We start from the raw sequence: 72089 nt of genomic DNA on the forward strand, positions 1-72089 counted from the left end.
AGGAGCCCTCCTCTGCCCGGGGCTGCCGCGGGGCAGCGTCCCTCCGACAGACCGTGTAGCTCCAGTTTGCGAAATAAAACAGGAACGACACGCCTGTGAAAGGCATGAAGTCTGTGGATAATTAGTGAGACCAATGAGTACCTGGATGAGTTTTGAAACTTGTTGGAGCACTTCGAAGTTCATTAACAGCAGAAGAAAGAGACTTGAAACGTTTACTAAAGTTGACTTGGGATGAAAACATGCCAAACCTGCCTGGTAGCTTTTCTTGGGGCACGTCAGAATTACTCCCAAAACATTTTGAGTTGTAAATAAGCTAACGCTAGCTACAGGAAGGACTCTATAGGTCTCACTTCCACACATTAGAGGTTTTGTCAACAAAGCACAGAGAGAGGTGAAATTTCACAACTTTTCAAAAACCTATCGTTTTGAGGCAACAGCCTCAAAATAAAGAAGTAAATGAAATAAATAAGACTTCAGGCATCCCAGGAGATAATGCTGAAGTAGTGTTTATGTATTCAGCATTTGTTCAGTGGAGTGTAGACCAAAACTTTCAAGTTGTACAGATGAGTCACCTCATGAACACCAATAACCTCAGGTGCTTTCTTCTCATGGACTTGTAGCAGCAGCAGCAGAACAGAGTATTTATTTAAGCATTCAGTGAGAGGCAGAGTAATACAAAAAAGAACAGTAAAAAGATCTTTGATCAACTACTTTGATAGAAGTAGTTTTAAAGCTAGAAAAGTCAAGCGAGCAATCTTAATTTAAGAGATGATAATTTCCTTACTGAGTTTAAGATTATTTCCAGCTTGTCATACTCATTTATTTTTGAGGGATGTTTAATTATTTTTCATTCAGCATCTGGAGTAGGTTTCTATCAGGGTGTGAACACAGTCCACCTGTCCAACATCATTCTTTTCACTCAGAAACTTGGATATATTTTTGTGTTGTTGTGAAAGCAGTACTCAGTTATCACTCAGAGCTACTTCTTCAGATGTTGCCTAAGCTAAGAAACTTACTCTGCAAAGATTTACAGATTCCTGTTTTCAGCTGAAGAAAGTAGGCCTATTCCAGAGGCTCAAATTAATACTTGGGTGTTTACAATGTATTTTCTCCAGGCAATTAGAGAGAAAATTTGGAAAAGGTGCCTTTGTCAAAGCTTTATCTTATTTTCTGCTATATTTATTGGTAACAAATACTGGTAACACCCAAAATTTATCTCACCTAGAGATACCTAAAACAGTAATACTAATGTAGGAGTACTGATTTTTGGTATATTAGTCTTCCTTCTTACCTCCCAAATTTTTATTAAACCTCCATCTGAGGTCTGAATTTGAGATCTAAGAATCAGGGACTCCGTAGCTGGGCTGCTTTGTAAGAACAAGACACCTTTCAAGTATAACTTTCAAGTATAACACTGACATGACATTGCTTAGGTTCTTCTGCCAAAATCTAAGCACCTGAGATTTTCAACCAGAACAAGATCCACTCTACTTAAACTGGAGGCTGAACAAGCAGCTGCTTGTTCTGGTATAACCAACTCCCATAAACTTACTCATTCAAATACATCCTTAACTGTAATAAATTGTTTTAGTTAATTTATTGCTTACTTTTTGTTTTCTAAACTGTAACAGACTGATACTGGAATTTCTGGCGGAGAAACAAACATTCCTGCAGGAATCCTAGAGCCCTGGCTGTTATCTGTGGTTCTGTAAAACTGTGGGATTGTGATTAATGGTAACACATAAGCTGGTGTGAAGAGGGGGCAGGTTTGTGAAGCTCTAAAGGACTCTTCAGCTTCCTTCAAAGATCCCATACCCATGTGAAGTAGCACTTGGTGCTGATTTAGGGACATACCAGACTATTGCACTGGTTTATCTACAGACCTTGCATCTTGGCTTAAAGCCAAAGCTGCTGCTGCTGCTGCTGCTGGAGTTTACCTGAACAAGAACAGAAAAAGGGGAGCACAGCTTTCCACCCCTGGTGTGACAAAGGTGGTTCTGGTCAGGAAATGTCTTAACAACCAGTGCATAAATAATGTTGTCTTTGACTCCCTTTTCAGCTCTGAGTGTTTTGTTAAATGTGGTTTCATACATCCCTCTTCCAAAGTTTCTGATTGCCAACAAATTTCCTGCAGTAGCTTGGTACACATTAAATGTTACAAGTAGATTAGAAAACAAGAAAGAAAGGAACACAAAATTAGACTTCCTTCTACATTTGGAAGCTGAAAGAAGTAGTTACAGTTTTGAAAGTAATGTCTACAACAGTTCTGTAATTGGCCCATATATTGTGTTTAAACTCCTCTTTTCTAGATGTTGCCCTATTTTCACTAGACCCTGTTGTAATGATAATAATAATCATAATAACAACACCACCAACAACAATACCAACACCACTTTAAATTACTAAAAGCTGGGTTTTTAAAAAACTTAAATTGCCATCTGGATGCTTACAATATTGTGAATTCAGAATTAACTAATTAATCCTGAATCCATCACAAAAGTAGTATGTATATTTAATACATGCAAAACATTCATTTCACAATCAATTTTTACTTATAACACCCCCCCTTTCCTTATTCACACCTAATAGTAGTGATAAGCTTGAGAATTAAAAAAACAGCAAGTAACAGTTGCTTATGACAAATAGACCTGAAAGGTTTTCCTCACACTTTCCATCCAAATTCATACTTAGAATATGAAAAATCTGAGAAGTCTAAATTTAAAAAAGTTAGAATTATAAACTACCCAATATTTTGAAGAGTTTCTTCTTACCTTTTACCTAAATGTGTAGGATGCAAAGCACAGCCAGTGCAGAGTCTAGAAGTAAAAATAAGTATGATTTAATAAGAGGCAGGAATGTGAGATGATTAAAAGCAGCACAACAGAAAGAAGATAATAACTGTTATTGTACATAGCTTGCTAATAATTCTTTTACATTCATTCTTTTCCTAGGAATTTAGTAGATTTGCCATAATACAGCATAACATTTCTAAATTTTCAACAAGATTTTAGAAGTAGAGTTTCTGCCTTATTTTTTTGTATCTCTGAGATAGAACTTTCAATTTCTCTTCACTGCTTAAAACATTATTCATATTTATGCTTGATAGCATGCATTATGAATAATACAGCTTGAAAGTTAAATACTAATTTAAACATCTTCTATTCTCCATTGTTAATCTTGTTTTCTCAATAACCAAAAACTGATTGAAGACAAAATACTGTTCAATACATGAAATTAAAAACTTGTAAACATTGTTAACATTGTATTAAGTATAGCTGGTCACAAGGGCCTTGAATAATATTCACACTCTTAGAAAAGACAGCATAGTAAGACTGTAAAATTTTATGCTGATAATGTCTTTAGTTACAGAAAACAGACAGGAAAAAGTTATACTGCAGGAAGGGAAAAGTAACACTGCAGATAAATATTTATCTTAAGTAGAGCATTCATAATTAGTAGTTGCCTGTGAAAATACCAAACAGTATTGCAAACAGTAGATTTCATACCAAAGGATTTGCTTTAGAGACGAATTCTTAACGTTTTTGAAGCAGTTAAAAATGTCAGTGCTTAACACTATAGCAAAACTATATATACCAGGATTTTGATTGTGAACTATAAAGCAGCAAATGAAGAATAAATATCCAAATGGTTTACCAAAAAATAGCAGAACCTAGAATGAAGCTTTAAGTATTAAATGCATTAAATATGTGTGGATAGGCTTTAGCTTTGTGTTAAATTAGTTTATCCAAGGACAATGACACCAATTAAATTTATTCATAGTGTCCTTTTATAGTCATTTATTACAAATTACCCACCTTTTTACTGTGTGTTTATGCTGTGTTTTTCTACTTTATCAAGTCATTCAGGAAAGAACCAACATGTTGAAAGTAGCATGTGTTCAGGATTGTGATATCTCTAGTATATTTGCATTTTACAGAGGAGACACTTAAAGAATTAAACTAGAGTGCAAAAACAAGGTAATGAAAAAATAAAGGTTTCAGCAGTGGGTAATTCAGTAATGGGGAAGGGTAACAGTAAGTAAGGCAGGTAAAGATCTAAGAGGACTATGTGCAATAAATGACCATCTTCAGTCATAGACTTGCCAAGATGGTAAAGAGGCTTTAAACATGCTGCCAGGGGAGGAGAACTTCCTTCCATCCCAGTCCCACTGGTTTGATGCCAGTGCCGCTGCAAGAGATGCCCAGAATCTGGAGGAAGGATCACAGTGATGCCTAAATATTTTTAGCTTTTTTATATATTTGTAGCTTTGTGGATTTTTAATATATAGCTGTATAGTTTCTAGCACTTTCTTACACTTTAGAACAGTAGTTATCCTTTCTTACATATTATGTCACATTCTTGAAATGCTGTTTGGTCTTATTTTCAAGGAAAAGAACTTCTAACAAGGACATCTTGCTTTGCACCAGTGCCTGAGAGACATAACAAGACACAGCGCTAGGAACCCCTTGGAGACACTCCAGCAGGCCAGGTCCAAGGGTGGGTTACCAGGGCAACCAGTCTCCTATTGGATGTACTAATTAGTTGAACTTATAAAAATTGTGAAAATTTAATGCTGCGTGTGGACATAGGGATAATCTGTGCACCTGAAAGCTTTCATTAAAAGACTGCTCTTTATGTTAGCCATTCTAATATTGTTTTTCTTCTGCTTTTAGGCAACAAGAAGTTAGCAGGAGAGCACCTGAAGAGCAGCACAAAGGAATTCCAGCTACTCTGGCCAGTGAGTTGGCTTCATCGGGGGGGGGGATCCCACTTAAATGGCTCTATGCAAATGCACACAGCATGGGGAATAAACAACAGGAGTGAGAGATGCGCACATGCCTGCAGGGCTGCAGTCTTACTGGAATCATGGAGACATGGTGGGATGGCTCCTATGACTGGAGTGTTAGAATGGAAGGATACAGACTCTCAGACATATCAGAAGGATGCATCTCTTCAGAGACAGGTAGGAGCAACCTCACGTTCACAAGCCCTCACCTTCACAAGGGACTTCAACCATAACAATATCTATTGGAAGGGCAACACAGCAGAGCATAAGCAATACAGGAGGTTGCTGAAGTGTGTTGATGATAACTTCCTTCTCCAAGTGACACAGAAGCCAACAAGAAGAGGTGCTTTGCTGGGCCTTGGTCTCACCAACAGGGAGGGGCTGCTGAGGCACGTGAAGCTGAAGGGCAGCTTTGGCTGCAAGTGACAATGGAATGGTGGCTTTCAAGATACTTAGGACAGTGAGGACAGTGCAGAGCAAGCTCACTGCCCTGGACTTCAGGAGAGGAGAGGGATCTCTTCAAGGATCTGCTTGGTAGAGTACCACTAACTGACGTCAGAGCTGCATCTCTGCTGTATGATGTAAAGCATAGTCTATGCTGACAGAATTATAGCTATGCAAGGAACAGGATTGGCTGGCTTTAAGATTGAGAAAACATTTAAGTGATTCAGAATCATTAAGTTACATTTTTATCCTGTGAAAACTCGTCCTCCACATCTGCACAGCAAGTAGGTGTAGCTTATCATACATAATGATGCAAATCAGCAGTTCAACTTGTTTAAGTAGACTGAGAAGCAGTGATGGAACTATGCACATATATATTTTTCCCACACTGATCGTAATTAGATTTTAGGATCTTGTTGGGGTTTAAACCCAGATGGCAACTAAAAACTCTGTAGTCGCTCACTTACCTCCTCCCCACCCTGGTGGAATGAGGAGGAAAATCAAAAGCAAAACTTGTAGGTTGAGATAAGAACAGTTTAATAATTGAAACAAAGTTTAAAAAAAATAGTAATAATAATGTCAATAAAAAGGAAAAACAAATGATGCACAAAGCAATTGCTCACCATCTGCTGACTGATGCCAGACACCATCCCCGAACCCCAATTAGCCCCCAGTACAGGTAAGTCCCTTAGCTTATACAACAGGGCATGATGGTCCATGGTGTGCAGTATCCCTTTTGCCAGTTCAGATAAGCTGTCCAAGCTATGTTCACTCACAGTTGTTTTGGGGCTGGGGTTTTTTTGGGTTGCTTTTTTTTTTTTTGGTTGTGTACCTCCTCACTGGCAGAGCATGAGACCAAGAAAGTCCTTGGATAAACACAACTTAGCGACAACCAAAACACCAGGGTGTTATCAACATTATTCTCATACTGAATCCAAAATACAGCAATGTACCAGCTACCAAGAAAAAAATTAACTCTATCCTAGCCTAAACCAGGACAGATCTTCAGCTCAAGAACTCTGTCACATTTACCTTTAGGGTGTTTAGCAGACAATCCTGGTAAATACTGCTGAAGATTTAAGATTACTAACTTTCATTGTGCTTAAAATAATTTGTAAGAGATATTGGGAGGTGAGGGGGTCAACCAAAGCTAAATCTAGATATGGAATAAAATCTTAATAAAAAAATATCACCTCCAGTGACCTGGCCTGTATTCTTACAGGCTTGCCAAGCATTTTTTAATTTTTTTGGTCTTCTTGTTAGCAAGATCAAATGTAATGAGCTCAAAAAGACATCTGACTGCAGACATGACAGTTTTATCCATGACTTGAGAATCGCTGGGCATGTAGAAGACCAATGTTTACCAGTCTTTACTTGTCAGAACTAAGCAGAACAAGGATGGAAATTTGATTTACTATTTTAAACTATTCCAACCAGCAGACTAACGGCTTTTCTAGGGGATGTCCCTGTTACAAGAGTTTTGTTCACATTCTGTACTGACTTCAGAAGCTTTCCAACAAAACAAACAAACAAACAAACAAAACCAAACAAAATCAGTCACAACAGGTATGTTTTGATATTAGCTCAGTAGCACTTAGCAAAAGGAAAAAAAAAATTGTAATATTCCTAAACATTTATTCCTAATAGAGAATCCACATTAACAGGCTATCAAGTCCAACTATTTGTGAATTTATGTTTCATTGTAGAGGTTCAAAATGTAGACCACTCTGTGAGTCACTGGAAGATGAAGAGAAATGGAAATGTGTGGCTCATTGCAAAAATAATCTCCTTAATAGGATGGTAAATTATGCTTTCTTTGAACAGTGGCTTGAGTACCAAAATGCTGTGTCTATGTAAATAGTTTTGGACTGAGACTTTTCAAGCAGTTGCTTATCATGTCTTTATCTGGATCTGAAATAAAAGGGCACTAAACTACACAATGGCTGCTTGAAGGGTAAACTCTGCCAGTGTAATCAATGGGTGATAGTGTTTCATCTGTCACGTCTCCAGTCCGGATATGAGTTTGTATCTTCCCCTTTGCCTTTTGCCAACATTGTTTTCAGTTGCTCTAAGCTACAGTGACTCCAGTTCTCTGCCTTTTCTATGTGAAGAGGGTGGGGTGTTTCAGTAAAAAAAGTAGACTTCATGGACTCTGGCATGAACCCTTTGAGGCTGTGCAATGCTGCGATGCCATGCAAGTCAGGGAAGATGTGGTGATACTATGTGAAGACTGACCCAAAAACTCAAGAGAGATGATATATCAACACCATCAAATGGATGAATAAAACCATATGATGAATCCTGATAGAAAAAATACAGTAACCATCACTTCACTTTGTCCACTTTTGACTGTAGTCCTCATTTATGATTGTTTCAGTTGATTAAGACTGGAAGCACAATAGAGGTTAGTGCATGTGTACTTAATTCAGTTCTGACTAGAAGTACAGAAGTATAGAAAGTATAGAAAAATAGTTGTCACACCTCTGTTCTGCAGTTATATTTATTAAATTTATAATCCATTATATAAAATCTACTAAAGCATGTAAAATGCCTCTTAAATCACCTTCAACTTGATTTCATCTTTTTATGGCACTGAAAGCATGGAATAGTTGAAAGTGAAGCATCAAAATTAATACGAATTTTAAACTGAATAAAGGCACTATTAGTGTTACCCATGGCTGGGTGTTATATACAGATGAGAGGCACGAGCATCAACTATGAAGACACAGCATAAATACTGAGGATATTGTGTCTTTCTGAATTAGCAAGTACTTTGTGTTTCTATAGCAGTTAATCATAATTAGTTAAAAAAACTTCACAAATGGGCAAAGTTTAAGGAAAGGAAGTAATATTGGTCAATGCCTTGTTCCAGATCACATGAAAAACTTAATCAACAACAGATTGATTAATCAAAAACAGATGATCTGCCTTTTTTTTTTAATACATTGTGAAACATTGTATTAAACGTTTTATTGAACATTTGTAAAAGTTGCCTTGAGCCCTAATCAGAGTCTCTGGATCCTGTAATAAAATAAATTATAAAATTATTCTTCAGTGGTTACCCATAGAACTACCAAAGAAGTTGTAAGGAAAGTTCATGAGGGAAATATCCAGCTGTGGGATAAATGCAAATTCAAATCCACAGCTCAATGGGACCTTCCACATGTCATACAATGTAGAAACCTTGTATTGATTTGGTCTTGTGTCACAGAAGACCCTATACTTTAGTAGTAGCTTATTAAAAACTACTACAGACAGCAGTGGTGTCTCATGTTCATGAAGAGAATTATTTTTCTTACATACACTGCAGCATTATCATGAAGTTTATAATATAAATTAAACCTCATAATTCTTAGATTTACTGTAGATTGTAAATTTGTATTTGTAAGGTTGTATCTGAAAAATTATATGTTGTGTCTTACCTGGGCAGATGTTCAGTTTTTTGTTAAACCAGATAAATATTATTTCCTCAAAGAGATAAATATTAGAGGATAATGCACTTGCCAAGTGCGCTATAGATTTGGCTGCATTTTGCAGATAGACAAAAGCAGCAAGTACTCTGTGACCAATAAACTGGATTTTGGGAAATTGACTTTTTAATAAAGAATGTATTTTGAATAATTGAATATTTATTAAATCGATACATTTACTCATGCAAATACAATATTTTGACTTTGGCAGTACAGAATTTTGGTCCTGGTTCTCCCAGGGCAAATACCCAGAGATTCAACTTCGAACACTGCTAAGGAACTGAAGACTTTTTCAGTTTAGAAACTGGGTAATCAAGTATGAAATGTGAAAACAGCCTGGAAAACTAAAACTACAGAGTATGTAAGGAAAGTTTTACCTAAAAGAGGTGGCTACATGTGTACAAAAGTTAAGCAGAAATATCCCTTACCTTTTCAGTCCAGATTCAGCAGAACTGGTGCAGAAAAAAGTATTTAAAAAGTAAGATGAGTTGAAGTCCTATGACAAAGAATTGCAGATTCCCAGTGTTTTCAGCAACGGAAGAATCTCATCAGAAGGAATATTGCACTGCCTATTCTGCTGTTTTTCCATGATAATTTATTCCCATTCTTTCAGACAACAACAGTAAAGTGATGCCACAAGAAATCATTCTGTCCTGAAGCAGATTAAAAATGGAGAAATCAAGACGGTAACAAACAGGGTGGAGCCCAATCCACTCTGCTCATGCCAAAACAGTGTCAATTAAAGATTTATTTTCTTGTTCTTCTGACTTCAGAGATCCACCCAGTGTCAGAAGTTGGTATTGAAGTCCCAGAACACCAGACACTGTACTAAACACTCCAAGGTAGCACCACTGTTTTAATCTCTGAAAAAAAAGTTTTGACAAGCTGGGGGTGAGGGGGTGGAAGAAGCACGTTCTTAATCTGGGAAAGGAATCTGCATTTATGCCTTATTTATGCCTTTGTCATAACAAACATAAACAAACCTTGGTGCTCTGCTTTTCAGTATATGAAATCCTTCAGTTTTATGAAGTCTAGAACATCACCATACCAACAGGATGTTATCTCCCAGTTGCCAAGTCTTGCTACATTTATTTTTTCTTGATGATGTTGACATTTGATAATATGGATGCAGAAATGAGAATGACTAGGATTCAAACAGAATCTTGTCAGAAGAAATCTAAATAAATTTTAAAAAGTGAACATTTTTAACATCCATAATTATTTCAGTAGAATGGATTATGATTTTTAAAAATATATATTTTGCAGTCTTTTGTCTTGAGATTTTACCAGCCTGCTTTTATGTTAATTATTTGAGACTTCCCCTGTAAATATGTCCAACTGTCTGGAATTCATCTTATATGTTTAATTTATGTCAGACACTGATTTAGCTGTAAGCCTTAGGCATGCTGGAGCTGGTTTTCATTTTTTTTCCCCCAAAGATTCAAACCCAAAAGAACTTATGTCAAAAGCTGTGAAAATGAGAAACTCGAGAACTCTTCCAGAGTCAGATCTGCCACATGGAGAGCTTCTGAATTTGTTATTTTTTTTCCTGAAAACTGATCTTACAGTTCCACTAGAAAAGGCTCACATCCAAATATGACTAGTAATGAAAAGATTTCTGTACAATAAGCAGGCCACTAGTAACTGCTGGCTGACATAAGGTACTGAAACTTTTGCAGGAATGGCTCATGGCATGATGTTCAAGAATTCTTTGTCTTAGGACATTTTCATATATAGAGTCAATTTGAGGCTATAGATGTCATCATCCTCCTACTAATTAACACAATGAGATTCCTGCAATGTATCTCCTCTCTGAAATCACTTTACATTAGGGGAACTGAAACAACCAGTAAAGAAATTTTTCTTTCTCCGTTCACTAAGAGAGAAGACTTCGATGATATATTTATACTGCTAAACGAAAAAAAAATAAATAGCAGCTGGGAGCAGCTGAAGCACTGACCTCTCAGTAATTGACACCGCTTAACTGTAAACTTACTCTCCAGATGTATATGGACTCTTCTGAGGAGACGATTCCAGGAAGTCCCTAGAGAGGGGACTAGTCCTAAGCACCAACTGGTCTTGAGGGACTGGATCTAAGCCCAGTTATTTGGCAGCACAGGCAAAGTCAAATATCAACCCTCTGTGCCTTAAACTGGGGCCTTTGTGACTACCATCCCCTTCAACTTGTTTCCTTGCCAAGTTAAGGTTCCTGAACTTTCCTGAAGATAGTATAAAGAAAAGATATTTGGAGCAGGACAAAACATCTAAAATTCTTTGATTTTCCTACATATTTATAGTAGAGATTACATTTAAAAATAACAGTGAAGTGCTGCTCGAAAAGCTGAAAAATTCTTCTGGCACTGAGGGTCATGTCACACCTCTTTACATATCAGTTTAATTCTCTTTCACAACTGTTTTGCAGGACCAAGCCCTGGGAGATGAAAACATTCCCTGGCTGTGCCAGTTACACCTTGATTCCTCATGGCCCTCCCCAGATAACCACCTTGTTGCACCTCAGGTTCTTCTCACTTACTTTGCTGGTGTCACTCACCTAGTGGCTCGCCCTAGCAAGGGAGTGTGATTGCATCAGTACAACAAGCTTGGTTTGCCCCAAGTTTTCTGTAAGAGCACAGCAATACTGCAGCACTTTTCCAATTTAATTAGAGCTCACCTAATCCACCACATAGATCCAAGATACAGGTGAGCTCTAATAGTGGGAAGACTATACACTCACAGGTTGAAAAAAATCCTTCCAGAACTTGCCTCTGAATGTACCACCACTGGGGACCACAGACCTGAGTCTATACCCAGGTGACACATGCATGACTCAAGATCAACAGCATCAGATCCATCAACAATCCAGACTGTTTGCTCTGTCCTCAGTTGAAAGTCTTTGTATCTTTGCATAAACTATTAAAATACCTTTCTTCTGTTGGCCTACCATTATGCTAAAGACTTAAATGTTTCAAAACGTTGGGTGTGTTCCAATAGCCCTCTTCACTCTAGTGAAGGTGTCATCATGCTTCCCATAGCATGTAATTTGTCAGTAAAACAACCAATCTGGAAAACCCTGAAGGCAAAAATTCCTTTTCCAAGGTCACAAATGGGAACTGTTCTAAGCTGATCCAATAGAGATATGCATGAAGCTCCAACTCCTACCCACCACCTGGGATTAGTTGCATCTGGGAACACTTGTTACTTGAAAGCAAATGCAACATGCCACATGGGACAGAGTAATTCCCAAAACTGCAGGACATGATAGGATATTGCTTCTGTACGTTTCTACAGTGTTTTTAACAAAAAGAAGGGTATTGTACCTTCCATACATAGATGACAATGCTACAGTATAATTTCACACTCCTCATCAGAAAAAAAAGTCTCAGGAAATTATTGTGAAGTTTATTTTTTCACTTCTTTCTCCTTCCAGCATTCTGTATGGGACCAAATCCATTGCAGTATTTACCTGTCAAATACAAAAGTTACAATTGCTTTTATTATTTTAAATCATGCCAATTCGAGCTTTTAGTTTCAGACTTTATGTTTTGAGGAATATCTGAAGTGTTTAAAAAACACTGAGGAAAATACCAAAATAGTGGAAAGTGCTGCATTTGATCTACTATATATGTACTTGCATATCTATCCAAGTATGAAAAATTACCACAGCCACTTGATCTGTTAAATATCTCTAACTGGGCTGTAGTATCTGCACCCTATAAATAACAATATAAATAACTATTATCAACCATGTACACAATCTGAAGAATTAAGCAAGACCAAACATCCCATCAAAGGGCAAAAAAAAAGCATTACATACTCATCACAGTCTTTGGGGTTAACATTGGTCTAGGTGTCCAATACAAGTACAAACTCAACAGAAAAAGCCCACAGTCTTCTTTGCCTTAAAGAGGGCACAAGTTCTATGGTTCAGTTTCTGACATTGCTTGCTTACTTCTCTTCAACATGTTGCTCACTTCTAGGAGTCCTTGCTCAAAGGCTTATGTAGGGTCTCAAGTACCAATGAAGATCCTCAGTTGAAAACCTCTGGGGATACAGGAAAGGGTGCTGAGATTCCTGAGAGGAAATTGCCATTCTTTTTAGCAACATCTAACAGGAGGGAGTTAACTGCTACTCGAATATGTTCCATCTGAAGTTACCTGCAGTGACTATTTCATGTTCCTAAAAATAAAACCTCTTCCAAAAGAAAAAAGCTTCTTGTATGCAGTTTGGGAAGGACGGAACTCTCAGCTCTTCCATCAGACTATTAGTACCTGAGGTGAAAACCTAAAATAACGTTTGGACATCTTCCAGATTTTAAAGAAGTCTTCTTTAGTAACTGATAGGTACTAAATAATTGCACAGTCATAAAAAGGAGATTTTTCTCATCACCAAGTGCATGTCTGAGAACATAACAATGTCACTGATTCATATTTTAGCATTAACTCACCATAAATACCGAAGTAAAGATTACAGACTACTTTTTTATTTGAAAAGCTTTTATAAATAATCTTCTGTAAAATACCTCATTTTAATCTCCTATCTCAAACAAATATCTCGTACTTTTACCTCATTCAAGAAAAGATTCTTTTAGATATGTACTATACTCTGTTCAGATATATCTCTTGGTGAAATAATATTTGATTTTAAGCATGTCATGAGGCATTTCAATCTATCATTGTCCAGCTCTGCCTGCTATTTGAATGTGATCCTTTGTTCCATTTTTCAAACTTATAGTCTCCTCTAATTTTTACTTCTTTTTACTTTCGTATGTATTTTGAATACATTGTGTTCAAGACACTGTGGTCAGACTGTTCAATAAGAACTTACCTACATTTAGTGTTTATTTTGAAACTGGGTGTTGGATGTTCCTGCTTGGATAGAAACTGCTTTCTTCTTTGGAAGATTGCACACAGGTTTCTGTTAAAAAAAGAATTTAAAAATCCAGAAGAAATTAGTTAAGAAACAGAACAATAAAATTATGTGAGATCATGCAACGAACATGTCAAATTATCGATTAACTGGATAGTGTGTCAGGTGGCACAGGCACAGCACAGGAACAACCACGAAACTGCAGAAGAAATGCAAAGAATACATAAATTTTTGTTACCTCACCAACCAGGGGATCCACCCTGAACCTACGATTGTAATTGACACTTGCAAAACAAGAAGAGCAAAAATAATTTTAGCCTAAGCCATGTATTGTAGTACCAAAAGATACTGAACATCTTTTATATTCTGAAATCTGGCCCAGTCCTTATAACTCAGACTGTGCTTCTGTAAAAATAAAATTCACTTTACTTTTTATCGTTGAATTTAATTTACATGGTAAACATGTTACTAATTTCCTGCCTCAAATTTTGAAACAAGTCAAATTCTGTGTTCCTGTATTAAAATGTATGGTCTTCTGTATTTTAAATGATTCTATTTGTCCTTTACTGAAAATATATTCAGTATTTAATACAAAAACTTTTTCTCCAGCATCAATATAATCTGTTTCAAAGGCATGAAGTCAAATGCAGCTAAAATAAAATTTCTTTATTTTTGTCTTAAATTCACACATTGCAACGAAACCTCACAAAAAAATTCTTAATCTATTACTCATGTCATAAGCAAGGAAGTTTCTTCATATTTATTCTTTCTATTTGAATGACAGCTCCCTTGCAGTTTTCAAATATTTATGACCTTTGTTCAAATGTGTAGGTAGCAAAACCATCTGAAAAAAAAATTCTTTTTACACATGATATTTTATACCCTTTACAGAAAAGAATTTAACACTATCAATTTCTCTATTGATTAACTGTGGTAAATCTGCTTGTTTCTGAAAATTTAAAATTCCTTGCATGATAACCCTAGATGATAGGAAAAAGCTAGGAGTATCAGATGACTGAAATGAAAGAAAGGATATATGATACCACAGGATATGCAAAACCACTGGAAGATTCTCAGGGTCTTCTTTTACAGATGGTTAAGCACAGAGGGTTAAGTTTTCTCTTAGATAGAAATTTATAATACAGATCATGTAGCATTGTTGAATACACTCAGCACACTTGTTGGATGAACAGTAGGCAAACATACAATAACAATCAACAGAGTGGGAATACCCACGTCAGGGTAATTTCCCATAAAAGAGCTGATGTTTTGCCAATACCTTACAGTTCTATAAACATTTTCCTTTCTAGTCTAAAAGATACTAATTTCCTGCTACTGGTGTGTGAAAACACTTAGAAATAAAGGTAACTGTACAAAGGCAACTGGAATCAGATGTATGCAAAGCTCCGGGATGGCCAAGTAAGGACGTTGTGTGCCAGGAGGGAAATTTCTGCAGCTTACATGTAGTGATACTGAAACTGCTTTGTAACTACAGTGGATTAGATTTCAGAGATGGACATAGGCACCTAGCAATGTTTAAGAGACCTGTCCAGCTGCTACTTGAAAAAAGTTTTTAATATGTCCTATGTCACATTTGCGTGTTTTTAGTACTGTGAGATATGTAAAAATGTAAGCCTGATTCCTGGGGATATTCCTAGGGATACCAACTATTTGAGCAGAAGTACTGACACAAATAGCACATTAATGTAGAATGATAAATATGTGGGGTGAGGAGGGGGAATGAAACAGCAAACCTTTAACTTGCTTCCCTGTAAATATCTTCAAAGAATGCACAGTTTTAAACAGAAAAAAACTGAGAAATTTTGGATATTATGTACACATTACATTACTCTACCCTGTTTTCCATGAAGTCACTGGAATCTATTTTGAGTCATGTAGTTTGTCCAGTTAGACCAAAAAACGGGTAGAAAGTGTTTTGAGCAAAGAAAAGTAAGCTTGTTTAGCATAACATTTTGGACTTTAAAAAGCATATGTATTATCCACTCCCTCTATACTTGTTGGATTTAAACTAAGTCTAGAGAGGAAGGCAAAGGAAAATAAATAGTAACATGATACCGAGTTTTATTTTGGTGCTTGTGATTTCATAGCATGTTACTCACTAAAAAATACCCAACAAAACATTCACTCTCAGGAAAGGCACAAAGATGCGCTCACCTTTCTCCAAGTTTAAAAATCATGGCAAATCTGCAAAGACATTTAGCATGCATAATGGAAAAGAATCTCTCATGTTTCTCAGTTTCAAAAGTCAGGTTTTGTGAGTTTTACAGGAGACACCGTTCTAACCTAGAAAGGCTTTTTTTAAAATGAGGTTCCTTCTGCACAAGAAAGTCATCACTGCTCTCCAGTCAGCACTCTTGGTAGGATGTTGCATCCCTTAACAACCAACTCGGTAGCAACAGAATGCTACTTAGAGATATGAAAATAGAACAAATGATTGAAGTGAAGCTGTTTATGCAAATACTTTACCCTCTCTGATGCTTGCTTGTCACTTACATCACTGAAGGCATTAGGGCCAATCTGAACTTCTAGGCAATTACAGGTCTGGAAAGCTTCACAGAAACCTCCGTCTTAAAGATTTTAACACTAGCTTAGCTACTGGGAGGGTGCTGGGGGTTAATGCCTGAACTGGGAGGGTGCTGGGGGTTAATGCCTGAACACCCGCTGCTTTCCCTTCTTTAGCAGCCTGTGCACTGTTTGCGGGGAGCAGTAGGACACGGGCCCAAACAACACAGGAATGGTAGCCAGCACCCGCAATGAACACCCAGGAGGCCCAAGCCCCCCGAAGCACCTTACTTGGCGCAGCCTGGACAGCGCCAAGGAGAGCTGCCACTGACCGTCCAGCGGGAGATGAGAGGAGAGGAGAGGAGAGGAGAGGAGAGGAGAGGAGAGGAGAGGAGAGGAGAGGAGAGGAGAGGAGAGGAGAGGAGAGGAGAGGGCAGGGCAGGGCAGGGCAGGGCAGGGCAGGGCAGCCCGCTGCCGTGCCCCGCCACCACTCCCTGCCCACATAGAGCCGTGCCCTTCGGTAAGATGGCGGCCTCCTCGCTCCCCTCCTCTACCAACATGGCGGGCCGCGCGCCCATTGGCGCCCGCCGCCGCCGCGCGATAGGCTGAGGCGCCGGCTATCCCCTTGCAAGGCCTCTCCCTGAGCGGGAAACTACATTACCCAGGATACCCCGCAATAGGGGCGTTGCCCCGCGCCTCTTCTTTTCTTACGCGTCGTATCTCTGTCCCCTTTGGGGTGGGAGGGACGGGGTGCGGTCTCGCGAGAGTTCGCGCGGGCCGGTGGAGGGGGTGCAGGGCGCGCCGAGACCGTTGTCGTGGGTCCATGGCGGCCGCGGAGGCGGCGGCCGCGCCCGACCCCAGCGGGCTCTCCCCGAAGGAGGAAGGGGAGCTGGAGGACGGCGAGATCAGCGACGATGACAACAACGGCTTCAGGCCCTGTGGCGGCGGCTCCGAGCGTGCCGGCGGCCTCGGCAGCAGCAGCAGCAGTAGCAGGCCGTACTCGAGGCGCCGGCCGCCCCCCGGGCTCCACGGGAGCGGCTCCGTGTCCTCCTCCGGGCGGCCCTTCCCGCGCTCGCGGCACCAGCCCCCGCCCGACACGGGACACGTGCACGGCCACGGCGGCTACCGGCCTAAGGACTCATTCCGCTCCCACCCGCCGGCACCGCGGATGCCGCCGGGCTCGCACTCCGACACGGGCCCCCGGCTCTCTTTCTGGGAGCGCAGCCACAACGCCCTGGACCGGTTCCGCTTCCGAGGCCGGCCCTACCGGGGCGGTGGGCGCTGGGGCCGGAGCCGAGGCTGCAGCGATCGGCCAGGCAACCCTCCGGGGAGGCCGCCCGGAGGGGGAGGCAGCGGCGGGTTCAGTAGCAGCCAGGGCTGGAGGGAGCCCTCGCCTCGAAAATGTATCCTTGAGACGTGAGCGGGGGCGGGGGGCCTGTGCTGCTGCGGTGGGCCTGGGTGTGGCGGTGCCGCGCTACGTGGCCGAAAGCCCTGGGAAGGGTCGCGTTTCCCTCCCGCTCTGGCAGTGGGATTCCCGAAGCGGTAACGGAGAGGAAGGCTCTCAAGCTAATCCTGGGGGTTGGCTGGGGCAGCCGGCCCTGCTCAAGGAGAGGCTGCTGGGAAGTCAGATTACTGCCGTGATCTGGCTTGCGGCTTGGCCGATCCGTCGGGTGTAAGGAAAAAGAAAAAGCATAGCCTGAAAGGAAGCTTTTGTCGGTTGGATTCCAGGCGGCTGCTTTTCTAGCCCGAAGTGTGAAGATTGTGAGGTGGGGTCAGTCTTTGGTGCGGCAGTGTTAATATGTATAATTAGTGTCACAATTGTAAAGCTAAAACGCTAAGCTTGTTAATTTCCTATATTGTGCAATGAACGATCTACTATTTTTTTTCTTTTTCACTTTCATCCCTTCAGAGGCTATTGTACATAGGTTTAGCTTTAGTCAGTTTTAGCTAAGCTGAAGTGGGTCTGCATACACAAAGTGTGGTTTATGTGGGCATTCAAATAAAAGCCATATTCACCATTCCTTGTAGGATGTTCTCCACTGGTTGCTCTTAAGAGGTTTAGGTGACTCTCAGAATTCTGATATTTCATCCTTTTAGGAGCAGGAATTGTGAAAGTGGTGGGAAAAGCTTCCCCAATTTTTCTTGTTTGCTGTAACAAGTAATGTAAAGAACTGACGCTGAGTGTAGCTTGGGGCAGCCTGGTTACTTCATGTAACTGCATTGTTGCCTAACTGAAGCTGTAGATGAGAGGTAAAAAACACTGAGCAAGAGAGATGGCGGTTAAATCCTGTTCTCCAGAATTTTGCAGTGTTTTATTGTCCTTCGTATCAATATCAAAGGATGTGTGTTTGCTAGACTGTGCAGGTTGATCCCTCGGATCCTTGTGTTTTATATTATTATTTATGTCATTAATATTTTTATTTTTTTAAATGTAGATGGAATATGTAAAATAGCAATAGAGATGTTTTTATTAAGTCTCATGGTAAAGTTGCAGCATTATTGAAGGCTTCATCGGAGCCTTTCATTCAAGGGTTTTATCTCGAGAGGCAACGAGTGAAGATGTGATTTACCCAAGTTTTCACAGTAAGGCAATTCTAGTGCTGAAAACAGTTTTCAAGACACTTAATTTGCAGTGTTGCTCTGAGTAGCCAAAAGTGGTTACTTTCTGTATAAGCAGTAATTTGCAGAGCAAATGTTTGTATTGTCCTAAACAGACCTTGCAATGTTTCTTAATACTGATGCAGAGTCTCCTTCTCCCTTTTAATTAAAAGAGCATTCAGAAGCCAATAATTCCATTTTCAAACCAAAAGCAGAGAATGCGGATGTTAGATGTGTTTTTATTCCTGGCACTTAAGATTCGCTCTTCTGTTTAAACATGGTAGATAATGTTCTGTTACTCTTGCTCTTTAATAAGTGAACTTTCAGTTGTTTATGGATCATGTAGTTAAGGAAGGTCCATGATTTTCTCTCAATATGAGCTACTTTCTGTGTTTGTCACATCCTTGCCACCTAATAGAGTCAGTATTAGAGAATTCATAAATATTAAGGCACCTCCATGTTGCTAACATTAATGGAGTACCAGTGTAGTTCATTGGCATGTGGCTTCAGAGGAGACTTTCATATCAACTGGTACAAGGAGTCTCATGGCCTGGAATGGTATTAGAAGTTCCTCCCAGAAAGTAAAATGTTTTAAGTGTATTGAGTCCTGGTTTTGGCTGGGATGGAGTTACTTTTCTTCTTACTAGCTGGTGCAGTGCTGTGTTTTGGATTTAGTATGAGAATAATGTTAATAGCACACTGATGTTTTAGGTGTTGAGTAGTGCCTACACTAAGTTGACTTCCAGTGTCCCATGCTCTGCCAGTGAAGAGGTGCACAAGAAGCTGGTAGTGCGCAAAACTGAGACCCAAACTTAGCCAAAGTGGTGTTGCATACCGCAGAATGTCAAACCCAGTGTATAAATGTGGCTGAGAGCCACCGATTGCTGCTTGGGGATGGGCTGGGCATCTCTCAGTGGGTGGTGAGCAATCGTATGTTGTATCACCCTCCTTCCTTGGGTGTTATTCCACTCTCTCTTTTTGTTATCTCCCTTTCTGTTGTTACTACTATTTTACTTGATTTCCATTATTAAACTGTTCTTTTTTCAACCCACTTTCCCTCAACCCACATTACCTTTTTCCAAGTTCTTTCCCCATCCCACCATGGAGGGGAGGGAGGAGTGAGAGTGTGGCTGTGTGGTAATAAGTTGCTGACTGGTGTTAAACCAAGACAGTCTGGTAAGACAGATTTTTTTACTTGATTTAACCTATGAAGTTGTGCTTTTCACCACGTTCTGGCGGAATATATATGTAAGTGGAGTAAAGGACATGGTGGAGCACTTCAAGAATTCTTTTTACTTTTTTTTGGGTGTTAGCTTTTAATAGGCTTTTCTCTTTCAATTCTTGGCAGCTTTAGTGTGAAGCTGTTATATAGTAATTCTCCAGGAATTCTTGCATAGAGAAGTGTGGAATTTGAGTCTGAAGTATAGAACCTAAATGGGAGTTTCTGTTTCCATTGAATTCTGAATTTTTCACAGTGTACATTTTTCTTCATTTCTAACGCCCCATTTCTTCATTTTGGTTCTCAGATGAAGTTGGTTGAAGCACCATTGTTGTTTTAATATATATATGCCTGTCTGCCTTTCAAAGCACTTAATGGAGTCTTACATTCTATATGTAGAACCACATAAAAATATTTCTACATATGCGAACCACAGAATTTCTGGTTATAACACCATTGTGGGAGCTCCTAGCAATTGTATTATTGTGAGCACGAAAAACATCTCAAAACTGTCTTGTTAGCCATTTCCAGATGACTTTAGAAGCTGTTGAAGCATTTCAGTAGCAAATAGCAGTGAGGCTTACTTTTATAAATTATGGTAAGTCAGTTAACTTCAGAATTTCCTGTGATTTACAAAATCACAGAAGTAGCTGGCTCTTTGAAAGTGGAAATGTGTTGGAACAGAATTTTGCAAATATGCTTATTGCATGATTTGGTGTTACATTGCACATAGCTTTTAGTATTTTCAGCATATTTATAGATTGTTTGATTGCTTTTTGGATTCTATGTACTTTATCTTTGCTAGTTTCTGCTTTTTGTGCTGACACTTCAGAAAACACTGTATAGCAAAACATTTCCTGGTATTACAGAAGTAGCTTTTGTAGGATACATATCAAGATTCTTCATACTTACCTTAGAACGTAACATAGCATCAACTACTTGGATGTTTTGCTTGTTGTGAGCAGAAGACAAAAATGTTTTCTTCTGGATTCAGTATGTCTGTCTTCAGAGGACACCTATTTTAGCTTATAGTTTTACTCTGTTTATTGTTTTAAGACATGCCGTTGTTGAAAAAGTATTTCGCGTAACTGGGTGTGAGTCAGCTATTATCACAGTGGGGTTGATTCTGTGAGTCAAATGAGTAAAACCTGACTTGGTATCTTAAAAGATTTCCCCTTGAGCATGATTATTTTACAGGATAGTTTCCAAGTGTCAGGTTAAGGTAAGAGGAGTTGAACCTCTAATGGTGACAATTTTTGTTGTGGGTAGAGGTGCCACATGGAATATTTCCACTGTTTGCCTTGGACATTCATAGGCAACCTTTTCTGAGTAATTCCCAGTTGTCTTCAGCATTTCTGAATGTTTTGATCACAAGTCTTAGTCCCTTCTTTTTCTTCCCTTCAGTTGCTCATTGATTCTTCTGTGCCTTACCTCATTTGCTGTACTGCATATATAACAGTGTTTAATGGTGCTATGGCCAGACTTAGTATTGGCTAGACGTGGCATTTTATGAAAGGATAAAATGACTGAGAAGGAATTTAACCTGTCTTTTTCAGAATGTTAGATGGGGAGTCAATACTGGAGTTATGGACTCTGGAAGTCTGACTTTCTATGATAGAGAACCATCTCAGCATTATAGCTATTGTTTCGAGGAGGATGGTGTGAGTAAGAGATGAGACTTCTCAGCAATTCATTACTTTCTTGTCATAAGTAGGATATTTGAAATTGTTGGTTTGAGAAAATGTTTGTCAATATGTAATAATGGCTACAGCTTTTGCATGGTACTCGTATTTATTAACGCTATTTTTCAAGCTAACCTTAAGATAAAATATACAAAAATGACCTATAAGTTAATGTTTGTCTTAATTTAGTCTTCCGTGGTAATATTGCCACTGTTTTAAGATTATGCAAATTCTTGTCTTAAGTTTCTTGACCAGTAATTCAGCCAAAACTTTTGGAAGGTCCCCATCTAGAAAGCAGAACTACTCTTCTAAAAATGAAAGCTCTGTGGAAGAAAGTTTTGAGGATCTGCTCTTGAAATATAAACAGATACAATTAGAACTCGAACACATTAATAAAGATGAAAGACTAGCTTTGAGCAACAGGGAAGAAAATGAGAAACAAGATGATGAAAAAACAGTGGACACTGAGGACCAAATAACTGTAGAAAATGACAGTATTAAAACGGACGCTATAAAAGAAGTACCTCCTGAGGAGAAAAATCCGGTTATGGGCTTTCAAGCATTTGAACTGAAACCTCTTAGACAAAAACTGCCTACTCCAGCCGAGAGGAGCAGATTGAAAAAAAGCAAAGAAGGAATGAAGCAGTCCTCGCAAAAATCTGAACTAACAGAATCTGGCCAAGGTAAAGAAATACTTATAAAGTTATTTTAGCTTGTGAAGTTCTATTTACTTGCTATTATCTATTGTATTTATTAGGTATCAGAGAAAACTTCCATTAAAATATTAAAAGTTACAAGTTAAAGATTCAACGTACTTAACTCTTGTGTTTTGTAATTCCTTGAATTACATAAACATGTTTGGAAGCATCTTTTTGCTTTGGATTTTAAATAATGTGGTTCTTTTAGACCGATTGGCAGAAAGCATGAGGACAAGACTTGAAGGTTTAAAATGCTGTTCACAGCAGAAATCACTGATTTTTTTTCCCTGAAAGTTTTACTTCTTTATTTGCCTTGTTCTTTTCTGCAGAAGCAATATGTGGTTATTTTTTAGCTGAAAAGAGAACATTTAGAAATCCCTTTTTCTGCATTTCGTCTTTGAGTGTTTTCTGAAGTGGAGGACTAGGATCATGGAATATTCTGAGTTGGAAGGCACCCACAAAGATCATCAAGTCCAGCTCTTAAGTTAATGTCCCCTACAGGGATCAAACCCACGACCTTGGCATTATTAACACCATAAGATGTTTTCACGAGAATTGTTTTCATCGTTGTTGATATTCACAAATAGTCAAGAAGTCATAGGCCAGAAATAGAAAGGATTTATAGAAGAAATGCAGCCAAAGAGTAGAATAAGTGTCTTGTCAAAGATTGTTCTGGACTGCTGACTGAAGAGGGTAATTGCTGAGATGCATTAGCCACTTACTGAAAAACAAGTGACCATGTCCAGCTGACTTATGGTAAAAGCACTCGAGCTTACTACTAAGTCTGCTGCAAAATAAGGCAGCTGACTTAAGCTTCCTACTCTGAGGCTTCATTTAGTAAGTGATTGCTGTGGTTGAGGGTGATGCTTGAGGCTATCACTTGTCATCTGATGTTCCCTAATTTGCCAGTGTGTATAAACTATCAATTTGAGTGGGAAGAGACAAAGTAGTTAATGGATTGAATAAGACTGCAGGTGAGTAATTGGCAGGAATATGAAGAAAGGTTGGACTAGAGCACTGAAAGTCAGAATGACTTATGTGTAACTTCAGAATGAGAATTTAGGAGACAGATCTTGTAAAGAAAACAAAAGAGAAAACTGATAATTAGTAGTCAAACCACCTCATTCTAGATAATTTCTCCCCATCCTGTGTTTCCCATTAATAATAAACATTTTTTGTGTTCTTTAAGAGGTCATACAGTTCTTATTGGCAGAGATGAAGAAAATGAATAAATTTTCGTGATAAAAGAAAAACTGATAGCCCGTGGGAAGAGAACATAGCAGGACAGGAGTAAAGCAGCTATTTAAAAAGCAAAACAGTCTCAAAAATCCAACTTCCAAACTTAAAAGCACTGGAGTTGAGAATACAGTTCATATGGTAGTGAAAAATAGATGCTGTAATATGCATGTTAAGAGCATTTAATTTTTACATTATACTCAAATCTATGATATATGAATGATCTGAGAGCAGACAGATTATGTATGACTGAATGTTTGACAATATAAGGCAGGCTTCCAAAGAAGAATTCACCTGATTGGAGTCATTGCAGATTCATGTGTATTAAGTGAATGTATACTATATTAATCTCCTTACTGCCACTGTACATGCTGCATGTATTGGGAAATCAGCAAAATTTGATTTTCCCATTTTATTTATTTTTAAATGGTGTACTGGATGTTTCTACAGACCTGTAAAAGTTGAGGAACTTGTCTTAAAACTCAGGGAAGTTTGAGTCTCTCTCAAATGAATTCTCTGTGGTTCAGCTGCTCTGACAGGCTTTGACAGTATTCCATACTTTCCTTCCCATGTTGTGCATTAGCTTTTTGTGTCCATGTTGTCCCCTTCTGGTGTGTACAGAATGTCCCTTCATATACCTGCATCAAAAAAACCTACTATCTGTCTTCCTACTTACATCCTGTGAACTGGATGGTTAGGAACTTTACTTAGTATACTAACTTTCTTGAATTTTCTTCTATAGTTCATATGGGTATTAGATATTACTCTTTCTTTTGTATGTGCATTTTTAACAAACACATGCATGTGCGAGGAGGTTCAGCATTTTTTAAGTTTCATATTCGTTTATGTATAAGATCTTGGTGTATTTTAAGCCATGGCTTTCTGAATGAAGCTTTCATAAAATGCTAGGAAGAATTCAAGCTGTACAGAATCCGAATTTATTTTCCACCAATTTGAATTGTGGGAAGGAGTCTCTCTTTGAAGAAAGACTAATATAGGAAAAGAACTCCAAGTTTCTCTAAATGTTTCCTGCCCTTGTCTGATGCATATAAACATATATGTATGGTTACATAAAAAGTGCATAATTACTTTTTTGCTGCCAATTATATTACCATAATATAATTGTGCTATAATAAAGTAGGTAATACTGCAATATATACAGCATTATATACTATGTGTAAAATATAGTATGTTAATATGTGTGTATATACATATATACACTATGAGAATTGGCTGTATTTTGGGAAGTCTAAGAAATTAATATTTTAACATCTAAATGTTTAGTGGGAAAAGAGCACTGTACTATGCATTTCCATATTAAAACTTTTTTCTGTTTTCCTTTGGTGTGGAATGGAGCAAATGTGTTCTTACTGCAGCTTTGGGCCTTTATATTCTGCAAAAGAATGACCAGTTACTCAAAATAGCTGCCAGTGAAATATGAGATGCCCAGGACAGCAGCTGCTATGAGATGGTAGTATAAAACACATGACAAGAAGTCTTGTTTTCCCCTTGTCTGCAAATCTCTTTCTCTGCTTCTTGAGGAAGTACCTGCGAACCTTAAGACAGGAGTTACTAAGAAATGACAAATCTTGCCTTAGGCTTATGGAGTTGTGAGGGACATACCAACTTTCTACAAATGTTTGTTCATGTAGTCTTACATGTACCACTGCTATTGTTTTATACTGTGTATCAGTGATACTGATGGAATATGTTTGTATAGATTAAATTTCATGTATCATTTTAATGTAGCTCTGTCTCAAGAGAAACAGCTTGTTCAAAAATATGGTGTGTTTTCTCTTGGAAGGTACAGAAGACAAAGAACAAACATCAGTGCGAAAGCTTAGCAGTTCCGATGTTGCATCTGAAAAGGTAAGAAAGTATTCCTCCATAGATGAGGCATGATTGCATTATGAATTTCTGATGGCTTTTTCCAAATGGCAGTCCAGAAACAGTCCAGTAATAGGAACTGTCAATTTTTAACAAATGATACTTACCAGTAAAGTAGGATTTTTGAGCTTTCTTTTAGTAAAAATATTTGGGAAAGATTTCAAAGGACCTTGTGAAGAAAAAGTTGTTAAATTATGTTTCTTGACTTCTTGTCTTGTCCTTTCTTCTGTTTTCTTCTCAAGAAGCTGCTTGATGATGAGGAGGAGATGTCTGAATTGCAACTTAGACTTCTTGCACTTCAGTCTGCTAGTAAAAAATGGCAGCAAAAAGAACAGCAGGTGATGAAGGAAAGCAAGGAAAAATTAACAAAAACGAAAAGTGTAACACAGAAAGTCAAAGCCAGTACAAAAGCACATTCAACAAAAAAACCTAGCACTACAGGTAATAAGTTTAATGTTACTGAAATGGCTGTCAGTGTTGTGGCCTCAAAAAAAAAAAAAAAAAGTTACGTGACAATGAGCCTTTAGTCATTCTAAACTCTCACATTTACTCAAAGCTCTTGAAGAATCTAGGATTAGGTGGAGCCAATTAGGTAAAATGGAGTTAATCACATACTTTTTTATTTAAAGGCAAGCAAACTTTGAGGAAGCAACAGACAAAGACATCAAAGAAGATGCAGCAGCAAAAGGAGCTAGACAGGCGGCAGAAAGAGGAAGACCAGAGGAAACAAGAAGAGGAGGAGGAGAGAAGAAAGAGAGAAGAAGAAATAAGAAAAATTAGGGACCTCTCAAATCAAGAAGAGCAGTACAATCGATTCATGAAGCTAGTTGGAGGAAAGAGGAGGTCAAGAAGCAGGGTAACAAATTTCTTACATGGTGTTCTGGTGTTACATTTAGGATTCATGAATGATTTCTATCTTGCCCCACCTGGTTTTGTGTCACCATCCTGTCTGCATCCCCCTGTTCTTCTCCCTGCTTTCTCTACCCCTAGAATAATCAAAACAGAGCAGTGAAAGAAAAGGTCCAAATACTTCAGTGTTTACCATGTTTTAATCCCATGCTAGACAAGTGTTCCCTTTGGATTTGGAAAAACAGTTTTGTATGAGTTGTACATTTGTAAGTTACTGGTAAAGCATTTTTCTCCTAAAGGCATTTTGAACATTGTGATCAAAGAGCAGCCTGTAATTTAACACTAACCAATCAGTGAAACTTCTTTGGCTTTCTTCCCTTAGATTTCTGGGTTTTCTTCCCCACATTTTCAGACTTCTTCTGTGTATACAACTTCAGTGGCTTGCTTCTTTTGAAATGTCATTGGAGGGCTTGGTTGCTTTGTAGTATTTTTCAATTGTAGTATTTAATATATTTTGTTGAGGCATAAGATATGCCCAGACAAAAGATAATTAGTTCAACCTCACATAGTGTCAAATTGATTAAGTACTAGAGTCACTGCAGTGGTCATCATGCTGCACTTATAGGCTGTACTTGTTCTCTCATATTGAGATTAGCAAAAGGCACTTGAGTAACCAATGTTCTGTCTCTAAAACACTGGTACATTACAGAAAAAAAAGGACTGTTTCTTCAGCATTAATTGTTGCAGCCTGGAAGCAATACAGCTGCTGCAGCTGTATGCTTCAAGTGCTTGGTGCTTAATGCTGTAAGAAGAAAGAGCATCTAAGGGAATTGGGGCTCCCTGTGTGAGCTCGTGTTGTAGAAGAATCATATTTACAGTAATACTGAGTGGAAAATTGAGACTAAAAATGTTTGACTGTAAACTAGATATTCGAAAAGCTACCAAAATGTCTTCTGTAGGCCTCTGAAAGATTCAAGTTTAGGAGTCTAAGAGGTCATACTTAGGTGTTCTGCACGTTTTCAGTCCGGAGCATTGATTGACATCTGTACAGTGTTAGGAGTTCTTTAAACAACCTGATTTATGAGTTGTCAGTCTCTGGGTTTGTCTCAGTGTGGTATATGCCTCCTTCTGGGACAATAAAAAGATTCTTCACCTGAGAGTTGTTTCTAGCAAGGGTAGTTCAAGCATTCTTGGTAGTTAACATGGCAGATTACCAGAAATAATAAAGCGTTTAATTCTCTTGCAGTCTTTCAGAAATATATAACCATGCCAATTTAACAGATATATAATGACCTACTAGGTATTTAAAAATTCTTTCTTTTTATCATAACACCCCCCACCCCATCATCGTGGAAGAGATACAGTTTTAAAACTGCCTGTCAATTTGTCTAGTTGCTACTTGCAGTGGATTTGATTAAAAGGTAATACTCAGTTTTATCTTCTTGTACAAGATAAGTAAATTGTATTTATAAATCAATTAGAGGAAAAAATTGTAAAGGCCTTTTTGCAAAATTTATTTCTTAGTGGTTTACTCTGAAATAATAATGTAAGACCAGCTAAATAAAATACTTTTTTTGTGTGTTTAGTCTTCAGATACAGACCTGAGATGGTCTTTGGATAAGCAGTCTACGGAGAGTGCAGGGGGCATATATCAGTATGATAATTATGATGAAGTTGCTATGGATACAGACAGTGAAACTAACTCACCAGGTAAGACGTAGTTAAAATTTTCTGTTATGGTGATTGGTAAAAATAGGTAAGTGTTGGAAATAAGCCGCTGTTCTGGAAAGAGTTTGTTTTGAGCTGTCTGAATTAGAGAACTAAAATTTTAAGATGAGCCAATTGTTTTAACCCCGACTCTCTGTCTCTGCTGTCGTGGTATTTTTAAGGTCTTCAGGGTATTCTTTTCTCGTTGCAGTACTGTAGGTTTTATGCTTGTATATTCTCAATCAGCTGTGCAGAAAGTGAGGGCCCCAGGGTGTTGACTGGACAGGCAGCAGCTTTGCAGAAAAAAGGGCCTGGGCGTCTCAGTGGACATTGAGTGGCACATGGGTCAGCAGTGTGGCTTTCGGTGACAGGCAAACCACAGCCTGGGTTGTAGCGCTGTCTGTCAGGGGTCAGTGATTGGAGGGGGCTGTTAAACACTGACAAGATCGCCAGTTTTCTGGTTTCATGGTACAAAAAAGTGACATTCTAAAATGAGCCTAGCAAACGACCTTTTTGACTAAGGGAGACTGTTTCAGGCCTGGTTTTCAATAAAGTTCATTGGGAGACTGAAGCACTTGGCTTACAGCATGAGACTGAGAAAGCTGCATTTGTGTTGAGAATGCTAAGGAACGCTTTTTGCTCTTGTCTTCAGCTACTTAGTGGACAGTTACAGAAAAGACAGGACCAAACTCTTCAGTCAAGTAGGCAACAGAAGGACAAGTAGCAACACTTAAATTGTAACAAAACAAATTCTGCATAGATAGAAGATGGTCAAGCACTAGAGCAGATTTAAATATTGTGGAATCTCCATCGTCAGGTATACCTAGAACTTGATAACCTGACTTTGGGGGCAGCCCTGCTTTGGGCACTTGTGCTGGGTCATATATCTTCCAGAAGTCTCTTCCAGCCTAAATGATTAATTGACTCTTGAGTTTGAGGTACGTTTAAGGTAGTCGGGTTTCTGTGTTCCATCTCAACATGTGGAGACTTGAGAAAATTTCATTAAGCATACTACTTGATTGGCTACTTTTTTTCTCTTGCTTTTCATCTTCCACTCTTTTTTTTTTTTTTCTTATTTTTTCTCCTTTCTTGTCAGCCTTCCTTATACATTACATTGCTAAAATATGCACCTGGTATTTTGTATGTGTACAAATCTCTCTTGATAAAGCATCTCAATCTCTCATTTAATGTTTCAGAATTTATCAGCTGTGCTTTGGGTCTGCTTCTGTCCTAGTTTGTGTTGTATTGTCATTTTGGTAGCCAGTAGTCAGGCGACTGAAATACCTTGTTTTAGAAGGTAAATTCTTGCAATATAAATCCAGTATGAGGGCTGCGTTACCTCAGCAGTACTGGTTGGCTGCACTTATATTTTATATGTAAAACAGGAAAAGAAAACATAACTACTCTTTTTTAAAATATACATACATGTAAAAAAAAATGCGCTGTGCTGTGTCTGGTGTTAAGTTTGAAATTAGTGCATAGTAAAAACATTTGTCTCCTCCTGCTTCATTTAATCAGTTGAAGCATAAAGCGTGAGTTGTTGTTTAGTAATTACCTGTCAGATTTCTTACATTCAGTATTTTAATTACAGCTTCTTCCCCAGTGCAGCCTCCTTTCTTTGAATGTCCAATAGGATATTTTCCACCTCCAGTACCACCAATTTCCTTGCCACTACCTCCTCCAATTCCAGTAAGTAACCCTGATAATTCTCATTTGGTATCTGATTTCTAATGCTAAAGCTAGGATTAAATTTAGATTCTGGCTTTGATGCAATTCTCTGTTTAATGATTCCCTTGAACTGTTAGACTTGTGGTTGCTTTTTTAAAATTTTATTTCACCTATCTTTTGGCTGATGCAGTTGTTGGTTAATGGAGGTTTTCCCTATTGAATTGAAATTCTCTTCATTTTTTGAGCTGTTTTTTCATACAGAAAGCAAAACTTGTCTGAAGCACATAAAGAAAAACAAATTTGAGTGTTAGCATAAGGCAACTTTGCCTCTTATCTGTAGGCCATGTATGTAGGTAGACAGGCTTATTCTCTGACTTGTTACCTAGAGGGGGGAAAAGCCAAGAAATACAGCTCATCACTCATTCAAACTTTGTGCTTTTTTGGCTGTGTTTTCTGTCTTCTCACCTAAGAGTCCACATGGAAATTGAATTAGTGTGGGGGTTTTTTCACTACCAATTTTTTTCACTGAATGATTGTTACTCTTCTTAGAAAAGCAATAGAAATGTACCTTTCTCTCTCACATACAGCTTCTGAATTTTTGACTAAGGGAAATTGTAATTTTGTTAGCTAAGACAGTTTCATAAAACTGTTTAAAGACTGCTGGTCAACTATGTTTCCCTGGCTAGACTATCTCTGGTTCCAGTTCTCATTTACGTTTAGTTTGTATGTCTCCACAGCTTCCACTATCCAAATCTAACTTTATTGCTTCTGTTAACCACTGTGAGACATTACTAACAGTTCAGTGACAGCCTTTGACAGTCATGTAAATGCAGTTTGAATGTTAAACTGACACAGTTTACGTTACTTTTAAACCATAGAATAATTTAGGTCTAAACCTCTGCTAAGTAATCATAAAGTAGTAGTTATTTTCACATTTCAAACCCTTGTTTTACTTTTTTGTTCTCAGCCTGTACCATCTTTGAGCCATCTTTACATGGAGGGTATTCCCTGTGTTTCTCTTGAGCCACCTCCACCTCTTCCCCCTCTTCCCCCTGAAGAACCTGAACAGCCACCAAAACCTCCATTTGCTGATGAGGAAGAGGAGGAGGAGATGCTCTTACGAGAAGAATTACTCAAGTCTCTAGCCAACAAACGTGCTTTCAGAGCTGAGGTACTCTATTGTTTTTTGAATGTAAGCCTCTAGATGGCAATCTTGATCGAGATTTCAATGTGACTTGCTAACGTGAGGCTTACAGGGGTTTTATGCTGCATTTCTGGAGACTTAAAAAAAATCAAGAGCCACTCTGGAGTTGCAAATTGCACCTTGCCTGTTATTTTTGAAGCAATTAAGAAAGTTCAAGGTACTGATAATGGAGTAAGTTCAAGGAAGTGAACTTACTTTCTGCTAGAAAATGTTTACTACTTTTCAACTTTCAGTTAGAAAGTAAACCAAGTAAATTTGTTTCAGCCTTCCAGGAAAAGGAGTTGGGAGAGGTTAACTGTTTTGGTTTTTTGTTGTTTTGAGGGTTTCTTTTGGAGTGAGAAGCTAAGCTTGTAGTTTTGAAAGTATATGTTGATTTTGACCTTATTTAAAGGTCTCTTGCAGTTGATCTGTGAATAACTGGCCTGTTCTTGTGTGCTGTTTTGATATTACTGCAGAATTGCAACATTTGTCTAATACATTTGGATAGTCTGCCTAGATCACATTTTCAAGTTCCAAAGCATGTATGAAACGGTCTCATTTATACTGATACTTTTTAAAATAGCTATGGATGGTGTGTATTTCTAAGACTATATTTTTATTTTTTAGGAAACGTCAAGTAACAGTGGTCCACCTTCCCCTCCTGTTCCAGACAACTTGCAACCTGTGCCAAGAAGCAATCTGTCTGCTGTCAGTATTAATACTGTGTCTCAGCCACGGGTGCAAAATACAAAGTTTGTTAGAGTACCGAGGCTTCCACGAGCAGTGATCACAGTAAGGAAATACTGGTGCTTCCTACTAATAAGACTATTAGTTGACACTGAGCTCAGAAGTGAAGAGCAGACTTAGACTTAGGTTTTCTAGTGATACAGCACGGAAGAGTGAAGCTTCAGTTAAGCATCTGAATTATTAGTCACTTCGATAATCCATATTCTCTTCTAGAAAGAATTTGACACTGAAGCAAGAATTTATAGCTGAAGAGAGCATCAAAATATGCCAGCATGCAGTGAACTAAGAGATTGTAAATACAGTTCAGTTATTTTCTCATCCAGACTAGCACAGACGCTGTTGCTGAAGCAGAGGTAGTCTTGCTCTTCCTCCTGCGCCTGGTCAGTTGGTGTCTCCCTTCCTTTAAAGTGGGGTCTGAAGCACCAGTCCCATGGCTGAACTTATTTTAACATGCTAGATTGGTTAGAAAACTAACTTCTGTGGGGGGAAAAGTACTTTTCCTTCTAGGGGGAGTTGAATTTTTTCAGTGGATAGTATATGTACGTCAGGGTTAGCATGTCTGTGAGTGTGGCTGGAAGAGAGTATTTGTGAGGAAGGGACCAGTGCCTTGCACGAACATAAACTAGAATTTCACCCGCCTGTCCTGTTGTGGTGAAAAATGATGCAGCTGGAGCACATTCAGAAGTAGTAAATACAGCCCATATCTTGAGAATTGCCCAGAAGGAGTGGGCAAAAGAACTGATTGTGGAAATTTGAATATTTTTCATTTTTAAAAATGGTGGTTTTTTGATGGGGTTAATGCTTTAAAAGACACTTAGAGCTTTGATCAAGGTTCTATCCTGAGATAAAGGATGTAATGTATAATTACAGTTGTCCAGATCTATCGTGAGAGATCAGAGGAGCAGTCCTGGAAATGTGAAATAAGTTGCTTTTTTTCCAAGCTATAACTCCTAGAGCATTTGAGGTTACTCTAGATTGTCTGTTTGTTTCTGCATTTTTCTTTGTGCTGGAATGGCAGTCACCTCATCTTCAGTGAGCTTTTAAAATTTATGTTGGCAAAAGGTGATTAATCATGATTTCATCTATTTGTTACATTCTTTTGGTGTTCTGCCAATTAAACTGCCTGAGCAGCTTGCTGTGAGATCAGCTTAAGTGCAGCTGTGGGACAAGAGACATTGCAACTGTATAGCAGAAAGATGAGGGAGTTTTGGTATGTCTGCCACACCATTTCTAATGCAGATTTGATTGGTTGTTACTCCTGAGTTACTTGAAAAAAAGTCTTCTAAGTGACAGATGATCATTTCAATTGCAATTAAAATAATTAATCACCTATAGGAGTTAGATGTTTGAGATTTGTATGCTATGACCATGGAGCCATAAATGTGCTGCAGATACTTTTGGGGGTAGGTTGAAGATGTTAGAGTACCTTTCATGTTACAATGTCAAGACTATGTACAATGTTACTGTCTTGTGGAGATGTTCAAGTGCTTATTTTTTTCTTACAATGTGGAATTGGTGTGTGTGATAACAAAAGGAGTTAACCTTCTTTTTCTCATCTTGTAAGTATGTCTTCTGTTACACCTGTATCTCTAACTTTTTCTTCTAACTACAAAACTTTTTACATTCTTGCTGCAGCTTCCAAAACACAAGTCTGTTGTGGTTACCTTAAATGACTCAGATGACAGTGAGTCTGATGGAGAGCCCTCTAACTCAACTAGCAGTGTGTTTGGAGGACTAGAATCTATGATAAAAGAAGCAAGGAGAAATGTTGAGGTAAATGCTGTCCGGATTTTAATAGGTTTATTTTGTAATCATTTTTCTTTGTATATAGAATCTAAAGTTTAGAATTTGGTCAAGAAATACTGAATTGCATCAGAAGGAGGTAAGAGTGTGTACATTACTCCTGTCTGGACAATTACCTTGTAATTTGGATTGCATAAGCAAATAAAAATTTTTTTGTTGAAGATGGCATCCTGAAGATAGAACTTGTAATATATTTTGGTTTGATTTTTTTCTTAAAATTCAGTGCATTATTAAGCAAAAAAGTACTGGCTTAAAAGATATAACTAGCCTTGAACAGCTTTAAGTTAGTGCTGAAATTCCTCTTATAAATACTACTTGATAGCTGTATTTTAAACTAGTGTGTCTGGTACTGACTTGAGTCTCATTGTAACAGGCATCAAAAATCAAAGCCCCTCCAAAATCAGAAAAAGAAAATGATCCAATGAGAACTCCAGAGGCTCTGCCAGAAGATAAGAAAATAGAATACAGACTTCTAAAAGAAGAGATTGCCAGGTGCAACTTAGATTAATTGTTAATGTAAAATGTGTTTTATTTGTAGCCCTTCACTAGTCTACTTTTGTAACTTGAAGGTAAATCTGATTTTGAAAACCTTGCCATCACCTTCGGGTTTTTCCCCCCATGCAATTTTTGGTAAGACAGCATAGAGGTCTAAAGAAAATCCTTGGATTTGAGCTGATTTATAGTAACTGATTGCAGTTGTGGAAAGTACTTTTTCTTTTAACTTGAAATCTTGTCCTGCTACACTTTTCAGAGATGTAAAAACTCTTGGGAGTACACATTAAAATGAATGTTGAAGCTACTGAACATCTTTGTTTTGAACATTTCTGTTTCAGTCGTGAGAAACAGCGCTTAATTAAGTCTGATCCAGTGAAGAACAGTTCGTCCCCTGCAAATTCTGATGGTGAAGTTGATGGAATTGGGAGAATAGCAGTAGTGACAAAACAAGTCACAGAAGCAGAAGCAAAGCTGAAGAAAAACCGGTATGCATTTCATTGTCATGAGTCCTACCTCTTGCTTAGCAGGATGAAAAGAAAAAATAATATTTTTAAACGTGTAGCATTTAAAAAACATCAAATGATTGATTTCCTGTTGTCTTGAACTATTCAGCCTTTAATCCTATTGCTGTGCAAAAGGAATGGTGTTGTAGTGTCAGTGTGGTGTTTGATAACTTTTAAGTATGATTTGTCATGCTAACTGTTTTCAGCTGTTTATGTTCAGTGACAAATATGATTTGTGTCATCTAATACAGCTTTTCTCTTGTGGCATGCCTTTTCCATGTTTCTCACCCTAATTTCAAGTTATGGTTGGAAGTAAAAGTGCTTTGCATCCTCTACTCAGCTTCTCTTGCCGCTTGATTACTACTGTATGGTCTTCTGAACAAACTGGTTTGTGGTCAGTCATCAACTGAAGGACAGTATTCCCTCCTCTCTTTATCCATACTCATCTACCTAAGTGTTTATCTTGCTTCCTTTGATGCATAGCTTTTTGTATTTATCTACTCTATTGTTGTGCCATAATATTATGGCTTGTAATTCAATAATGTGTGTATGTGCCCTAAGATGGAACTAGGTTGTTACTTAACAGAAAGCAAGAACATGTGTTTTGGTTGTCATTATATTAAAAACAGTATTAAAGATAGAACATTTGCTTACCTTCCTCTGTCCTTGTAACTGCATCTGCATTATACTTACATGCTGAACTTGGGATGATGAAATGTGCTGTATTGACAGTATTTACTGTCTTACGGATGTTAGGACTATCTGGAGAGGCTTAATGTGTAGTCTGTTTATAAGTGAGGAGAGCTGTGTTCTTAATTAACTGGAGTTTCGGAGGAGCAGCAGTAGCTCTAAGCAACTTACCTTTGGAAAAAATTGTTATGTTCCTTTCCTACTTTCAGAATGCTGTTGATGAAGGATGAGTCTGTCTTGAAAAATTTATTGCAACAACAGGCCAAGAAGAGAGAGAATGTTCGAATTGCTGAAAATAAAATTAACAAACTGTCTGAACAGCTACAAGCAACAGAGAAGATCTTGAATGCTAACAAGGCATTTCTCAAGAGGATTCAGGAACATGTAACTTGCACTCTGAAATGTTTTTGTTTCCTAGAGCTGGAAATCTTGAAAAGGGATGCCTGATTTTTGGAGGCAGTAGGCTTTCTTTGAATTAATTATTAATTCCCATCTAGTTATATTATGTCTCATTAATTCAATGTAATTATATTTTTATTATCTGGTCATATCTGTAAATTTGCATCTTGCTGTAATATTTAGTTTTTATTTTTATTTTTTCAGATACATAAAGTTCAACAACGAGTTACAGTAAAAAAAGCTCTGGCATTAAAATATGGAGAAGAACTTGCTCGAGCAAAAGCAGTAGCAAGTAAGGAAATTGGGAAACGGAAGCTAGAGCAAGATCATCTTGGTGTAAGTTAGCATGCTTTTAAACCAAACTACTTGGAAAAGAGTATAAATTTTGATTAACAAAGTTCAAGTGGAATTTCAGGAAAACATTTCAGAAACATTGTAGGGAATGTTCCTACTGGATTTTGTGCATTTTTGAGAATTCAACAAAACAGGCATTAATGATTTGAGGAAGAAAACTCTTTATTTCTGTGCTAGGGGAATGTCATTCATAGATAAGTAATAAGAGGAGCTGTATGGCTGTGAAAGAAGGAAGAAAATACTTTGCTGTCTGTAGACATCAATAATCTTGTTAAAACTATCAGGCAAAGTTGCTGCAGAGGGGATCGGTTACTGTTTTGAAAAAATATACGAAAACAAGGTTAAAATATTTTTGTCAGTTTTAGTGCTGCCACTCCCAACATCACTGTGTGTACTTGTTTTATAGCTTGCCTTTTAAGTGGGGCCACAACTTCTGTTGAAGCCCCATACATGATGCAGGATAATTTTTACTGCAAAACCTGCAAATCTGCCAGCTGAATTGTGGCAAACTCTTACGTGGTTTTTCTGCTGTTTGGTGAAATCTTCAGGCAGGAGTTTAAAATGTTATTATAAGCTCTGAATTAAATACCTTGCTTATGTTTTTACCTCCTGTCGATAGATCAGTAGATGAGAAAATTGAAATAGAGAATTTTTTTCTTTTCAGCCAAGCAAAATACTGAAATTGGATACCTCCCCTGCATCAAGTCCAAAAAAGCCTTCAGCAGAATTGATTGCACTAGAGAAAAAACGACTGCAGCAACTAGAGTATGAATATGCTCTAAAGATTCAGAAGTTGAAGGAGGCCCGTGCACTTCAAACCAAGGAACAATCAAATACTGCACCTCATGTAGAAGAAGAATCTGAGTTTGCGTTACCTCAGCCATCGCTTCATGATCTTACACAGGACAAATTGACTTTGGACAGTGAAGAAAATTACTTTGATGATGAAGTTTTGTCTAATTCAAACAGAGAACGAAGGAGATCTTTCAGAGAATCAAATTCTTTTACTAAACCAAATCTTAAACACATGGACACTCCAAAACAAGAAAGTATAAACAAACTTTCTAAAAAGGCTTCAGAGGAGCCTGAGCTGTTCCTTGGGTTGAATATTGATGAACTGAAAAAACTTTATGCTAAAGCTGACAGCTTGAAAGAACTGCTAATGAAAAGTACTGCCTTTATTGTGCCTAAGGAAGATCTGTTGTGTGGTCAGGTAAATGTTTTACAACTAAACATGAAGCTTGTCTTTATTAGGTGGTATTTCAATAGCTGTATATCTGTTTATCTATTTCCTAGGAAATTTCAGTGGACATGGATTTTTTTACATCACAAAGTAAACAAGCTGAAGTGAAACCATTTCCATTTGGACCATATCATAGTCCTCTTCTACTGTTTAAATCCTACAGGTATGAAGACTGTATCAGCTCTTTGACTAATGCATAAGTGTTCAAATGTTCAAATGTTCTTCAGGGCTGTTCCTTGATACCCAGGCATGTACACAAAGACAAGTCCTAGTGAGAAACGTGGCTATCCCTAAACAATATTGTCTGGTCTAGGGAATCTAATCATTTTATTCAGTCGTTTTTTCCATGCAATATGCTGCTTTTACATTGTATTGCACATTGTTTGATACAACTAAGCTAAAAAAATAGTTAAGCATTTGAGAACAGGATTTTTATATCCAGTATGAATAATGCAGATCTAAGAAGCATATTTCAATTATGCAGTCTTTGAACTTGGCTAGGATTTACATTGTCTGAGTCAAAATTGGCTCAATCATCTATTTTTGGATTCCTGCTCAGTGGAAAGAGGCATAATCACAGTGATTCATCTTGACTTGACAGTAACGTCTGCAAGTGTAATCAATTTGGAACATCTGTCTTTTGACTAAAGAGAACTTTGTTCCTGCACATCAAGTTTTAGAAAACAAAAGTCTGGAATTTAAACTGGAGTAGTTGTATCCTACCATGTGCTTCAGGTTTTTTATTGCTTTGCTCTTAAGTAGTGGAAGATGGAGTATGCCATCTTTGCAGGAGTATTCATTTTGACTTGCAGGTTATGACTTCAATTCCTGAAGGAGCTAGAAATCCCAAAATTGCTGTAGTCAAACTTCAGCTAAAGATTTAAAATAAGCATTAGTCTGCTTAGCTACGACTGGTTTCATTTTTTTATACATTCTAAGGCTGATATGTTTCGGTGTTTTTCCCCACTGTTTCTTCAAGTTCATCTTTAACAGTTCTCTTTACACTTTTATTTGATGTTGGTCATCCTGACTAGAGGATGAGATTTTCTATAAACTACTGAAATGCACTTTCATTAGTTTGCTTTCTGTACTGGGTTTTTACTGCACTTCCTGTTTTCATATTCCTGAAGTTCTGCACCTAAAGAAGAGAATGCTAGAGGAGAGCTTGATTAGATTGAGAAGTACTCCTTTGTTCCCTTCCTCTCCCTCTTGTTCTTAGCCTGTAGGTTAATGATGCTTTTGATTAGTAGCAGGGTTTTGGAAACAATGAGATTTAATACAGAAAGTGATTTTTAATTACTTTTTTTAGAAAACTGATGTCTTGCCTTGTGTACTTTTATGACAATAATTCACTGTTTCATTTTAGGTTTAGTCCTTATTTTCGTACGAAGGAAAAGCTGTTCCTCAGTTCAATAACGTATAGTAATATGATAGAGCCCAAACAGTGTTTCTGCCGCTTTGATTTAACAGGCACGTGTAATGATGATGACTGTCAGTGGTGAGTACTTTTTAATTTTCTTGACTTAAACTAAACCTCTCTTCTAAATGTCTGACTCTTGAGTCCGAAATAAGTGTGGTTTTATTTTCTTTGAAAGATCTGGGTATGTGATCCTATGCACAAGTTCTAGACAAGGTTATTTTTAATACTCTATTGCAGATACTAAGTTGGAAGAGAAACTCCTTTCATCTAAGCCATGAAAAAAGAGGAGGCTCTTTAGATGTATATTTAGAAAAGTAGTATGGCCTGTTATAGAATATTTCACCTTTCTAGTAGTTTAAATGGAACTGGTCTCATACAACTTCAGCATAACTTCAACTCATTGTAGAACCTCACATAGTGGTTGATACTGTTAAGCACACTTGAGATGAAACGTGTATATTAAATACATGATTAAGTAAAAAAATAATAATATTGTAATATTGTAATTCTAGTTTCATCGGAAAATACTGGCTAAGTTTGTTTCCTTAAAGGCTGGTGTTAAATTTTATTAAAAATTAATTTGTTTAACAGTGTTGTGCAGTGTATTTACAAGTGGATATGAATTGGTTAGGAATGAACTCAATATGAAAACTTAGCTACTGGAAAAATAGGAGTGAGCTTTATTCTGGATCAGCTTTTAGCTGTTGTCATCAAATCATTGTTTGACTCTTTAAAATACAAAGTGATAACTAATTCTTATAATTTACCTTTTTTGAAGTGGAAGGTTCTAAGTGCTGTGGTTTTGTGTTATTGCCAAATGAGTGTGTAGACATGTAATTTAAAGAGTAAGGCTGTAGTGAAATAATGAGGACTAGGATTAAGTTATTTACGTAGGTTTAAGTTTAGAAAAGGCCTAGGTATATTTAACCAAACATCAAAGCAAACAATAGGTTTTTTTGTGGGTATTGTTTTCTTTATGCCTCACCCAAGTGTGTACTAAAACTTTCATAATAATTTGTTGCTATGATAAACGTATTAATTGCTTATTCTTTCGTTTTAGGCAGCACATGAAAGATTGCACTCTTAGCCGTAAGCAGCTCTTTCAGGATATTCTGTCTTACAACTTGGAACTGATTGGCTGTTCAGAAAAAAGCACTGATGAGGAAATCAGCGCTGCCACAGGTTATTAGGAGTCTTTTATTCTCTTTTGTATCTAAAAATTCATTTCTGAAGGAATAGGTTTCAGTAAAAGCTGTGGGTGCAAGGACTTTGATGTGAAGCAATGTATAAGATACAGCTATATGAAGTTTCTTTTGTTGTCCATTTCTGCCCTTTGTAGTGGGTAGTTACTTAGTTACCTTGTTATCTTACAAAACGAAAACAATCACTGATCTGAAAAACATCTCACTCAAAAAAATATGATTGCTGCAATTCAGGGTGTTGGGGAGCAGTGAGCATGGAATCTTTACTCTCCTCTTCCTCCGTTCTTTCTGTAACTACTGGACTGACCTATTTTGGTGGAGCTGGAATTTTATAACAATGCCTTTGCCATATAGGCAAGTTGCGAAACAGAACTTCCTTCTTTTTCATTTCTTTGTGCTAGTGTGTTAAATCGCCATGCATCTTAAAGCAGTCATAGTTCATAATTTTAGCATAGATTGTATTAAGTTGCTGTTAAGTTGCATAACTGTTTTCATCCATATGCTTATCTTAAGCTACACATATTCTTGTTTCAGAAAAATATGTTGAAAAACTTTTTGGTATAAACAGAGATCGTATGTCAGTGGATCAGATGGCTGTTCTTCTGGCCAGCAATGTCAACGAGAGTAAAAGTCACAGTAAGTAACTTGGTAGATTAAATGCAATATATATAAACTTTAAAAAATTATGTAAGTACCTCGATGATTTTGTAAACCAAGAATATTTTTTCTTATTGTTGCTTAGTTTATTTATCTTAGTATTATAAATTCTGATTACGGTGAATTCAAGACAACACAGAGTTTGTTTTAAGGCAATAATATAATAGCTTTTGAGTTCTATTTGTAGACTTTATTTATGCACTTAAGCACAATAAATTTTAAATGAGTGGTATTGAAGTTTATACACTTCTGTTGAACTCACAGAATCTTTTTATCTAAAACCTTTATCAGGAAAAATATTTTACTCTTGAATACAGAAAAGTGAAAGAGTTTCTACTACTTTGTTTACAGCACCTCCACATACAACTTGGAAAGAGAAACGGAAATGGAGACCAAAGTACTGGAGAAAACCTCTGTTAGATAGTAGCAGCAGTGAAGAGGAACAGTTTGTTGGACCTATTAAATATGGTAATCTGGATGTGTGGTGGCCTTTAAAAAGAGTACTGGAGGAAAATACCCACCCACTTCTTTCTAACACTTGGTTTTTAAAGTGGTTCTTGACAAAATCAGTGCTTTTAGTAGTTCTCTTGACTTTATACTTCCTGTATGCAAACTTTATTTTACATAAATTCATGGGTAAAGGTTGACCTACACTTGTAATTCTATTAGATTTTTTCCTTTAATGTGACTGGAAATTAAGGTGGAATTTGTAATTACCTGTTCTCAAAAGGAACATAAAGACCTTTTTCCCTAGAATGTTTCAGCCTTGCCAATACACTCCTGGGATTTAAAAAAAAAAATTATTTTCCCTCAACATATCCACCTTCTTCTTCCCTCTCCCCCCAAACTCTAAGTAGAAGAACATCAGTGTTCAGTTATCTTAATTTTTATAGAGTTAGTATTTGCTGTGACCTCAGGAGTTAAAAAAAGCTGCTGTTAAACAGCATTTTGAAGCTGCTAGAGCATCAGTAACCTGCCAGTGTTTCACACGTGACTCTTGCAAGTAGGAGCTTTAGCATTTGTTAGCAGATCCCCTAAAAAGGATTTTTTGAGACTCAGAATAGAGAAAAATTTTTCTTTGTCAAATGTGTCTAGTTCCTAATGGTGCCTAATGATCTGCCTCAGCTGGTGTCTGTTGATCAAGGCAGCCTTTGCTGCTATTTATTTCATTCCTTCACATTTGAAATATAACCAGTTCTCTACAGGCAATACAGTTTGAAGGATGCTGGATAATGCTATTTAGTTCTGATCAATGGCTATGCTTGAAATATATAGATGCCACCTCTTGTGAGAGTTACAGATCACTACTGTTTTGAAAAGGAAATTTTTTTTTTTCTAAAATTTGTGTATTATTTACAGCCCATCCCATGGAACATAAAAAAAGAGTTCCAGTGCTTGATGCTGTGGTGACTCCAGATGATGTCCGGTATTTTACAAGTGAGACTGATGACATTTCCAACTTGGAAGCAAGTGTCCAAGAAAACCCCTGTGATGTACAGCTTTGGATTAAACTTGCATATAAATACTTGAATCAAAATGAAGGGTATGTCGCTACATTTTAGACACTTGCTACCTATTAGCTGTTTACCTATAATGTTATGATAAAGTTTCCTACATAATGTTAAAGAACTTCCTCCAACAATGGCACAAATAATTTATTACTTTAATTCAGGTTAAAAAATAGATTATACTTCCTACTGTATTTAGTATAGTATATGAGTAATAAATTACACTGATGGTTTATCTTTGGGTAGGTTCTGATTCAGAGCGGAAGTTGATGGAAGGTAGTGTGGGAGAAGTAATTGTTCATGTTTGAAAAGTGCTCAGTGTAATATTACAGTGGAATGTTGCAGTAAAGGTGGACCAGTGAACTCAAATCATTCTCTGCAGAGTGGATGGTTGGAATAATGTTTGAAATTACTTTCATCAGCAAACTTTCTTATAAGAACAGTTCTGCTAGTTGGTTTTATCCCTGTAGAAATGGTCTAATTGAGCACTTGGTTTCTTAGTTTGTGATATTTTTTTTTAATGTTGGTTTTCTAAGTTTCTCTAGCTTCTCTTCCTTAAACTTACACTGCAGGGTACCGTGTTTCTATTGGCAATCAGATCATTTCAATAGGAATTCTGTCGTGGTTTCATCCATTATGACGATTAACCTCAGTTTTAAGTGAGGTATAGCTGAGCAACTGCAACAGGAAGCAAGGGGAATGGAGAGGAGCAGATCTACTTTAAAAGCCTTGTTTAAACTGTGGATAATGGAAAATGTAGGAAAAAATCAGTTTAGCTGTATCAATAGGTGCCTGAGCAGTAGAAGGGGTAGAACTGGAAAGACCAGTAATCAAAGTATTACCAGTAAGTGGCAGCATGAGAAGAGCATGCCTTCTAAAAATAAGTGTACTTGGGAAACAACCAAGAAAAGGGAGAAAACCTGGTGGAAGATACGCATCCTTTTCATAAAACAGCCACCTCTCCCATTCCCCACTTCCTCAGCACTCTGAAGAAATTTGACTGCTGTAGCAGGTGAAAGTAGTGGCATTGGGAAAGCTTCAGACATATGCATGGTTAACTGTGTTAAGGGTTTTTTTGAGACTTGTGTTTTTCTTCTCATAATTGTCCATGCAAAATAATTTCTAAAGATGATTTCAGAACACATGGGACCTCAGAAGTATTCTGTGGTTTTATGCAAGATGTATTTATGAATTAAAGCTCAGCTCTGTGGTTTGCAGTATAGTCAGTTATTTCAGCTAATCATATATTACTTGGTGGGTGTCATCTCATGATTTGTTATCTCAAAAAAGCAAATTTCTTTTTTTTAATGTCTTAGAGAACCTGCATGGTATGCTGAAGTAAAGGCTTTTGTTTAGTGACTGTAGGAAATTTCATCGTTTCACTATTACTTATTAAATATTTAACAAAAATACAGCTTACTTTACTACATTCTTAAAATCCCTACTTAAGTCCTTAAGCCTGTATGACGTAAATGCCTTTATATCCTTGCAGCTTGAGAACTTTGCTTACAGATGAATCTTACCCATTTTCAATAATTTGGACTCTTTTATTAGAATTGGCAGTCTTCATAGAATACTTATTTCCGTGCACTATGATAATTGCACCTGATACCTTCTGAAGGTTGAAAACTTGCTGCAGCTTTGAAACCTGGTGATAGTAAAGGACAACGTGTAAAAAAGATGGCGTACTGTGTGTGACTTTAATTCTAATTAAAAGCATCTATTTTCATATTTGATGTTGTGCAAGTCATAATACCAACACAGTTGATGAGAGTGCTTTTTTAAAATGTTTATTTTTTACAGCTCATCATCTGAGTGTTTAGATTCTACTTTAAATGTTTTGGCTCGAGCCCTTGAGAACAACAAAGAAAATCCTGAAATTTGGTGTCATTACCTCAGACTTTTCTCAAAAAGAGGAACCAAGGAGGAAATACAGGAAATGTGTGAAACAGCAGTGGAATATGCTCCCTCTTATCAAATCTGGTGGACAGTAAGTAAAAATTTCAAAGTAATTGTGAAATGTTCCTGTAAGTGTGTGTTTTCTACTGTATAAAGTCAGTATGTATGACAGGGAAACTGTAGAATAAAAAGCACTGTACCTTTTTAAAAACTCAAAAGTTGAAAATGAAACAAATCAAGTTCCTGCCAGTTATTTGTAGAAATCATCACTTTTCCCTAGGTAGTAAAAGTTATTTAAAATCAAGATGTTACATTGATTGCAAAATTTGGCTGTTCTTGTACATATTAAAAGTGGTATGTTTTGGGGTTTAATATGGAGCTTTGTGAGGGAGGGAAACACGGTTCATAAGCTAGCAAAAGATATGATTCGAAGTTTGTGATCTGTATGATTTTTAACCTAGAAGCCTTACTTGTATTGTGATTGTTATTATTATGATTTATTTCTCTCTAGTTTTTGAATTTGGAGAATTCCTTTGATGGAAAAGACTATGTTTGTGGGAGGATGCTGCAGTTCCTAATGGAAGTGAGAGAAGGAGGAGAAAATCCAAATCTTGTGTCCTTTCAGCTGCTGGAGACTCTGCTCTACAGGGTTCATTTAAGCCTGTTTACAGGAAGACATCAGAATGCTCTTGTTCTGCTGCAGGTAACTTCCAAGTTACCACCTCAGGAGTGTTTCCATAGCTTTACCTTTTTAATGCCTGTGACTGTGATAGTTTGAACTTTAGAGGAACTGTGCCTTCCTTTAGGAGAATTCCTTCAACAAATAGAGGCTTCTGTGTTGAGCTATGATGCTGTTGTAATCTGGATATACCTTTGGGGGTTTCGTTGCCTACTTTTTTTATTTGAGTAGCTAATAGCCTAGATTACTGTCTCAAAATAATGCCCTGGGAGATGCTTTATTTTTTGGTTTCTAGTAAGCCATAGATCAGGTTTTTGCAGTGAAGGCCTGTTGGTAATGCCTTAGGTATTCAAAATTGCCACAGAAATTATCAAACCAGTAGTTCTTGGGAAAGAATATAGTAGTTATCTAACAGTATTGCCCTGCTCTCCAATCTGGAGACTGTTAAATCAGATTTATTTCTCCTATGAACCCCGAAGTCATTGAGTTATCTCAGGCCAGAACTATGTAGAAATAATTTAGGTGACTGTTAACTGTTGCGTAGATGATAAAAGTGGTGGCTTAGGGTGAGAAATGGACATTATCCTCTCCCAAAGTGGGAGCTCTGTCCTTTCAGTTGCAGGTTGTTTCATTCCTGCCAGCAGGTGCCGCCTATTGCTTGCTGCAGCCTGTCCTTAGAGTTTTAGGCCTTCAGGCTTTTGTCTGGCTCCAGTTAGAATGGGAGAGTGCAATGCTGTGCTGGCTTTCTCCAAAGGTACTGAGACACATAAGTCTGAATTAATAAAAAGAACGGAGGGAGAAAAAACTCCTTGTGTCAAATCAACATGGAAATCCAGGGAGAATAACACTGGTTGGTTACCCTTACCTTTCTGTAAAGCATCATCACAAAGCTAAATTTTTTTTTCTAAATGAATCTGAAATGTGTAGTTGAAAAGAATGGCTTGAATAATCTCTTGCCAAAGAATGGCAAGAGATTATTTAATCATATTTCAGAGAAAATAATTTCAAAGTAACTGCTACTTCAGAGTAAATAGCAATGTGTATTGGAAAACTTGAAAGCAATTTCTAAGTATTTTGTGGCGTGAATAAGTGAAATGCTTTTGAAACACCAGTTTTCACCTACTTCAGGGCATGTGTCCTGCTGAATTTTGCATAAATTTGCAAGTACATTCATTCCCTTGAAAAATGCATTCTTTGATCATACTGTGTTTGTCCAGGAAAACGTTGACACATCACTAGTCATGAGGTTCTATTGAATTTATGTTTAGACTTTATTTAATTGCATGCTCTAATTATTTTATTTGGGATCTGCTTGTTTAACTGGACTATTCTCTCTTTGCATGTGACTAGTAGAAAAATTTGAAATAGTATCCTTGTTCTCAGTAAGGATTTCAAAACATTTTAAAACATCATGTCTAGAGATGGTGGCCTTTTCAGTAGACTTGAATAGCTGTAACTTAATAGCTTTTCAACTAGAATTTAATAAATAAAAATGCCAAGGTGAACAGACAACCCCAAACGCACAAAACCTAGTTGAATCCAGGTTGTAGATGAGTTGTATCTGGCGTTACTGTATTACTTCTATGGAATTGGAGGTAATAGGAGAATAGAGAAGGAAAAAGGAACATATATGTTGGGAGATGCCTGTTTTCAAAGTGTCTCTCTTCACTTTTTGCAATAAGAATCTTCTGTGGTTTTTCCAAACCTTTTACTAGAAATGGCATAATTTGAATAGCCACCCTTTCACATGAGCTGAATATAATCCTGATTTTTACATAAAGAATTAGTTCCTGTCTTTTCTATGGAAAAAATTGGAGAATATTGAAACCTACTCTTCCTGTTTTCTTTTCTCATTCTTAAATTCTAAAGACTTTGTGGTTGAGGTGCATTGTATTTCTTTTAACCTTTACAGAATGCTTTAAGATCAGCAAATGAAAAGATAATATCAGAACACCTTACTGCAAGTGACCGTTGCTTGGCTTGGCTGGCTTACATACATTTAATTGAATTTGGTGTTCTCCCAGTCAAGTTCTATGATCCAGCTAATGTCAGTCCTTCAAGGATTGTGCACAAAGAGCCGTTTTTAATACCATGGCAGACAGTTCAAGATGTGAAGACTGATCCTGATACACTCTTAGCTATGTTTGAAGGTAAGATTAAGGCAGTAAATATTTAATACATTCTTCACACGTTGTAATTCAAGAAGTATTATTCAGCTTCTGGAATTTCAAGGCAGTGCAATATTGCTGATGACTTTGTTAAGCCATTGAATTAATCCAGTGTATTCATTTTGATTTGAACAGAATAGTGCGGAAAATCCACGTTCTCGGGTGCTTAACAAACATGAGGTTTGCGTCTGTGGTTCCAAGCCACAGCTTTAGCTTGATAGAATATGATCGTTCAGAGAAAAAGACCAGTCAGTGGCTTGTAATTGTATGACATTGCTATTTTTTTGGGCTTATGCAAGCATAAAGCCAAGCTCCAGTTGTCATTCTTTCTTACCCTTCCCCCTTTCTCTCGCTAGGATGTATTTATTGGAAAGTTACTTTCCTGAAATATTAGTGTATTTCCTTAAAAGAGGCAGAACAATCCATGTGTTTATCTTAATTCACAGTTTAAAAAATTTATTCGATTTACTTAAAGTGTAAAATGGAGATATTAGAAGAAATCGAGATTTTATCTTACGGTGGTGCTGTCAGAGGTAGACTTCACAGTAGCAGGCAAGTGCTGCTATATAGTATTTATAAATGTCAGTATTTAGTGTGTTAGCCAGCAGCAGTATTGAGTTGCCACTGAGAATATACCTATGCTTCCAGTGGTAGGGCAGTGTTGAAATATTCAAGGATCAATGGAGTAGCCCAGCTGTGTGAGTGAGGGCAGTCTAGCTATGGTAATGGGGTGTTCAGTTGGCTAACTTTTTATTATGCTGAGGAGAAAAATAATATCCTGCATTAGTGTTTGTCTCAGTAGCTTTCAGCAGCTACACTGGAAATCCTGGTGTGTGTTTTTAAATCTAGGCATATGCTTCTATCTGAAACATTGCTTTAATGTTTCATTGTTAGGATGTTTCCTGTTTTTAAAATGAGTAAGAGATGAAACAGAAATATTTTTGTTTTTGTACTGTGGTGATAAGTGTGAAGAGAGCTTTTCCAAAGATGATCATCTATTTCTAATAACTTGCAAAAACAGCACCTTCAGAAGTAATCTTTTCAGATTATGTATTTTCCTTATGTTAAAGGAAACATTTTATTAAGGCTTCACATAACTTTGACGCTGCTTGAGGTGTAAAGGCTTTGCTTTTTACTTTTGTTTTGAAGATGCAGTCAAAACATGTACTGATGAAAGCCTTGAGGCTGACAAAAGAATAGCTGTCTGCTTCCCTCTCTACAGAAACATGATAGCTTTGCTGAAACTGCTTGAAAGGTAAGTTGTTTCAAGACATTCTTAACTGAAGTACTTGACTCACTTTTTTTTTTTTTTTTTAACTGACCTTTACTTTTCTTTAAGGTGGGAATCTGCTGCAGAACTTTGTAGATCTTTATTGGAGCTCTGCCCTAACAACTGTCAGCTCTTGGAGAGTTTGGCCACCTTGTATTTGCAGATGGAGCAGAGTGAAAATGCCCACAAGGTGTGGATTGGAGCTTTTGAGAGGAATCCTCAGAATGCAGAAGTTTTTTATCGATTGTGTAAATTTCTTGTTTCACAGGTAATACTCCATGTCAAAACTTGTTTGCTGGTCTGCTAGCTCTATAAAATTTGGGGTTTATGTTGTTTGAAAAGCTTGTCAAAGTGATTCAACTTAGTGATATTTTTGTAATGTCTAGTAGTCCTTTATATAAATAGGAAAAGTATAATTGTCAAGACAAGTGAAATGATAAAAGATAATCTTAGAAATTACATAAAATCATAAATTTGTAGTTTGGGCTGTTCTAATTCAGTGTTAATCTTAAGAAAGAGTAACAGAAAGTAAAAAAACCACCCTGTAATATTTTTCCAGCTTCTTCCTACTGCTGACTTCCCCATTTAAACTTCGTTCTTGAGAGAATGAAGACAGTGGAGCATTGCAGAGATAAACACACCACTTATTTATTTTGCTTAAATTACTCTCACCATATTCCAGGTTGATGTTTGATTTTATTTTTTTATTTTTAAAAAAAAACTCCAAACAACAAAACAGGAAAGGTCAAGCAGTATTCTTCCACTGTTGCAAGATTTCGTGGCAGCTTTCTTTGAGAATACATGCCAACAGCACGGTCCCATGGATCTCTTAAGGTATGTTTAGAATAATTTTTAATTTAAATTTTGGCAATATTGGCATTTTCATGAATAACATGATAGTGTAGAACTTTTAAACTCTATTTTTTAGCATGGTGTGTTTTGCCAGAACTTCAGTGAATGATGGTTTAGTATAAGGTTTATGCTTGTTTTTGCATAGACGCTAATTTATAAAACCATGAGCATCTCAAAATAAGCAAGCAAGTCACATGTCTGGATCTGGGCAATCAAAATAAATCATATATATACCAAAGTTGGTTTTGGTTTTTTTTTCCCCCCTAAAGCTAGGAGTCTAAAATGACGTATCTGAAATACACTGTTTAGGCACTTGTAAAAGACCTCAGTCAAGACATCCAGCATGTTATTAATCACATTAGTATTGATGAAAAGATACAGGTTTCGTATATAGCCTGATGATTTTCCCCTTGAATATTAGCACCTAACTGAAAGACAAAAGTTTTGGAATCTGCAAGTTCCCTATGAGCAAAATAGATGCCTCTGAAGGTCTTCAAAGCAAAAACCTTCCGTGCTAGAGCTCATTCAGATGAGCTTTTGAAATGTTTTTATCTCTTAAGTTAGGTGTTAGATTTTGTTCTTGCTTACGTTTGTTAGGTACTTGATGCATTTTATGAAGGAAGGGGAAAGTCTGTAATATAAGGCAATATTTAACTTTGTGCATAATGAGAGAGTAAATGCCTTCTGTATTAATTCTACATTTCTGTGTAATGCTTTCTGTACAGATTTTGCCTGGATAGAGTTAAACTGAAATCTAGGAAAAGTGCATGTTTTTTCAGTATTTTTTGTGAACTGGACTTCGTAACTGAACATTACGTCTACATAGAATTCTTCCATGTAGAAGCATATTCTTGTTTACTACTCCTTTTTTCTCTTGTAGATATCTCTTGAATTTTCCAATGCCAATTGAATTTACATCACCTCTCTATAAAGAACATCTTACAGATGATGTTGTTAACCAGCAAATCCCATATCTGTGGCAGATCTACTGGTGAGATTTTTCTAAGGAATTTCTGAGAAACAGCTGTTGGGTCTGAGTAAATTGCATTTTCAAAAGCAAAGTATTCATAACTTGCCTAAGGGTGTATCACTTTCAGTTCTCTCAATAAGTGATTGGCCAGTCTTTAGAGAACCTACTGGCCTGCTGCACATTGGAGATAATTTTATGAAACTGAGTTGCACGTCAGCTTAAATTTTCCACTTGAGAAATCTTTCAGAAGTTCTGACCTACGGGAATGGTAAAAGGTGTGTTCATCTCAAAATGATTTTTTTGTTTGTTTTACTTTTGGTTTAGGTTACTGCTGCTAGTAGTGTTCCTCTTTCTTGTGGCTTTCAGTTGTCTCCCTTCTATTTTACAATAGTCCTTCTTTGCAAAGTTTCCATTCTGTTTAGTCCTGATCTCCCCAGCTCCTTGACTCATTGTTTCAGCTGTTCATGGAGAAGCTCCACAGCAAAGTTAGTGCAGGAGGGTGACCTGTTCCTCTGCAAGAGGTTGTAAAGGAACATGTCTTTGTCATGTATACACAATCTTTTTTCCTTTTTCTTTTTTTCTTTTTCTTCCATCATTCCTTTTGATAGCAGCCTTATACAGGATTGCCAGACACCACAGTATTAGCCATCTGTAACTTATACTAGCTACTTAACTGTGGTTACTGAGGTGCTTGCTTAGGCTGTTTAGGAAGTTTACCACTTTGTGGTCTGGGTTTGTCAGTCTACACAAGTACCTATTTGGCTTTTCAGTTAAGTAAAAAGGCGAAGATGGTATTGCTTCACATACTGAGTGAAGACTCCTCAGAACTTCTTCAACACTGTTGCTTATTGTTTTTAGTTGGTGGACAACCTACAGGTAAAATGAATGGTTTTCAAGAAAATTTAATCTAAACCTTTTTTAAAGATTACCTTTATGGAGTTTTTCTTACATTGTCTATTAATATCAACTTAAATTAATTTTTTTTTTTAACCAAAATATCTCTTGAGAAGTTCAGTTTTGGGTTTCCCACTTACACAGTAGAAGTATTGTTACTAAGACACTTGAGATCACTATTTAGTCATAAGGTACCCTGACTTAAACTCAGATTCTCCTGTATTTTAACACCTGCTTCTAAGAGGAAAAGTAAGTGCTCCTGAAAGAAGTGCCTAAATTACTTTCAGAGATAATGGAGTGTTTCTCTGTTTGAGTTTTGCTACAGTAAGTCTCTAGATACCTGGGCCTGTGTATCTGTATTTCCTTTCTTCAGGTATGGAGGACAAAAGACGTAAAAGTTCACTTTTACCAACTGAAATTAGATTGAAATCAGCAAAGTCTTAAAGGTCTTGTAACAATGTTTTACTTGGAAAGATCCTATTGTGTGTGCACACAAATGTATACACACTATTTTAGAGTGGCAAATTGGTGATTTAGTTCGTAATTCCTGGGGAAAGCAGGAGTAGAATCAGGCACTGATGATGTGACTTCAGTCCAGGAGGGTTCTACAGCAAGGTAGCAAGGTCAGCCCTGTCTTACTTTATATATTTCTGTATTCTGCTTCTTTATGAGGTTGTTAGATTTCCCCCTGCCCCCCATTACTTACTGGAAGTCTTGCCTTTTTTTAATTGTTACTTTACACTTTGAAATACGGATTTTTCGCCATGTCTTGATCTAAGAGTGTGTCTGCTCTTGTCTTTGATGAGGTCTTGTATGTTAGTCTAGCTGTATGTTTCTTTGAGAAGCTGTTTAACAAGATTAAGGTGGGGGTTTTTGACCTTTTCTTGTCAGTTTTCTTTTTCCTCTGACACAATCGGTATGTTTCTACCCCAGATCTTGATAATATTTGTTTTAGAATACTAACTTTGTTGCCAGAGACTGATACTATTTCCCAAGTGGCTTTAATCAGACTTTGAAATTTATCACTTGGAGCTTTCCCAATGGAAATTCAAGACTTGTTTCCATTCTGTAGCAGTTAGAGCATTCCTATTAGAAGGATTAGTAAAGGGTACTTTACAAGAGTAGAAGACAGTTTGTAATATTTAATTTGTTCTTAAGGATTGCATTTTAAACTTCATGGTTGCTTTATTATTCCTTGTTACTTGCTTGCGAGACTTACCCATTCTAATAAATTGACTGATAGATTAGTCCATGATGCTGTTAAACTGAAAGCACTGTTTTTTTTCTTGCATCTGAGAATAGGAAATTCTTAATTGTATCTTACTGTTAATATGTAATTACACATACTGTTTATGACATACAACAGTTTTTATCTTTTTATATAAACAGTTTGTGCCAGTCTCTTCATGCAAGTGTTGGTGAAGCACTGGATGCTTATGAAGCAGCTCTGGGGGCAGTGATGCAGCAGGAAACTGTTCAGAACATTTGGTTGGAGTAAGTTCTTAAGGGAAGAAGGTTAATTAATCTCAATTATTAAGTGAAGGCTACCAGAACCATCTTTTTTCTTTTCTTTTTTTTTTTTTTTCTTCCAGTTACCTTGTTTTTCTCAATAGCAAAGTTGTTGAATCCACCAACAAAGTTCAAGAATTCAAGCTTTTTACTGATCTAGTGAACAGATGTCTGGTGACAATCCCCACAAGATACCCAATTCCGTTTAGTACTGCTGATTATTGGACCAATTATGAGTTTCATAATAAGGTAAAAATGTGTCTGTGGACAGTTTTAGCTAAACAAAGAGGCTGATGACCTGTTAGCAGGTACCTGTAATCTATTTATTCAAGTACAGCATCAGTATATGAACACTTGAGAGCTAGAAAAAGAAAGAAGTGTCTGAGTATAGTAGTGTTTTGAGCAGAAGAGTATCTAGCAGTGATCTTTTCAAATAAAGGTCATGTAATGCAAAGAGAAACTTTATGGCATGTTAATGACAAATTATTTTTTTCTAGAGAAAAGAGAAAATGTGTAAGGGAGGGAAGATACGGTTAAGCAAGAGTACCACTGGCAGATGGAAACAGTTTTGATCATAGAAATTATAATGGTTGAGAAACAGAAGGAATAAAGTAGGAGGAAGAAATTGAGCACTTGTAACAGACAGAATAAAGTTTATAGAAATCCTGGATCCCATTTTGCTAACAAGCAGTGCATTGATCTTTATGCACTAAATGCAGGCTAGAAGGACTAAAATATGTGGTGCTAGCAATTTGACACTGTATTATACAAATTGATTTCTGTACCCTTGAGGGATATAAGGTTTGAAGGTGGCAACTCATTTTAGTCATAGTGTTCATAGTGTGTGATACCATTGTTCTTAGCAAAATAAGAGCTGTAAAGTGGTTTAATGCTTATAATTCAAATTCTACAGGTAATTCTTTTTTATTTGAGCTGCATTCCAAAATCTCAGCATTCCAAAACCTTGGAACGGTTTTGTTCTACCATGCCTACTAATCCTGGACTTGCACTGAGGTATGTAGAAATACTTTTAATCAAGGCAGATGGTTAACATAACAATCGTTTTTTGTGCAAGTCATGCATGATTTGCTTTCTACTACGGAAGTAAAACTGTTCCTCTATTATTGCATATTGCTTGAGGCATATTGTACCTTCTGATGTCATCTCAATCTTAGATTTGACAATGTTCTGTTCTATCTACAGACAGGTTATAATTATACAGGAACTAACTCTGCATTGTACATGATGACTACAAATGGTCAAAATTTCAAGTGGGTAGAGAAACATCAGATATATATTAAAATCTTGTTGTTACTTGATGATCTATTACAAGCTGTAGTGCTAGCTAAACCATGACACAAGTATAGTTCCAGAACAAATAAAAATGGATATACCAGTCTATAACAATGCTACCTTAAGGCTTAACTTGACATTTATTTATCAATGATAAATCATAATTTAAACAAAATCTGATGGGAAACAACCACTGACTCTTGCACTGACTCTTACTTGAACAGTATTTCAAAACATGCTCTTCCAGGATGAGAGTCGATATTTTACTGTGTTCAGGTGCACTGAACACATGAATATTTGGGTAATATTGAAAAGTCCCAAAACACTATTCATCATCAACAGTGACCCCAAAGAACTCAAAGCAAGGCTTGAAGTGAGTGTGTGGTTGTGAGCATGGGGAGAGTGTGACACACCTGCCTTAGGCAGGTTGGAGTTGAATGGCTTCATTTTAAACCAAGTTGCGATTCTGTCTAGATGGAACTTGCAGCTCCTTTAGACAATGTTGATAACTGCATGAAATGGGTGAGCAGAACTGACTGAGTAGCATCTCTGGCCACATGACTATAAAACTAATTTGTCTCCTTTCAAATGTGCAGTTACCTTGTGCATGCTCAAAGTGGATGTGTAATCCACTTGTAATCTTGTAATATGCCAAGATTGTATTTTCTCTTTGATTTCACACTTCTTAGTTACTCTCTGAAAGTGTATCTTACCTTGTTTTGTTTTGTTCTGAGAGCATGATCAGTCAGTATTGTATATGGTGGCTTGGGCTTTTTCCTGCTTACAGTTCTTGTCTCAGATTAGGTATAATATATTTTGTGTAATGTGTTTGTATCTTTGGATAGCTTTTCTGTTCAAAGTGATTAGAACAGTGTTCCTTTCTCATGAATGCCTTTTACAGACTGCTTCTGCAATACTGGGAGGAGAGCAATGTTCAGATTCTGAAACTACAAGCCAAGATGTTTACATATAATATCCCAACATGCCTGGCCATCTGGAAAATGTAATGCAACAGTCATACATCTGTTTTCATAGATATTGCTTTTGTTTGTAAGGTTTACTTCACAAAGGTAAATCGGAAGTGTCCTTCCAGTTGGGCTTGTACTGGAAGCTTCTCTTTCGTTAGCTTGTTATTTAGAGAGTAATATTAGTTCATTACAGCAGACAGAGATACTGTCACCTCTTTAAAATGAGAAATAAAATTTCCCTCTTGGGGGAAACTTAAGTGAATGGATATTATGCAGATAAATATAAATGATGTATTTACAAGTTGCTTTTTAAAATTCAACTATTGACTTCTGTCTCCCCCTCTCTACCCCTCCCCTTTATATATCACAATAGCAGTATTCTCCATTATCCAGTGATGCTGAACTGATCTTTTTCTTCAGTGTTTGTTCATAATGGGGAACCACTGAAATGTCTTGCTCATGTAAGGTTGTTTTTAAAAAATGGCTATTTTTTTCTTTTCACAATAGATTTAACCTCATTGGAAGTTAGTTTCTTCTCAAGAAATTAGTAATTCCATTCCACAGTCAGTATTCTGCCATTAATGGCATTTAAAATACTTCAAGAATAAATGTTTTTATATATTTCTTTTCCTCAGAGCCATTGCTGCCGAATGCTTTCTAATGGGACAAAGAGAAGTAAGTCAATACAGTGTACTAAAACAAGTGATTATGAAATACTGTAAAACTTCTCATACCTTGGCTTTACCCAAAGCAATGGTCGTCTCTTAAATCCAAGATTTCTAGTTAGTTGATGTACTCTAGTTTATGAACACCAAAATATTTGCCTCAAGTGTGAGAAATGTTTTTGTCAGTCAGGGTAGAATGGATTATATAATGAGTGCACAGTCTTTCTGTGTATCTTTCCCATGCTGGGAAGGCTGTATTCTTCTCCCATTTTACTTTTTTTTACCTGGAGGAGATTGTTGTATTTTAAGTTCTAGCAGAGGGAAGCAAGACTTGTGCTGGAAGATGCTAGTGACTATCTTTACAAGTGGACAAGAGAGCTGGAGAGGAACTTTTTGCAAGGTCATGTCATACTAGGACAAGAAGGAATAGCCTCAAGCTGACAGAGAGGAGGTTTAGATTGGATATTAGGAAAAACAGCTTTACTGTGAGGTGGTGAGACACAAACAGGTTGCCCAGAGAAGTTGTAGATCTCTTGTAGGGATGAGGTTTCTAGGCCAGACTGGGTGGGGTTTTGAGCAACCTGGTCTAGTCTAGTGGAAGATGTCCCTGCTGACGACGGGGTTTGTGAACTAGATGATCTGTAAGGTCCCTTCCAACCCAAACCATTCTTTGGTTCTGGGAAGCAGTTGGAGGGGTGGGTCTGCCATACTAATGTATGGAAAGAGTTTGCATAGTTCCTGACACAAAAGATGCCAGTTCCTTTTTTGCCAAAAATAATAGGTTTACTTATTAGTACTTAGGGTAGGGAAATACCACTCTATGTACAAACACAGAAGAGGTTTTTGGGCACAGCAACTGAATCACTTTTCAAACAGAATGATCTTCCTGGTACTGTTGCTGTTACCTTTAAAATACTCTTCTGCCTGTGGAAAGATGTGTATTTGAGGGTGGGGGTTGTCATGAGGCCCTGGATTTGTGATTCATCATCACTTGCTTGTGGTGTTTGATCTACTTCTGTGCTTGTATCTGGTTTTGTGTCATTGTTGTGACTTATTCTTAGCATCCTTCTGTTTTTGTCAGTGGCCTTCTGAATCAATACTAAAGCTTTAGCTGATCCATATAGGGTAGCATGGCTGTTGTTAGACTCACATACGAAATGTTTTCCTTCCTTTTTTACGGTCTCCTAGAATGTTTAAAAAGAACATCCCCTAAGCAGAATTATTTGTTTTGCTAGATCAAATAGCTCAAAGTCAGGAGATACCAAAGGCTGGGTTGCCTCTTCAACCTTAATTCTGTCTCTGTGTTGGTTTGGTGTAATCTGTAATAAGTCACAGATCCCTGCTTCAGTCATTGTATTAGATGGACTACATCTTAAGACACTGCCTGTAGTAAGGCTGGTGGCTGGTTTGTTTGGTTAGAAAAATATATGTCAAATGCATAAAAAAGAGGGCCCTTAGAGAAAATGAACCAATTAAAATGGAGACATATGTGAAACATTGTAGCTGGATTACACCCAGAAGAAATCTTGTAATTTTCTTCTGCAACCACCTCGCTAATTATACGGTATGTGGTAAAATCACTTCAGTAGGCATACACAATGCAATTGGGTTTTTGTGGGGGTCTTGGCTTGGAATGTAGTGAGCACTTACAACTGTTTACACAAATCAGTGATTGGTCCAGATAACTGGATTTTTTAGTAAACAAGTAGGATATTGGTTTAAAATTGAATTGTGATTCAGATTATGGATTTCCTGTTCCTGGAGAACCCGTCATTTATTTCCTTCAGAGGTCATGTAAAGGTTTGTTAAAAGAGTATGAAAATGAGTACAAGTATTTAAAATGCCAGCAAATACCTCCCCTAGTGACTGTGATTGAAGTTGGGACTTTAGATACCAGTAGTTGAAGGACACTTGAGTAAGTACTAGTATTAAATATTTTGGTCCTCTATTTTGAACCATAAAATGGTAAAACCATTTTTTTTTGAGAGTTGCTAATACTCATACTGATGGTTAAAGCATAGATAGATAGATGCTGAAGGAAAAAAAGCCCATGAAACAGTTATTTTCATTGCAGGATTGTGATGATATGCAATAAACAAGACTTGAGACTACATACTGAGTGGTGAAATATTCAGTAAGCTTCTTCATTCCCTGAACGTGTTCCATCCTGTGCAATGAATGAGGCAAGAATCTTGTGAAGAAAAATAGCATGTCCTTATGTAACTAGTCATGTTCATACAAGGGTCAGAATTAAGGTCAGACATAAACTTGCCTTTGCTTTTAGTACCAGTTTAAGGCTTGACTTCAAAACTATTTTAAAAATTATTGCAAGAGATTTTTGTAATTCAGATATTTCATTTTGAGTGCGTGAAATTGTGCTGACTTTTAATACTTGCCTTTATTTTACAGGTCCATCATTTATATCAGAGAGCCCTTCAGAAGTTACCTCTATGTGCAACACTGTGGAAAGATGTAATGTTTTCTCCTTATGATTCAGTTTGAGGTTTCATATAAATTCTCTGCATATCCCATATCCATAGATGTGGTGATGCTCAGGCTCTGGCTAAATCTTATATCTGCTTCCCCATCTCTTTCAGCAACTCTTGTTTGAAGCATCAGGAGGAGGTAAAACTGATAACCTGAGAAAACTAGTTTCCAAGTGCCAAGAGGTTGGAGTCAGCCTAGATGAGCTTTTAAATTTAAACACTTACAGAACAGAAAACAAGAATCACTGAACGCTGGGTATGGTCAGCCCTAAGTCCTATAAAATGCCAAAATCAGTTGAATGGTTCTTCAGGCTGATCCATGCCCTAAGATCTATGTAAGGCAGATGAGTATTGCTGAGCGTATCAAGTCTCCAGTCTGCTTTCCTTGAACCTGGAAACAATTAACATGACCTTCTTCTGGAAACATGAACTCCCTGTCTGGCCTTGCTTCTGGGCCCTGCCAGATTCTCATAACGTCATCTACGTAAGTATAGTTAATCAAAATGACAGACTTTATTTTTTTATGTTTTCTTTTTATTTACTGTTTTTGTTTTGCTGTTCCTGATTCACTTGACACTCTCGCTGATGCCTGAGAGATCTGTGTTTGGGATTAATTTACTGGGCTGTGTTTACAGTAAAAAGCAACTAGTCCATTTTGGGTTTTTCCTTTTTTAAACCTTTTTTGAGACCTTTTCATTACAGGATTTAAAACAAAAGCAGCCGCTCTTAAGGAAAGTGTAACTGCCGTGGCCACAAGTATGCTTCTTGCACTTGAAGGCTCTAAGAGGGTTGCTTACTGCCCTTTTCTGCATTGGACTCATGGCAGAGACTATTAAACTTGAAGATTAAAGAAACTTTTGCAAATGCCAGTGCATCAGAACCTAAGAGTGGTCAATTATGTGCAATTTTTTTGTAAAGAAATTTTAATTTATAATAAAGTTTAACAGTTTAAAGAAAGATAATATTCATCTGTTTTGTTTTGGTACTACTTCGCGCTATTACAGGTGTTCTTGCAGAGATATTTTCAATACAAGCTGACCTTTCAAAAAAATCTGTTGTCTTTTGTTATTTTGATCAAGAGATAAGCAAATGTGGTTGAGCTGCCTATTGTGGATGTAGAATAACTGTCCCCTTGGGGTTTTATTTCATCCCCTTGCCTCAGGTACACAGCTGTTTGTCCTGTAACAACTATTCTTATCAATAATACCACTTCAGTAATGGAAAATGCATTTTATATTGTCGTTTTTGCCCTTAATGAAATGAGGCCCATTTTCCAAAGTTGCTACGTGTACATTGTAGAGAGAGATGAAATATGTGCCAAATCGGATCAAAAGGTGGCTGTAGTACCTGTTGCATTGGTGTTTCATTAAGGTGCCAGTAAATGAGTGGTCTTCATGGTAGAGAGGGAAGCAAAGTAGTTTGTGACATACAGTTCCCAGTAACTTTCAAACCCCTTACTTTATCTAAAGCTAAACATGAAGCAGCTCTTAAAGGAGGTAAAAGTGGGAAACACTGGTTTTCATCCAGGGGAATGGAGAGTGTTTCTGTACCTTAAGTCCTATTAAACAACTCATACTTAATTTTATCAGTCATGCTTAAATATAAAACTTCAAGTACTCACTTTAATGGCCAAGTTTTCCTGCAGACTACAAGACCAGTATTGTAAAACTGACTCAAACCTGTTCTTCTCTGGAGTAGGGTGGTATCCTGATTTTTGTTCACACTTATGTAATATGGCACAGACCACAAAAGTGTAGTATTTAATTTTTTCTATTAAAAACCCCCTTAAGTTTGATGAATGCTGGCTTACATACAGTGGCCAAGTATTTTTTCACAGTTTGTTTTAAAACTTTTCAGATAAACAGTTGATATTTTTCTGCAGCAGTGTTTATTTTAGTGGGATACCATTTTACCTTTTCCACTATTAAAAGTGGAAAAGCTGTCAATGGTTACGGTGCTTGTTATGCTACCCTGTATGACTCTTACCTTAGTCTCATCTTGCCCTTAGGTCACAAAGTAACAGCCTTTTCTTGCCCTCTTGTACAGTGACTTTATAGCAAAAGACGTTTATGAAGAAGACATTAAGCTTTACATTTTCATCAAGGATTAATCATGTATACTCTGCCTTAATGGCTTCTCTAAATACTTGGAGATAGGGCAGGGGAAACCAAAAGCCCACAATGTTCTGATTTCCATTGGCCTTAATTCATATTTTTCTGGTTAAAATACTCATGGTTTATGCATGTGGCCTTTTGACCCAAACTTGCTTGACAGTATATAAAAGTGGCTAATCATAATAGGAATTGTTAAGTTAGAAACTGAAATGAAAAAATATGAAGAAGCTGTATGGTCTTCAGAGCAGCACAATTTTTTTTTGGTTTTTTTTTTTTTTTCCAAGAAAGAAGAAAAATGCCCTGCTGGCTAATGTAGAAATTCCAGGATGGAGTTAGTGCTTCCACAGGTCTGCACTTAGCATGGAACCCTCTCCAGGCTCTGGTATTCTACTAAGTGGGCTTTCTGTTCCAGAAACAAGGGGATTTCTAGCTATCATTTGCAAAACTTCATTAATTATTCACCAGGAGGAATTAAATTTACCAAGGGCATTAATTTAATCTACATACTAATCTTTCAAATTGGTGATCTTTCGTAAGGACTTCTGTTCTACAAGCAGTTTTTTATTACAGGCAGTAGTGGTGAAGAACTGGGAATAAAGGGTAATTCCAGTCAATCGAGCAAACTACTAGCTGCTTAAGAGGAAAAATAACAGGAAACCACAGTAATTTATACCATAAATTTGTGCTGCTACTTGTTCTGTGCTCAGAACAGCTACTTTATGAAGAGTGAGTTGATTATTTGGTCTTTAGTTTAAGTCTTTCTGGAAATAGTCTAGATCTTTAATAATACTGCACCAAAGTACTCCCACTACAATATTTTTCATTTCCTGGCCCCTTGCAAAGACACATCAGGATGCGCAAAACATTCAACTGCATTTATTAGGAAGAATAAATGGAAATTGGTGTTTGTTTTGTTTATCTTCATGTAGGTCTACATTGAATCTACTAGTCTCATTTGATGTTGGTTATTTTAGTGCTCACTACTAGTGCATGTGGGACAGCTCTTAACATTCTTACATTGGTGCTCTTATATTGTGCTGTGGCAAAGGCCATTGTCCCCCTGCTCGTCTCCATTAGGAAAGACATCTCCAGCAGGGCCAGGGAGGTGATCCTTCTCATCAGCACTGATGAAGCCATTCCTGCAGCCATGCACCCTAGTCTGGCTTCCCAGTTCAAAAGAGATACAGAGTTACTGAAGAGAGCCCACTGAGTGGCCACAAAGACGAATAAGGGATGAGCATCCCATATATATGGACAAGGCTGCAAGAGCTGGGACTCCTCAGCCTGAAGAAATCTAAGGGGAAGAGCTTATCAATGTGTACAAAAGGAGACTGTAAAGAGCCAAGCTCTTAGTGGTGCCCAGTAGTAGGGCACCAGAGTAGTGGCACAGGTGGCAAGAGAGGTTGTGGAGACATGAAAAAGCTGCCTGGCTGTGTTTCTGGACAACTGGCTGTAGATTTCCCTGCTTGAGTGGGGAGTTGGAGCAGGTGATTTCCAGAGGTCCCTTCCAGCTTCAGTGATTTTATGATGCTGTCATGTTCCTGGTGTACGTAAACCCGTGTGCTTTCACCACCTTTGTCTTACCAACCTCACCTTCCACCCTAGTTGTCTCTATGCTCCTGTAGTCAAGGACAAAAAGCACAGGGCCAGGCCAGCAGTGTTGGTCCTTTCTGACCATCTCTGGTCAAGACTGAGCTATGAGTGTGTGGTCTTCTGCACTTCTCTAACTTTGTGAATACTTCTTGCCATAGTATATCCAGGAGCTGAAGAGCTAGCTATGGACTTCATAGTGTCTTTAATGTTTTTATTGATGTCTTCCCCCACTGCACCTTTTGTTTTATATAGTGAGTGCACTGATTGCAGTTAGTAGTAGAGACTTCCTGCCTGGTTTTATTAATTCTGGATGAAAGTTGTATTTTAGGGTGGGTTTTTTTATTTTTTGTTAGTTTTTGTTAAGATGATTGTCAGAAACAATAAATGGACGCTTTAAATTGAGAAGATTAAGGAGGTGTGTTGATCTTGTACAGCAGGTGTCTGAGACCTTACCTCATCTCTGAGAGGGGAAGGTATAGAACAGGCTTATTCAAAATCCTTCAGGCATATTCCTTGTGCACCTGTACTGCTGTTGCTGTGCTCAGTAACTACTACTCAAAGGAGTAGCTAACTTCTCAAAGTGGCAATATCCCACCAAACATTAGAAATACACATCATCTTCAGAGGAGCTAAGTGAAAAGGGGCTGTGAAAACTTCCACATCATGCAGCTTCCCTGAAGAGCCCAATACATCTCAAACCGCCATACATTCACTGGTCTGTGGTGCTGTCCTGCATTTATACCACGTCCAATTGGATGCTTGGATCCAATTTCACAGTATACCACGGTCAAGACTCTGCTGATAATGAAGACAGGGTGTTTTTCCTTAGCTCCCTTTTCTCCTGGATTTTAGTATAAATGTTCTGTGAGATGAGTTTGTGTCCCTGAGGATCAAGAGCACTCACGTTGACTTGTTAAGGTTGGGAAAGACCTGCAAGATCATCAAGATCAACCTTTGCCCTCATACTAGCATGCCCGCTAAACCGTTACCACAAAGTGCCAAGCCCACTCATTTATTTGAACACTTCCAGGGATGGTGACTCCACCACTTCCCTGGGGAGCCTGAATCTCTCCTTATGCTGGTCAGACCTTGACTAAGCCCATTTCTCCTCACAGGTAATTTCAGTTGACATCCCGTTAAATGTCATTTGGAATTACAGGGCAGTGAGCTGCATCTTACTTGCGGAATCTAGACCGTGTCCTTACATGACCACCCATTCACCTGAGACTGGGAAGCATCCTACCGCTTATTTTAGGGAGCAGTCAGAAAGGAGGTGAGAGCAGAAAAGGTTTGTTTTCCAGAACAGAGCAGGAGTGTTAGCTTATCCTTATCTGTGAGGTGGCTTAATGTTTGCAAGGAGCCCAAGATCAAAATTTGGCTTAAAAGTGGATATAAACGTTAACTGCTACTTTTCTTTTTTATTGCATGCAACTATTTGTTATTGTCTTACCAGAGTAGCAGATAATGGCCCGTAACTGAAACTTAAACCTTGTAAAGCTGTTAGCAATGAATTATTAATGTGTCTGTTTGTTCTCTGTTAATGGGAGCATAAAATGCCACCATAAAGTTTGCACTGCTGCACCTGGGGTACTGGCAGCAGTGACCGTATCATGGCTCAGTAAAATGTTGACAAAGATTAAATGGGAAGAAGCCTTTCAGTGCAGTCAGGAGGGCCTCATCTGGCAGAAAATAGCACAGAAAACACACTCATGTTGTTCTGTAAGTGACTTGCTTCAAAGAGCCTGAGCTGGGAAAAACTGTGTCTTTGGAAAAGGTAATGATTTTTAATTTCTCACTGTTGCCACAACATGTGATCTGTGAGGAACTGCTCTTTTAGATAATGCTCATTGATTTCTCTATTTTCATGACAGCTGTCAATCCGGCTCTCGTTTGTGACCCTTGGAGTTAGGTTTTCTGGTCAGTTTGAGAAAACTGTGGCTGAGGAAAGGTTCTTGGGGAACTTTTAAGAATGAGTCTTGAGGGCAGTGATGTTTTTGCTTGTATTGACCAGAGTTAATACAGCATAAATAGGAAGACAGAAGAACTGCTTCTACTAGCTTCCATGGGGAAGTTTTAGTTGTGATTTTATGTGATGTGGAAATAGCCCATATTTTTTCAGCACCTACTTTCTGTAATCACATCAGCTCTCACCTTTCCCTCCTGAGGCTTTCTTCTTCCTCTGTGTTATGGTTTAACCCCAGTCAGCAACCAAGTACCACACAGCCACTTGCTAATACTGCTCCCTTTCCCATTGGGTTGGGGAGAAAAATGGGAAAGAAGGTAAAATCCATGGGTTGAGATAAGAAAAGTTTAATAATATATAATAGTTTTTATTATTTTCCTTCCCTTCTTAAAAGATTCCGCTGCTTAGTGCTTCACATGATGACATCATCAATGTCATCAATGCAGGTGTTCCAGAGTTTGGAAGGTGATCCCAGCTGCTCTAATTCCTATCTAATTCCACGGTACTAGCCCTGTTACTCAGCATTTGGGCAGTCAGGTGGTCACATGCTCACCCATTCTGCCTCTTCCTCCTGTTCTTGTGATGGCCCTGCTTTGTTCTCCTTTACTAAACAAGCTCTCTCGTGTCCATTTCTTCTGGTGGAAAGGGGTGACTGATATCAGCAGGGGTTGGTGCTCTGGTTCAGCCGCAGGGCCTGGGGCCAGGGTTGGAGTAGCTGCAGCGCCTGTCACTTTGTCATCAAATCCAGGGAGATTCTTTTCCCTTGAGGATCCTCAGTAGTGTTGAATAGGGTTCGGTAGGCCTGGGCCAGGACCCAGCGCGTTGCAGTGATTCGTGTCACTCTGGAATTGCCAGGCTGATGGCACCCTTTTCCCAAATATTTTCCTTTTTTTTTTTTTTTGGACCCTGCACTTGTTCAGGGGAAGTTCCAAAATGCTGGAGGTACCCACTGTCCTAGCCATTTGTCCATACTATCCCACACACCCATCCACTCAGAGCTGCCCAATCTCAGTGCAGATTTCTGGGTGGTTTTCTTAAAGAGTTGTTCAACAAGACCTGGAACACAGTCAGAAGACAGCAATAAAACCGTGCTGGTTTGAACATCCCAAGGATATTTGAAATTTGCAAGAGCTGTAGTAATTAGGCTGGAGGAGAAGAGGAAGATGAATGGAGGTATCTCTCCCACTGATTGGGTCTCACAAAGAGAAAAGGTAAAAGATACCATTATAAATAATTTCCAATAGATGGCTCACACAGTATGAAGATGACAGCAGTGCTGAGTACAAATAACAGATTAGTTTCACAACCAGCAATTCTGTCATATCATAAGCCAGCATTAAAGTACAACATGATGCAACTCAGATAACAAGCACAACAACTCTGAGAGCAAGTAAATCAACATTGTGATCAGTGACTATTAGTAATGAATGTTTGTAACAGGTTTGTTCTAACATGTTGTGGTCATATTTGTCGTTATCTCAACCCTTCATTGCCCCATGTTGGGTGCCAAAAAAAACTGTTGTGGTTTAACACCAGCCAGCAACTCGGTACCACATAACTGCTCAGTCACGCCCCCTCCCTCCCTGGTGTGAAGGGGAGGAGAATCAGGAAGAAGGTAAAACCCATGGGCTGGTGTAAGAACAGGTTAAGAACAAATTGACTTTAATAATTGAAATAAAATATAGTATGCTAACAATAACAGTGACATGTTAGAATAAAAAGGGAGAAAACGAGAAATAACCCACTCCCCCCATCCCCCCACCCAAACTCCCAAGTGATGTACAATGCAGTTGCTCATCACCCACTGATAGATGGCCAGCCCGCCCCTGAGCAGGGATCCCCCCATCCCGACCAGTTACAGTTTTATTGTTCAGCACGACACCATACAGTCTGGAATATCCATTTGGCCAGTTTGGGTCAGCTGTCCTGGCTGACCAGGAGAAGCCAAAAAGTCCTTGACTTTGTATAAGCATTACTGGGCAACAACCAAAACACCAATGTGTTACCAATATTATTCTCATACTACATCCAAAACACACTATACCAGCTACTAAGAAGAAAATTAACTCTACCCCAGCCAAAACCAGGACTTTGAAATATTCTGTGAACTTCATTTTTCTTCTAGAAGACATCTTAAGGCACCTTTCTCTGACAGGATAGATTAGATAGATTTCAATAAGAAGATTAACACCATGAGCTGCACTGTTCAAACCTCTGTAGAGTCAAGAAAAGTCAAGCTTCGTCTGAAAACTCTTGTTGGGGCAGCGGGAAAGAGTGGCAGTACATTCCTTACATCACTGTACGTAGACCAAGAAGACTGAAGCACACTTTCAAAAGAGCAGTGGCTCCAAACAATGCAATTTTAAGTCTGATACCATCATTTCTAAAGTGATTGTGAGAGGATCAACTAAAAATCTCTACCCAGACGACAAACTCCACAGTTAAAAAAGTTATTATCACAGAAGTCTTAGGGCAGCTGAGGCTATTCCTAAAGACAGCCACACAGTCTGTGCTGAGGGTTTAATGATGGATGGAGGAGACGGCATATAGCAAGACCAAGTCCTGTAACAGGTGCATCCTACAGTACTATGTTGTCAGAAGCCAAATGTAGGGGACTTGGATAAAGCTAAAGGCTGAATTGTGGGTAACAACCTTGTTCAGACTGCAAAGAACTTGGTTTTAGAGTGCATCTGTTTACTTCAGCTGAGAAATGCCAAGGACTGGCATGTGGTGCTTGTGCACCAGCTCAGTGGAGTAGTTTTGACTCTGTAAGTAGGAAGTCCTGCTTCCACATGTTTTCTGGCTGTAAAGGCACAGCATAATCTGATGGATTATCTGGAGATTACTGTGGAGAGAGAAAGATACCACACCATATACAGTGTAAGTGGATTTATAATTACATGGTGGGAGGCAAGAAAATGACCAGTGGAATTCATCTTGGAAGCAAAAAGTAAATATTTTTGTTTGAAATCAGCACATGAGAGGGTCAGGGTCTGTAAAGTGCCAATGAACATAAATGCTTTTATGCTTTAATACGAAAGTGCTTTTATCACTTGGTCAGCATAATCCTTCCAGAGTTCTATATTGAGTTATTTTTGAAAGCCTTGTGCCAGCACTTTATCAGATGAACTGAGATCAAAGGTTAGGCTTGATTATTATTTTTGTGTGTCTTTCTGCCTTTTTTTCTGCCCAATTCTACTAGGCAGTCCAGAGGCTTCAAGTAATGAAAAGCTTTTGTGGAAATGGAGAAATGAAAACTGTTTCAGCCTGACCTTCTCAACTAGCACTTAGCACAGAACATGCAGATACAACACCAGGACCTGATCTCACTCTGTGTATTGAACACTGATTTTTGATGTAGTGGAAGTCTAAGTTGTAATATGTAGAAATGGCTGCATGAGAATCATCCATAGAAACCTGGAGTCAAGAAGCCTTGATCCAGTCACATAGCACCCACTGATGAGGCTGGCTACTGGGCCTTATCCAGCACTGGGTTTTGTGTTTCCTAGATTGCAGGCAACTGGACAGTTGAGTGGGCTGGAAAGTCTCTAAGCCAAGTCAAGAAATACACCCAGTAGCCTTGGATATCCTGCATCCAGTTCTGCTTGACAAACTGATAGAATACTAAGCCTACACCCTGGACTCTAGTCCTCTGAACCACTGGATTTGTGCCAGAAACTCCAGACACATCGGTTGTAATAATGGGATTGGGCAAGATACAGACTTAAGCTGAGGCTAATAGTTCAACCTGCTGTTAGCAGGCTCCCTGACATGGTTTTGGGCCATAGAGCATCTGTCCCAGTTTTGTTTGGTGAACTAATGTGTAGATCAGACACTGTTCCTGAGATTGTTTATGGACAAGACCATTCTCTTTTGGGGGAAGGAGGGATTGGAGTGAGCGTGTGTAGACCTGGATAATGCTTTGAGGGCAGACAAAAACCCCAGACAGTTTAATTCACAGTACAGAAGTAGCCACTGTGTCTAGAGGCAGGTGGCAAGTTGTGTGGTGGGACCCCAGAGCCAGGGGAGCTCACAGAACCAAGCACACTGACTGAAGCCTCCTGGCTTTTGGTGGATAGAACTGGGATCCTGGAAGTCCTGAGTGCCCAAAGTGCTGAAGATGGGATCCTGATGCCTTTTCCTGGAGGCAGCAGCTGGGCCATTGGCACTGCCTGAGTGCTCTTTCAGCTGAAGCTCTCCAGTGCAGCTCACCATCTCTTTTCCTCTGAGCTAGCATGACATTCCCAGGACTGTAGGGTTAAAAGAACAAGTATGTTAACAGTTATACAGGGTGAAAGAGGGGATGCTTTCCTAATAAAATGATTGTTTTTCTGTAAGGCCTATAGAAACTGTGGCGGTGGTGATGGCAATAAGATTCCAGATTGACTGAGCAGTCAAATGTGTGCAGATTGAGCTCTTTTCTAGGACATTTCTGCTTCTGAGGAGTGTAGGAGTCTCTGGTTTTACATCCTTACTATAATTTGCCCACCTGCACATTTGCTGGGCTGCCAGTATTTAGGTTGTGCACATGGGCTCTCAAAGTCAGCTGCAGTATTGACCATCTCCTTGGCTTCTCCAACACACTTTCTAATGTCCCACCTGCTGTATGCTTTTGGAATCGTGAGCTGTAACACATCAGTAGATTCAGGACATCCCTGTCCTACCTTCAGCCTTCCAAATACTCTGGATTTACAGCTTACCTTTTTAGATAGCTGAAGAAAATAGGAATGTGTGCCTTTTATAGAATAATAAATACATAGATATGAATAACAGTGTCAGTACACTTAGTTTCCTTGATTTCCTGACCATTCTTCTGTATGGACATGGGAGTCCTCTGCACATGATTTCCTAGCCACTGCTTTCCCAGATCTACTTGGTTGGGGTCTGTTTTCTGTGCCTTTGACTTTCTTGTCAATTGTAATTTTCCTTGTGCTGCTTATGAGATCTTTTTCTCTTATAATGCTGGAGCCCTTTGATCAGTTTATCAGTTGATCTATTCTTTGATTGTTTCCCTTCTGCATGTAAAAGGTTTTGCTGTGACTTGAAACCATCTTGCCGATCAAGGATGCTCTGTTTCAGATTGGAAAACCATTGAAGCGGAAGGGCTCCCATTGCCAGCCTTTTGTCCGTCTCCACCACCACCAAGGCAGGAGAGGCTGGGAGCCTGCCTTCTCCCACAATTCCTCAAATTTTCACGGGGAGTTTTCTCAAACTGTCCCTCTGACCCTTTCAGAAAAGGGAGGACTCGCTGAATCAGAAACTGAAAAGGAAAATAAGTGTTTCCCAGCGGCAGTGAGGCACACTTGGGCACGTGGTGGCACTAAGTGCCTGGCAAAAAAAGGCTGACTTTCTCCATCCAGCCCTGACTGCCTGCGACCTCAGAGCTACACCCCTGATGGAAGAGGCAAAAGGCTGAGTATTGCAGGGCAAGACAAAGTAAGAAATCTAAGGTTCCAGTAGGATGTCTGGGAATACTCTCTTAGCAAGTGTCTTCCTCTGTCTGTCATCTGTCTTGCGAATTCTGCTTCTGGTCATATTACACCCTCAAATCCCTTGGGGCAAGCTTTTCCTGGAGTGTTTTCTCATGTCTGCCTTGAAAATAAAGCCAGGGCACATTTCTGCTACCTTATTAAATGATCTATGACATTTATTGAAAATCTTGCTCACATTTTAAAAATACATTATTTTTAAAAGGTGATGGCTTACTTTTTCGTCTGAGTCCTTCTTCTGAACTTTTAATGGCTGGTTAACATCACATTGGCAGCCTAAACTTCTGAGCCATAAAATGTGAAACTTTAAAATCTTTCCCTTATGACAGAGGTATTTGGGGTAGAAAATCTGAATGACACGAAAGGAGAAATTTGCCAGGGAGCTCTAAGAGGGAAATAGAGCTGAACAATCTTTTTCTAATTATTGTAATAAGAGTGCCATTATCAGAAATGCTCTGTGCTCTGTTGGGAAAGAGAGCTATGTTAATAGGAAACAAAGATATTTGATCCTCCATAGATCAAAGCACTTTTAAGATGCTGCTGTCATTATGAAAGGTTCTTGGTGTAAGAATGGTACTTAGTGGACAATAGCTCTATTGTTTGTCACTTATTTAAAAAAAAAAAAAAATTAAAAATCAGACCTAATGTTTTATTTCTGAGGTCCAACATTTGATGAGAAATGCTTCACTCTACCATAAAGCAACAGTTTTTAGGACTATGGTGTAGTTAACTGCCTATAAACGTGAGAAATTTTACTGTGCAAATAGGAATATTTGGTGTGGGAATAAACACTTGCTGAAATCCACTGAAGGGAAGAAGGTCCTTGGAAAGCTTCTGAATTCTACACTGCAAAGGTCTGTGGACTTTTTTACCCATTTTTCTCCTTTCTCTTTATGCTCACGTGTGTTCAGGATATAGCTCTGAGAGCTTCCGAACAGGCTTTTTCTTTTTGTGTTTTTGCAGTGCTTAGAGCAGTCAGATTCTGGTCTGAGACCAAGGCTCCAAAGTGCTCTCCTAACACAGATAATAATAAAAGTAGAGAGAAATTGATACTGATTCACCTATGGATCACAAAATGGATTTCTTACAGTTGTAAAATTCTTGGGGGGGTGGGGTGGTGGGAAATTGCTTAAAGACCCGGAAAGACCTACATACACACACAGTCTTGTGTAAAGAATAGTGTCAAGAGAATATTTTTCTGATATGCAGTCTCTATTTTTCTAAGGTAATTGCAAAAGCTTTCTGGCCCATGGTGATCCTAGAGTTTCCAGTCTGCCCTGACTTTACCTCTCTGCCAAGTGAAAGTGTATTTTTCTCTGACAGAGCACCACTCCTTGTCTTTGTGCTAATGAACATATGCCAAACTCTGCTGTCCATCCTGTGTGCTTTATTGCCTTATTTCAGCTCAGCAAGAACGTCATTGTCCCTTAGAGACATATTCTTCAATGTCTTAGGACTTGGTGTCTTTAGCTCTCCAAGTCCTCCAGAATGGAGGACTCCAGGATGGAGAAGCCCACCTGGGTGGCCAGGTTGAGCAGGACTGGGGGAGTGGAAGATTTTCTAGAATATGTCCTGTTGTCCAAACCTACCAAAAAACCGAGAAAAAACACAAATCCCAGCAAAACCCCCCTAACAAAAAACCCATGGGAAATTCCAACAATTTTGGGAATTATCTGCATACTGGGGCAAATATATATCAAATAAAGCAAAACTCCTCATACTTTGCATTCATGGTAAGGCATTCAATTATGTCAGGAAACTGTTTTCCCACTTTGGGTATTAAGATGTTGTTGTGTCCCAATCCATTCCATGGGTTTAGGGGAACATTGTTTGATTCACTCTGGATGGTGCACAGGAGAAACAACAAAATTCTCAGGAGGTTCAATAACAAGCATTTGCTTGCAAACTTTAGATTAAGGTGGACTAAGGTACTTGTTACATTTCAAAACAAAATCCAGACGAAGTAAGGAACTTCACAAACTTTAGCTTCACAAACTTAAAGGTAGCCACCTTTAACTTATCCAGACAAAACAAGGCACTTACTCAACCACTGACTCGAATTTTTTAGTCTGGATTACAGAATGTTTTGAGAATAAGTTAGGAGAAGAAAGGGAGAGAAAAAGAAAGAAAAAGTAGAGAGGAAGAAAAAGAAGGGAGAAAGGTATACAGTCACCATCCTCAGATGCAGCAATGAGACTTGATTGCTGCAATTTAGACATCTGTTGGTTGAATTGATGGTGGCAGTCTTGATCTGCCAGGGGCGGGAGAAGCCCGTGAACCACAAAGGCCAATGTGTTAATATACACTCAGGCTCAGTGGCAACCCCCAGGTCCTCCCCTGGGGGGGCAGTTTTACAATGTCTGATGCAACACTGTGGGTCATGTGGCACTTCAGGGGTCTTTGATGGTTTATGACGCCTTCTAAGACATGACAGCTGCCTCTCACATCAGCACAATTGAGCCAATTATGCCCATCACAAGGGATGAACCTTCAGACCTACCTGTGAATGTCCCATTATCTCCCTCAGAGGGAAGTTTACACCTGAGCCAGTTATGTAATGTAGGATATTGGCATGATAAAAAGCACTATCCCATCTCCCAGGATCTGCTTCTTACAGGCCTCTTCCCCTATGTGGCTCAAAACCCTGTTTGTAGCCTCTGGTGGAGGGTGTGCACTCCCTCTGCACCTGGGCTGCTCCCTTGCATGTCATTGTCAGCAAATCGCCCACTACTTTTGCAAGTGGCCAATTGTTTGAGCCATTCACCATCAGCATTTCAGTGTCTCACACTGAAGCACTGATTTCATATTCTAGAAATCATTCTCTGGCCACACAAACCTCTCTGGAATTCATTTTCATAGTCAACCAGAAAAGAGACCTAGAAGGACTTCCCAGAAGGCTGTGGTACTTCCTATGGGAGATGAAACACCTGTTTTGAGTAGAAAAATCTCCCCTATTACTTTTTTCTTGGAAGGCTGGGAGAACTCCTTCCTCCAGGAATAGGTTAGATCATAAATGGGAAATGCTGATAATAACTGCAGTGACCTCTATAGATAGTCCTGAGAAGCTGTTGTTATGCATGGAACCAAATTAGTAACTGCAGACACCTGTCAAAACAGTGATTGCATATAGAGAATGATACCAGATGCAGAAGGAGATGTTCGAAACTTCCTTCAAGAATTAGTTTTGGAGTCCTGAGACCTTCAAGGCTGACTGCAGAAGACTCTGGTATGTGCATGCATAAAACTTAGTGGAAGTATTTAGATTCACAGATGGACAGTCTTCCTCTTGTAAACAAAGCATATTTTTTACTTGACAAGTGGAAATGTTGCCACCTGTGAAAAAATTAAGTAGGGATTTTGAGTGGACTCTTTGTGACTAAGAATTTTAGAAATCCTGGCTGAAGGCCAGCTCTCAAGAGGAATATTCTTAATGGTTTTTT

General features: G+C 38.2%; 1 protein-coding gene across 4 annotated transcripts; it reads left to right on the plus strand.

Moving 5' to 3' along the window:
* Positions 1–16895: 16895 nt before the first annotated feature.
* On the plus strand, positions 16896–58359 carry ZFC3H1 (zinc finger C3H1-type containing). 4 transcript variants are annotated; one of them, XM_082280645.1, is made up of 35 exons: positions 16896–17492; positions 21852–22271; positions 25327–25391; positions 25652–25850; positions 26039–26265; positions 27845–27968; positions 29557–29654; positions 30601–30804; positions 31444–31608; positions 33199–33336; positions 33740–33858; positions 34200–34346; positions 35264–35438; positions 35658–35789; positions 36472–37020; positions 37104–37213; positions 38417–38548; positions 39531–39652; positions 40207–40308; positions 40681–40797; positions 41689–41872; positions 43641–43827; positions 44248–44439; positions 46328–46565; positions 47733–47838; positions 47923–48121; positions 48593–48687; positions 49586–49696; positions 51959–52063; positions 52162–52327; positions 52992–53092; positions 54273–54374; positions 54975–55014; positions 57414–57476; positions 57602–58359. In XM_082280645.1, exons 1-35 carry the CDS (start codon positions 16913–16915, stop codon positions 57737–57739), a joined length of 5952 nt encoding a protein of 1983 aa, XP_082136771.1. In that variant the 5' UTR covers positions 16896–16912; the 3' UTR covers positions 57740–58359. The 4 variants fall into 4 exon arrangements, with proteins under 4 accessions (XP_082136771.1, XP_082136774.1, XP_082136772.1 ...); XM_082280648.1 differs by having other exon boundaries at positions 29569–29654; XM_082280646.1 differs by having other exon boundaries at positions 25655–25850.
* The last annotated feature ends 13730 nt before the right edge of the window (positions 58360–72089 follow it).

Source organism: Coloeus monedula (assembly GCF_965178545.1).
Source record: "Coloeus monedula genome assembly, chromosome: 4".
NCBI classification, from domain to species: Eukaryota; Metazoa; Chordata; class Aves; order Passeriformes; family Corvidae; genus Coloeus; species Coloeus monedula.

Bases quoted from the DNA above. Each gene is read 5' to 3' on its own strand.
- ZFC3H1 (XM_082280645.1), top strand. From the start codon at position 16,913: ATGGCGGCCGCGGAGGCGGCGGCCGCGCCCGACCCCAGCGGGCTCTCC. The intron at 29,655-30,600 runs GTAAGTAACCCT...TTTTGTTCTCAG, and splicing joins CACTACCTCCTCCAATTCCA to CCTGTACCATCTTTGAGCCA. The intron at 41,873-43,640 runs GTATGTCGCTAC...TATTTTTTACAG, and splicing joins TACTTGAATCAAAATGAAGG to CTCATCATCTGAGTGTTTAG.